Genomic DNA, 72,089 nt, shown 5'->3' on the forward strand with positions numbered 1-72,089 from the left:
TAACAAGCTAGCTTTTGAACGGCCCACACGAGGCAAGCGCATTCCTTTTCAGAGGTACTGTACGCCTCTTCCCTGCCGCTGAGTTTTCGACTTAAATACAAAACTGGCCTTTCGTTACCAGCACTGTCCTCCTGGCACAATACCGCTCCCATGCCGCGATCACTCGCGTCGCATTGAATCACAAATCTCTTAGAGAAATCGGGTGCCATGAGAACAGGCTTTTCGCTTAGGGCCTGTTTTAGCTGGCAAAACGCTGTCTCCTTTTCTGAGTCCCATACTACTTTAACCGGCTCGGACTTTCGAAGCGCGTCAGTGAGAGGGCTGGCAATGCTAGAGTAATTTTGCACGTAATGCTGATAGTATCCAGCCAGGCCCAAGAATGCCCTTATCTCTGATTTTGTGGTTGGTCGTGGATAGTTCACGACAGCGGCTACCTTAATTTCTGAAGGTCTACGCCGGCCACGCCCCACAACGTGCCCCAGGTAAGACACCTCGCCACACCCTAGGTGACATTTAGTAGGTTTCACGGTAAGGCCAGCCTTTCTCAACCTGTTCAGCACGACGCGTAGATGCTCGACATGTTCTTCCCAGTTGTTGGAGAAGATGGCGACATCGTCAATATACGGCAGAGCGAACTCGGAGAGGCCCTTAAGAACGCGGTCCATTAAGCCTGAAAAACAAAAGGGTGCATTTTTCAATCCAAAGCTCAGCTTAAGTGGGCGATACGTTCCAAATGGAGAAACAAATGTGGCATAGCGGCTGGCACGCTCGGTAAGGGGGACTTGCCAATACCCTCGCACGAGGTCTAACGTGGAAATATAGCTGGACTGTGACACAGTTTCCACCCTCTCCTCTAGGTTTGGTATCGGGTAAGTTTGGTCTCGAGTTATTGCGTTAAGACGCCGGTAATCGATGCATGGCCTCGGATCTTTTCCTGGCACCTGAACCAATATTAGAGGGGATGTATAGTCACTCTCGCCCGGTACTATGACTCCCAACTCCAGCATTTTATCGATCTCCTCTTTCATGATCTGCTTTTGCACGGGGGAACAACGATACGGCTTGCTACGGATTGGCTCCTCACAAGTTAGCTCGATATCGTGCTCGATCACCGTCGTGTTTCCGGGACGGTCCGAAAACACGTCTTGAAACTCGGAAACAATCCTTCTCAGGTCCTCCTTCTGGACTTCACTTAACCTAGGCTCTAGGTTCAACTGCTCCAGGAGTACCTCCGATCCCCTTTCGATTACATCACTAGAATTCAAAATTTCTTCTCCCTCTTCCTCTGCAGCATTCAACAGCAGATTTACGACCGCTTGACGTTGAACGTATGGTTTCATCAAGTTACTGTGGTAAATTTTGTTCGGCCGCCTTCCTAATTTCACTTCATAATTGGTATCAGAAAGCTTCGATATTACTTTGGCAGGCCCTTCCCAATGAACCTCAAGCTTGTTCTTTTTGGACGGCCGCAGCAGCATTACTTGACTACCAACTTCAAATGTGCGCTTCTTCGCCGATTTGTCGTAGTACTCCTTCGACAATACTTGTGCAGCCTTCATCTGGCTTTCCACAAGATCTTTCGTTTTTCCAAGCCTCTGAAGGAGGTCTAGAACATACGCAACTACATTAGGGTCCTCATCGAATCCCTCCCAGGACTCGCGTAGCATTTGCAATGGTGTTCTCAAACTCCTGCCATACACAAGCTCTGCAGGGCTAAAACCAGTGCTCTCATGAGGAGCTGATCTTAAAGCGAACATAGCGGGAGGAATACACGCTTCCCAGTCGCATTTGTGCTCGTAGCAGAGAGCTCTCAGTATCCGTTTCAGAACGGAATGCATACGCTCTACCGGATTAGATTGCGGGTGATGGATCGAGCTGTGCACTACTTTTATTCCACATTTATCCATAAAGGTAGAGGTAAGGCAGCTGGTGAAGACACTACCATTGTCGCATTGGATTTCAGAAGGAAATCCTACGCGTGCAAATATGGATAGCAGTGCATCCACGACATGAGGGGAATTGAGCTCCTTAAGGGGTATCGCTTCCGGAAATTTTGTGGCTACACAGAGAGCCGTCAGGATGTACCGACAACCTCTTCTTGACTCTGGCAATGGCCCGACTATATCAATTACTAGGCGTCGAAAAGGTTCTGTGATAATCGGCACAAGCTTCATGGGTGCCTTCCACTTGTCCGTGGATTTCCCCGCTCTCTGACAAGTGTCGCATGAGCGCACAAAGTCTTCGATATCCTTCCAGCAGTTCGGCCAATAAAACTGAAGGGAAACTCTAGCCTTGCTCTTTTTTATGCCGAGATGCCCTGCCCATGCGTTTTCATGCGCCAGTTCCAATAGTTGGCGACGATACTTTTGTGGCACTAAGAGCTGCTCATACTTGCGACCTTGCGCATTTGTGTAGCTCCGATACAAAAGCCCTGCTTTCTCAAAAAAAGAAACATTCTTTTTCTTTTTTTCTAAGTTTACGCTTTCCATTAGCGCTTAATTCGAGAGGTCCTCACGCTGCTCTTGAATGAGCGTTTCTCGATCAACCCTCGACAGCTCACTCCAACTTTCTGCTACAGGCGAGAGCGTTGCAGCCCTCTCGCTCTGATCCAATGACGCCATGTCGTCTCCCTTTTCTACGGAAACCGCGCTGGCCGGTTCGGCGACGGGCCGCTCGCGCGACTGCGCACATGACTCACGCGGAAAATTTCCTCTCTGAGGTTCCGTCGACCCGCCGACAAGGTCACTTGAGAGTTCACCGCTTTGAACAAGGTCAAGCTCTTGCGAGAGCTTCCGCGCTTGCGATCGCGTGAGGGCCATGTACGCTAAGTTGGGAAAGAACGATTTACCCTGCTCTTTGAGAAGCTGCTCTGAGTTGTTGGAGAAGAGATAAGGAAAACGATCGGGAAGCGCGGCTGACACAGCCGCTTCGGTGCAAAGCTTACCGAACGGGCCTTCAATGACAACCGTGGCGATTGGTAAGCAAGCACTCTGCTCCTCGGCGACTTGCCTGATCCACGCGCATTCTCCGGTAAAGTCATCCGGAGACACCAATGAAGGATGGACAAGATCCATGGTTGCCGCGGAGTCTCTAAGTGCTCGACACGCTTTCCCATTCACACTAATTTCTTGGATATACGGCTCCAACAACCGCATGTTCTTTTCCGATTCTCTAATTGTTGCAAAAGCAAACTTTTGCTTACAGTTTATCGCGATGTGCCCTTCCTTTTTGCAGTTGTAGCAGATTAGTGGCTTCCGTGATTCAAACGCCCGTGTGGTATCAGTGCGTTGTTTAGAAACCTCACTCGATTTTTCCGCTTCTGTTTTTCCTTCCTCTACAGTGTCCTTCGTAAGAGACGGGTCCTTTTTGAAATTACGGTGCGGATCGGGTTTCCGTTGATCAGGTTTCCTTGAAAAGCCCTCTTTCCTTTCATCCTTTTCAACGCGCACTGCCCTGCTATGCAACTTTCGGCGAGTATAATACTCCTCAGCTAACTCAGCTGCCTTGTTTAACTGTACTTCCCCAAGTCTGTCCTGCAGCCAAAGTTTGACATCCTCCTCGATGCAGCGGTAGAATTGCTCCAATGCAACGCATTCCACCACTTTATCGCGGTCGTCATAAACACCTTCGCCCTTGAGCCATTCAATCAAATCGGCTTTAAGACGAAACGCGAAGTCAACGTGTGACTCATTCCCCTTTTTAGCATACCGGAACCTTTGCCTGAAAGCCTCGGGTGACAACTTATAACGTCTCAAGAGCACTTCCTTAACCTCGTCATAGCTCTCAAACGCTTCCCTCGATAAGCAAGTTATCGCGTCGGACACTTCGCCGGGAAGAAGAGCTAGCAGGTTCCGCGCCCAAAGAGACCGCTCCAAAGCGTTTCGCTCACAGACGTGTTCAAACTTGACGAGATACTTCGCCATGTCCTCGCCTACTACGAACGGTGGCAGTTGGTCCCGAATTCTAAAACTGCTGACCTGAACTGTTGGAGAAGCTACGCTAGGCGCCTGCGAACACTGTAGGATTGCCAATTCTAGTCGTTTCATCTCAAGGCGCTCCTGTCTCTCGGCCTCCTCGCGCTCGCGAGCTTCTACTTCTCGCCTTTCAGCCTCCTCACGGCGTGCTTTAATATCCACCCAGGCCTCATCGACTTCCTCAGCCGACACTCCCTCATCCTTCATGATCTCAAGGATCGCTTGCTTTCGTTTCGCACGGCCCAAAGTAATGCCGAGTTCCTCACAAATTTCGATGAGTTCCTTCACTTTAAGGTTCTCCATCGTTCACACTAGCCTCTTGCTGTTTGCCCCTGTTAACAATTTACTTGCCGTACCCACTATAAGTCAACTAGCAAGACGCGCAAGCAATTTTTCACACTCCCGTGTTTACCACCTCCGCATTAACTTTGGTTTCAAAGCACTTCGACTTTGCTTGAAACGATCAAAGCTCACTACAATGCTTCACACAGCCCTTCTCTAAACTACTACAACCTGAGCTAGAGTAGTCTGGTGAACTGAGGGGAAAACATCAGGCACTCACCGCATCGATGTCGCTGACGCCGGCCGATCCCGCAGCTGCCAACCACTGTTGAGAACGACGGGCCGATCCCGCCGAAGCCACCACTGTTGCGAACGACGGGCCGATCCCACCGCTGCCACCACTGTTGCGTAGCGTAGGTTTATCAGCTCGCGACTGCTTCTGCGCAGAGCTGATAAGACGAGCGGACGAGACGACGGTAAGTTAAACAAGGTTTATGTACAGCATATATACAGAGGCGTTACAATTTCGGCACTGGGGCCGACAGAGACTCGAAGAGCCGAGCTCTCCTCTCCAACACATAGGTCAGCCCTTCGCCTAAGACCGCTGATCGCGACACGCCGCAGGGCTTCTTTTAATTGCACCGGGTCCAACCAAAATGTCCAATCAGAAGCGCCGCTGGTCGTCAGGGCAGATTCCTCCAATGGGGGGTCGCCGCGCCATGCGTCAGACCACGAGACACGAGAACGCCGGCTCGCTGTCACGTGCGCAGATGACTCAATGCACGTGGGCCAGAGACGCGCCGCGCGTGTTTACGCCGTTCGCGCCAGGCAGACTGCGGGCAGGCCTTGACCCAGATTGCCTTTTTCAGAGGCACGGCCGTTTGACGAGGACTCGCTGGCATAACATCCTGCAATCGCAATGCCCATCGCCCGAGTCTTCCTGTAGGATTTTTAAGGGTTGACAGCCAGCAGAGCGCATGGTGGTCTGTGATCACTGCGAACGTGCGTCCATATAGGTACGGACAAACTTTTGCGATACCCCAGATGACAGCCAGGCACTTTTGCTCAGTAAGTGAATAGTTCCTTTCCGACTGAGAAAGTAGGCGGCTAGCGTACGCTATGACACGGTTTGTGCTGTTCTGCATTTGTACGAGTATTGTCCCTATGCCATGGCTACTTGCGTCGGTGCGAAGCTCCATTTGAGCAGCTGGGTCAAAATGAGCCAACACAGGTGGTGATGTGAGCGCAGAAATTAACGAAACCAAGAAATGTACTTGGTCTTCACGCCAGGAAAAAGCCACGTTCTTTTTGAGGAGATCCGTGAGGGGCCGAGCAATGTCCGCAATGTTGCTGACAAAGCGGCGAAAATATGAACAGAGTCCCAAAAAGCTGCGGACGTCTTGCGTGGAACGTGGGACCGGAAACTCGCGCACCGCGTGGACTTTATCAGGGTCAGGTCGTACACCAGTAGCGTCAACAAGGTGGCCAAGTAGCTTTATCTGACGGCGCCCAAAGGCGCACTTAGACGCGTTAAGCTGGAGGCCAGCACAGCGAAAAACGTCAAGAATGACCGACAGACGTGGAAGATGGCTGTCAAAGGTTGGCGAGAAAACGATGACATCGTCTAGATAGCACAGGCACGTCGATCATTTAAAACCGCGAAAAAGGGAGTCCATCATGCGTTCAAAAGTTGCTGACGCATTTCACAACACAAAACGCATGACTTTAAATTGATAAAGCCCGTCGGGTGTTATGAATGCCGTTTTCTCGCGGTCGTGGTCATCGACTAAAGTTTGCAGATATTCAGATCGTAGGTCCAAGAAAGAGAAATACTTGGCACCATGAAGGCAGTCAAGTGCATCATCAATCCGAGGTAGAGGATTGACATCCTTCTTCGGTATTCGATTGAGATGGCGATAGTCAACGCACAACCGCCAGTAGTTGTCCTTCTTTTTAACAAGCGCAACGGGTGATGCCTAAGGACTTGTTGAAGGCTCTATGACGTCTTTGTCGAGCATTTTCTTTACCTCATTCTGGATTAATTGGCGCTCTGAATGAGACACACGGTGAGGATGCTTATGAAGGGGACTGGCGTCGCAAGTGTCGATACGGTGGGCTACGACACTCGTGCGGCCCAAGGAACGGTCGTCCATATAAAAAATGTCGAGTTAAGAAAATAGAAGACCATGGAGCGCTTCAACTTGGGACGGTGACAGGTCGTTTGATATCATTTTGTCCAGGAAACCTTTATTCTGAGCGGCTACGACAGGTTCGGCTACGGTCTTGATGTTAGGAGTGGGAGATGAAATTGTACATTGCTCCAGAGTGGAGTGTTCTGCTAAGGCAATACCTTGAGGAATGACCTGGGTCGACACGGAGAAGTTGAGAACAAGGAGAAGCGTTTTATTGTCGCTAATCCTCACTATAGTATGAGGAAGTATGATGTTCCAGAAAAAGTTCAGGTCAATGAGTGTGTCTGCCAAGTAGTCGCCATCAGTAACAGGTGGGAACGGTGACTTAGAAAGGTACACAGTGGCCTGGGGCGGTAATTTTAGACACTCCACGGACCGTAGCCGTGTGCGAGCTGCAAGAGGGACCTCAGAGTACAAAGGCAACTCTAGCTTTAAAGTGCTGGTTTAGCAATCGATGCGGACTGAATGCGCGGCCAAGAAGTCAATGCCGAGAATCACGTCGTGTGGGTAAGCGTCTAGAACAGCGAAGAAGACTGAAGTGTGAAGGCCAGCAACAGTAACACGGGCAGTGCACATATCAAGAACTGTTGTTCAACTGCCGTCGACTACTCGCACAGTCGAAAACATGGCAGGGGGCAAGAACTTTTCTCAGGTGGAATTGAAGACGTGAACTCATAACGGATATGTGCGCACCAGCGTCTATTATAGCTGTAACGGTCAGGCCATCGATAAGAACACCAAGTAAATTTCGTGTGGAAATAAGGGTTGGTAGAGGTGTTTAGGTCCGAGTTGTCAATGCAGCACCACCTCCAGGATCTGCATCTGTTAGTTTCCCGAGAACTGCCCAGAATACGCCGGTGATGGAAAACGACGGCGTTGATAGGAGCGCGGCTGGCGACCCTGAGGCGACGGCAAGCGGCTGGACCGGGTTCCCTGGGCGACGACATCGGCGTAGGATGGTTCGGAGCGTATAGCGTAGAACGGCTAGGTGGAGTGTACTGAAAGTGGTCATCGGCAAAACGAGGTGGCGAATACTGCCCACGATCCTGTCGGTGGTCGTCTAGAAAACGTTGCCGGAAAACCATCTATTGTGGCAGTGGCGGGAAATATGGCAAACGCGATGGCAAGAGAAGCATATCGGTCGATCATCCTGTGTGCGCCACTCAGATGGATTTCGGTAGCGCAATGAGAGCCGCGAGACCGACGCGGCAGCAGCAACAAGTGAGGTGGTGTGGTAGTGAGCGTTAGGATTTATGGGCTGTGCTGTGTGGCTGAAGTTTTGGGGAACTAAGACGCCCATGTTGGCAAACTCTTCTCGCACAACAGCCTGAATAAGAGATATCGGGGCTAAGTTTTCAGGCACAGGGGGTTGATAAGTGGCCATGATAAGGAGCCATGGCTTCAAGCTCCTGGCGGACGATTATTGTGATGTTTGGAGGATTAACGAACTGACGTGGCGCCACAAGATCCTTGCAGGAAGAAGTCGCAGCGGTGTTCGGGAGTCGGGAAAAATGATGAGTGATTCTCTTGCTTTTGGCTTGTTCGAACCGTCGAAATTCACTGACAATTGAGTCAATGGTGGTACAATTCTGCATATCAGAATGCTGAAGGCATCGTCGACTACGCTCTTCAACACATTACTGAGCTTGTCTAGTTCGGTCATGTCTTTGTCAGCCTTCCGACAGAAGGCGAGCACGTATTTGATATAGGTGACGTACGACTCGGTCGAAAATTGAACTCGTGACACGAGTTCCTGTCTGGCTGCCATTTGACGAGCAACTGACCGGCCGAACAAGTCATGGAGCTTCTACTTGCACACGTCCCAACTCGTCAGGTCTTCCTCGTGCGTCTCATACCAGGCGCGTGCAGTACCTCGCAGGTAAAAGATGATGCTGGGCAGCATAAGCGTCTCATCTTTCCTGAATTGCTTGCTGACACGCTCGTATAAGGCGAGCCACTCGTCGACGTCAGTTGTGTCGGTGCCGCAAAATTTATCTAGATAGAGAAGATGGGAAGGGATAACAGGAGACGGAGCAGGCGTAGACTGAACGGACGGCGCACTGCCTTCAGGCATCGTGGCTGGACGAAGCTGACGTCCACTACGGAGATCCAGAGTCGAAATGTTACCCAGCACTTCCACCACAAATATGTAACGGGGATTATTTATTAAGTTAACGCCGGTTGGGCGAACACTGAACACAGTGTGCAAGGAATGCACGACAACCGGGCAGTCCAGACACGCCCCCACAAGAACATCATCGTCTTCATTCCTTCTGCGTCATTTCTGCACCCGTGCCTGAGGTACCTTTCTATACCCGTGACAATCTGGTTTTTTTAGGGCGTTAAACCCCACATATGAAAGCAAATATATGCGCTTTTCAGGCACGCTGTCACGGCTTGCAATAGCGTCACCATGAGGTTTCATATGGATTTTAATAACGATGATAACGCTTCTAATGTTCTTTTTTCCGTGCACGGGTAAAAACATGGGACGGAAGCCAATAATTGCGGCTGAAGCGGAGTATAGATGCACCGGCTATATTCCGTCGTTCGCTGGAAAGAAGGGAGGGGTGTGTGGCTTTCGAAAGAACTATACTGAGTGACTGGCTGTGGTCACACGCACCCCATCTTCACAGAGATCAACACATGATTCATATCTTTGCAGAGCCCCGTCCTCGTTTCAGTGTAGTGCGCTATCAGCCGGCTTTGGTCTGCGGTGCGGAACATTGCGCCAGTTATAGGTTCGAAAGTCGTGAGCGCAGCGGAATTCGCGGCCTTATTGGCCTTCGGATCTTTGAGTGCGACCCTCTCGCGCGTAACCTCAGCTCGAGGACTTCACTCTCAGCTGTGCTGCAGCAGGCACTGCTCCTGTGAGCGAAGCATCAGCTTCTGGCGGGAACTTTGGCGAACAGCCTCGTTGGGGTCACAAAACGTCCACAACGAATGTTTTCGACTAATATTATGAATTAGTTTTAGCTCCATCCCAATTTAAAGGGCCAAGAAACCTCCCAAACAGCCGATAAGTGCACTTGAGCCACAGACAACATTGCTGGTAAGGAAGGTAAACTATGTGTGAGTGTTTTCGCTCGTCATGAGCAGTTTCCACCATGCGATACTAACTAGTTCCGGGTTTCAAAATTTAAATCATCATCATCATCATCGTCATCGTCGTCGTCTTTGTCGTCGTCGTCGTCATCATCATAATTATCATTATCATCAACCTAAGCACGTCCACTGCAGGACAAAGGCCTCTCCCGTGTTCAGCCAGTCAACTAGGTCCTCTGCTTGCAGCTTCCATTTTATAACCGCAAACTTCTTAATCTCATCTGCATACCTAACTTTCTTTCTCCCCTTAACCCACTTGCCTTCATTGGTAACCCAGTTAGTTACCTTTTACGACCAGCGGTTATCCTGTCTACGCGCTACATGCCCGGCCCATGCCCATTTTCTCTTCTTGATTTCAACTATCATATCCTTAACGCCAATTTGTTCCCTGATATACTCAGCTCTCTTTTTGTCTCTTAGGGTTACACCTACCATTTTCCTTTCCATGGCTCGCTGCGTCTTCCTCAATTTGAGCTGAACCCTCTTTGTAAGTCTCAAAGTCTCTGCTCCATAGCTAAGTACCGGAAAGATGCAGCTGTTATATGCATTCCCCTTGTGAGATAGTGGCAATCTACCTGTCATGATTTGAGAGTGCTTGCCAAATGTGCTTCACCCCATTCTTATTCTTCTAGTTACTTTAATTTCGTGACTCAGCTCCGCGGTTATTACCTGTCCTCATGTAGACATAGTCTTTTACAACTGTTAGAGCGCAATTACCTATCTCAAAGCGCTGTTCTCTTCCTAGGTTGCTGTACACTACTTAGCTTTTCTGCAGATTTATTTTAAGACCTACCTTTCTTCTCTTCTTGTATAACTCCGTAATCATGAGTTGCAATTCCTCTGAGTTACTAAGCAATGCAATGTCATCGGCAAAGCGCAGGTTACTAAGGTACTCTCTATTAACTATTATCCCTAACTTTTCCCATTCTAGGGTTCTGAAAACTTCCTGTAAGCACGTGGTAAATAGCATTATGGAGATTGAATCCCCCTGCCTTACACCCTTTTTGATTGGTATTCTGTTGCTGGCTTTTTTTAATGCACTATGGTAGCAGTTAATCCCCTGTAGATTTCTTCTAGGATGTTCATATATGCTTCGTCAATGCCCTCATTCCGCAGTGTCTGCATAACTGCTGATACTTCTACTGAATCAAACGCCTTCTCGTAATCTTGAAGGCTAAGTATAGTGGTTGGCTGTTTTCTGAGCAGTGGTCGATTGTTGAGTGCCTGTTCGAAATACTGGTTGTTCTTTTGGTTGGTTGAAATCTCATGTGGCCTTAACTGTGTTAGCAAATACCTTTTTAAATAGCTTGCATACGACGGAGAGCAAGCTGATCGGCTTGCAATTCTTCAGATGCTTGTGATCTCCTTTCCAATATATTAGGATGATGTTAACATTCTTCTAAGATTCTGCTACTTCTCCCGTCAGGAGACAGCTCGTAAACAGGGTGGCTAGTTTTTCTAACACAATCTGTCCTCCATCTTTCAGCACATCTGATATTACCTGATCCTCACCAGCAGCTTTGCCTTTTTGCATGCTCTCCAAGGCTTTTCTAACTTTTCTCATTACTGGTGGTGTGTCATCTGGGTTACTGCTATTTTTTATAGTAAGATCGTGGTTGTTCAGGCTACTATTCAGATTTCTGTAAAAATCCTCCGCCATTTTAACTATCCAGCTATATTAATTTGCCTTCCTGGCCCTTAGTGCACACAATTGATTTTTGCCTATTCCAAGTTTCATCTTCACTGCTTTGCCGCTTCCTCCGTTCTTTAGAGCGTGTTCAATTCTCTACACTCTATACCTTCTTACATCAGATATGTTACGCCTAATAAGCAACTTCAAAAACTTGGCCAACTCTATTTTGTCTGTTGTATAGAGGCTTTCATGCTTTGACACTTCTTAATGAGGTTCTTCTTTTCCTGGGAAGGCTTGCCAGTGTTCTGTCTAGCTACCACTATTCCAACTTCCAGTGCACACTCCTGATGATACTCGCTAGATTCTCATTCATAGCGTCAACGCTAAGGCTGGTTTTCTCGATAGAAGCCGAGTACCTGTTCTGAAGCGAGACTCTGAATTCCTGTACTTTGCCTCTCAGTGCTAGCTTATTGATTTGCTTCTTGCGTATCAGTTGACGCTTCTTCTTCAAGTCTAGGCGGATTTGAGATCGTGCAATTCTATGGTCACTGCATCGTTGCTTGCCAACCACTTCCACATCCTGCACGATGCCTCGGTGTGCATTCAGTATAAAGTCTTTTTCGTTTTTACTTCCGCCACTAGGGCTCCTTCATGTCCACTTACGGTTCCCTCGTTTTCGGTAGAAGCTATTCAGGATCCGTAAATAATTGCATTCTGTGAATTCTACTAATAGATCCCCTCTGGCATTTCTAATACCAAGGCCGTAATCTCCTTTCCATTCCATCTTGTTCTCTCTCTCCTACTGCCTGGTCACCAGCCTGCTTCTTCCATACCTTGGCATTGAAATCTCCCATCAGTATAGTATACTGTGTTTTTACCTTCTTGCCGATTCCACGTCTTCATAGAAGTTTTCAACTGACGCGTCACCATGGCTGAATGTAGGCGCGTAATCCTGTACCACTTTCATCTTGTATCTCTTATTGAGATTATTTACGGTACCTATCGCCCTTTTATTAATGCTATATATAGTATTTCTATGTGTTGCCAGCTATGTTTCCGTTGATAAGGAACCTCACTCCCAGTTATCTTCTGTCAGTCAAGCTACGATAACACAGGACGTGCCCATTCTGTAGCACTGTATAGGCCTCATCTGCCCTAATAACCTCACTGAGCCCTATTACATCTTATTTAACACTCTCTAGCTCCTCGAATAGTACAGCTAGACTTGGCTCACTAGATAAGGTTCTAGCTTTAAACGTTGCCAAGTTCAGGTTTCAGTGGCGGCCTCTCCGCACCCAGAGATTCTTCGCACCCTCGGCTGCGTTGCAGATCTGACCGCCATCGTGCTCAGTTGCTTCGCAGCCACTGGGGACTGAGGGCTGTGAATTAATTGACGTATGCATGTGCGAGGTAGTGGCCAGATGCTGCACCAGGGTGGCCAATCCTTCTCTGGTGATAGAGTGTGTTACCAGCGGCGGTCACCCGTGAGGCCGCACCCCAGGCTTAAAGAGCAGTTCCATCCCCACGAGGATTTTTTTTTACTCCGGTTGGGAACTGCGCGGCACCGGAATTTGATCCATGGACCTCTTGCATGCGAGGCTAATGCTCTATCCACTACGCCATTGCTGCTTTTTAAATGTAAATTTAAAATTTAAATCAGCGTGCCTTTTTTCAGCATAAATGCATGTACATACAGCGAGCGAAACGTCACGGTGTCTCATCGACCACGCGGTGGTGATCGATGCAGGCCACGTTGTTGAATTGCGCAGCCAATGTTGTCGATGGAGGTCGCATCTCCGTCGCGGCTCTGGTCCTGAAAACACGTGCCCTCGCGAACCCACCACACAGCGTCCCCGTGGTGATCTGCGCAATGGTGACGGTGCCTCGGTGTGCTTCGTCCACCCGTGAAGAGGAAGTTAGATTTCACAACAAACCTAAAGAGAAGAGCATGCCACTTTTTCTCGGCATATTTTTTTCTGCAGTGCAACGACAGTGACAGTCAACACGGGCATATGTGTGAGAATCGTTGATTTTGCCACCATGGCAATCACAAACAACACATGAGATAATTACTGCAGAGCAGCAGCTTAAATTGCTGTTTTGGCAGTGACTTGATTTGATATGTGGGGTTTAATGTCCCAAAACCACCATATGATTATGAGAGACGCCGTAGTGGGGGGCTCCAGAAATTTCGACCACCTGGGGTTCTTTAACGTGCGCCGAAATCTGAGCACACGGGCCTACACTATTTCCGCCTCCATCGGAAATGCAGCCGCCGCATCCGGGATTCGAACCCGCGACCTGCGGGTCAGCAGCCGAGTAACTTAGCCACTAGACCACCGCGGCGGGGCTTGGCAGTCAATAGACTGTTTATGGCATCTACTAGAATTGAAAAGTACCATCAAATTACCAAATTTGAGATTGTCCTGCTTGGATTGCAGTTATGTGTGCCGGCATGACGCAAGATCGTGTTGTATCGCAGTAAGAAAAGCCTTGAGAAATAGGTGCTTGTGTGACTCGGGAAAGGGGAAAGTTCCGCCTTAATGCTCCACCTGGCCGATGAAAATGGCTGCTGTTTGTCTCAGCAATGTTTGTTCTATGAGAACGACGTTATAAAGTAGCCTATAATAATACCACACAGGCGCATCACTCACTATCGGAATATCACAAATAGCTATCGCTGATTGTATTTGTTGCGCACAGGGCCACAAATATTATGTGGCAACCTTTAGCGAATGTGCAGAAAACAACAGCGATAGCACGTTTCACTAATAAATTTGTGGTAAGCACTGCGCTAAGCGCGCGCTTGTCTTGATCGCGAAAATACGTATATCTATCTTCGAGTACACCAACCAAATAAAGCAGTTGTCTCTAATGTTCTGCGCTATATACGCTCAGGTCGTTTTTACATGTGACTATTTATTTATGTTTGCGTGTGTTTCTTTCCTGTCCCCTTCTCTCTCCTGTTTTTTCCTCCTGTCTTCCTTTTCTCTGTGAATCTATTTCCTGAAGGAGCAGAGAGAGAGAGAGAGAAGGCCGAGAGATTAACTAGATATTGGCATCCGGTTTGCTACCCAGCACTGGGGGTGGGGAATTAGGGGCAAGAAAGAGGGTGTATAGAGAAAGAGAAAAAAAACAGAAATACGCATGTGCACTCAGGAGAAAACAAAAACGCACACAGGAACTGCGTTCTGGCTACAACCGTTCAAAAATGCTGGTCAATCGCGGAAAGCGCAGTAGCGCTTGCAGGGCCTTCTTTTGTGACGTTCAATCCTGTCAATATCGTAAAATTGTTTCCTCCGACCGAGGATGATGATCTATGTTTGAAGGAAATACACTTTATTAGTGCGCCGGCAACGTTTTTAGGAAGAATACAGATAGGACAGACCGCACCATGTCCTATCTGTCTTCTCTAAAAATGTTTTTTGCGCATTAAGAAAGTGTATTTCTTTCAAAAATGCATTACCAACCAGCCCAAGTAGCCACTCTTTTGATTATCTCATTTGCCGAGTTCTTTGCGAAGGCATAGTCATCGTCCACTATTCTCTAGATAGTCACAAAAGATAGCCAAGCGTTGTGCCCATATAGGTGGCAGTTGACAGATCCTGTTTCTTCCATATTTCCTCTGTGTCCTCGTGTTTTGTGCCTATAATATTAATAATAATAATAATAATAATAATAATAATAATAATAATAATAATAATAATAATAATAATAATAATAATAATAATAATAATAATAATAATAATAATAATAATAATGCCTCAGTTGGAATGCTAATGGAAATTGCTACTAGTGTTATACCTCATAAATCTCTTCCTTTTTATCATTCCTTCCCCCCTCTATCTCTCTCTCTTTCTCATACTTATGTTGCCCTTCCATGATCCCCCAGTGTATGATGTGTCAACCGAAACTCTTTTTGGTAAACGTCCCTGCCTTCTCTTTTTCTATTTGCTCTCTTCCTTTCTTCCAATTAGTCTACGGCATTCATTTCTGCCCCTTTTGTGGCACAGAAGTACCTTCGTACCCTTGCATAGCAACAAGCAGCTTCGCTGGATCATGTGCATGCATCATATATATTTGTGTTGGCACATTAAGTTTCATTTGATAGAGACAAATTATGATCATGTCATTATTCAAGAGTTACTTATACGACGCGTTGCAGTGCAAATGTGGCCTGCCTTCATTCCTGCAAGAGAAGCAACTGTGGAACCGTGCTTGCGTATCCACGCTAGCCATACTTCACACTTTTCTATTTGTATTTAGATTACTAATCCATTTCTAACACATTACACTAAGCAAGGTGCATTGCTGTATGGTATTGCTGGGAATTTAAACCCTGTTGTGATCTCACTACAATACGAACAGATAACGCCTACCCGACCCAAAGTTGTTAGTTTATAAAACTGAATTCTTCAGCTTTAGTAGAACCGCCACAGGGATAGAGAATGGTTTGTGTGCACAATAAGTGCAGAGGATTGAGAAGGAACGTTGACTCTTTCACTCCAGGAAATTGGTCACCCTTTGAAATATGCAAATGAACACTATAAATAACATAGGCGAAAAAGGGCAGTGTCTTTAGAGTTTCTGCCAGATTAACCGGAGTCAGCTACAACACAGAAGGCAAGTATATTCTAGATTGGTCGAAAAACTGAAAGCTTTAACGTATTCGAGTTTTCATTACCTTCTTCGCTCCTCTTCTGGAAGATACAGGCTGTATCAGCTTCCTATAAATAAATCATCAATACTCAGAACATCGTATTCTACACGAGAACAGAGGGCACGCTTGTTAACCTGTAATAGGTGTCGCTGCGAGAATAAAATCACTCGTCTTCTTGGCGAATGTCCTCGCTTAAGTGTGCCAGACAATAACTTCCAAAGGTGTGAAATGGACTTGACAATCACCCATTGTCAGAGGAAAGGGTCTCAAGAAATAGGCCCAGACCGTCCCCAGCAGTATAACAGCGTGGTTGCGTTAATTGAAAATGACTGGTCTTCGAGATAGACTTAAAGAGTTGTCGTATTTTGTATTCCTTTCCTTTTTTCTCGCACTTTCGTCTTGTGCATTTCCTCTTCGTTTAGTACTGTTTATTTTTGTAGAATCTCGTTTCTATTTTTCCTATTTGTGCAACTTCCTTCCCCAGCACAGGGTCTGCCCAAGCACCCTATCGTTTCAGCTATTGCTTACTTTTTCTTGTCGTTATTTGCTGTGTCTCGAAAGTCCCATTTCATTGTCGTCAACCATAAGCAGTAGTCATGTCACTGATAGGAAATTAAAAGAAACGCTGAAATTTGTTATTGCCTTCTTTAATGGTTCAAGTTGGTTTCATTATTGTTAAAGGGACACTAAGAAAAAACAAAAAAACTTCGTTTTGATTGACAAACCTCGGAGGATTCTGATTCCATACGATTCACAATATTTCTAATAGTTCATTATTAGCCAAAAAAAATTATGTTGAAGTTTCATTTTTAATTTCACACTGAAATTTGCGGGCATACCATAGGTATTTTCAAAAGATAATTTCGGCATTTTCGTGGCATTGGTTCGGTGAAACTTTCTTAAAGTTTGTATGATACGTTTATGGGACACACAGATTTCAGTGTGCTTCTTTTTTGTAGATTGCATACAAGCTACGTAAGATTCAGAGGACGCCTTCGAAATTTCTTACGTCATGCTATTTTGTGCGGAAATCTCGACACCGTATTTTCACTCATTCGCTCGTTTACTGAATATCGTGTCGCGATAGGAGTGGTGTTTCCGAGATTGTGAAATTGTACTTCGCTAATACGCGAAAAAAATGTTATATATATATATTGTTTTCTTTCAAAGTTGAATAATTCATTTTCACCAGACGCATCAGCATCGATACTAAGTGGTTAGAAATGTGTTTTTCCCCCTCTCTTGGTAATACGCCACACCACTGAGTTCAGTGTCTCCCTTTAGGAGCAGCAGCCGTAGCATCATATAATGCTGTTACTTTAAAGATAGCTGCGGCGAAGAGCCCGATTACGTGTTCCAAAAAGTCAATAAACGGATAGCTCCAGCTGTTAATTCAGTGCGCACACTGCAGAGAGCTTCCGGCACCAAAATGAAATTTTAGCGACAAGAGTCGTTAGTGAACTTCTTTTTGCTCGGGAAATCTAGTTTTCAGCACTATCACTTTTACTCAATTTTGTTCTAAAGCGTATGTGGGCATGTGTTAAAATACGTGAGCATTAATTCGCATTATATTTGCTCGCTGATTTTGAGAAATGCCTTTTATAAAATTGTTGCTGATTTCGATACCTTTATCTCCACAACTCTCCGGAGTAGGTTTTAAAAGCAAAGAAGCTGTTTTTTTAATTCTGTGGGCTGTGGCATTTGAAGTGAATCAACGCTTTTCATATGAAGAAGTGCTTCGACAAGTTCGCTCATACTTTTAAATCGAAAATGTCGCAGTAAAGCCTCGCAAAAATGCAGATAGATGTTACACAGGCTTTCCACGGAACTGTTTCTTTTTGGTGAAGCCCTCCAGTGCTTCCCGTCAGTGACAATTTTATACCTTTTGAAAAGGTTGCTTTTGCTAAAATGCCATGATGAAAAGCCTAAATGCCATAATTTTGGACAGTTTGAGTGTATATTTTTGTGCACAATTGGCGTTTTACAATTGTTATTTTTTGCTTTCAGCACAGTTTCTCCCATTTATACTTTTTTCTTCAAGGAAATACAGAATATAAGTCACATTTATTATCATGCGGTATAAGAGTTTTCGAATTAGGAAGCAAAAAAATGACCTTTATGTTTTCACAAGCATGGTAGGTGCACCCGCAATGGCACGAAAATGGCACTTCTATCTCTTGTGGTCACAGAACAGGAAAATTATCATTCAGAGCCGTGAATGAGGTGAAACTAAATAAAAACTTTAAAATATCTTCATTTTATAAAAACCCTTCGAAACTGCAATTTCATTCGACGATGCAAATTGACCTGCAAGCTACGCAAAAAAACTAATTATGTAATGCTGAATGTAATTTGTATTCGTATACTTCAATACGTTTCATTTGTCTATGCTCTAATAGAAAGGTAATAGTACATCTGCTCTCAATTCTCCATTCCATATTCAGTGAGCATGTTTTCGGCAACCACCGCACGTGCAGCTGGGGTTGTAGCAGTATATACAGCTCATTTGACAATGAAGTCGCCTAAGCATCCTCATGGGCACATTTTCACTCATGTAAAATAATGCATATAAAGGATACTTCCTGCACCATAATGTACTGATGACATAGAGGCAAAGAACTTTGATTAACTTGCCTAATTTCAAAGGCTATGCGCAAGTTTACAATTGTTCCACTGTTGATACACTTTGATATACGTATTCAGAACATAGCTGCCATAGGCTTCGCAGACACTCATTTTTTTCTTCTGTTTTGGTTTGCGATGACCATTTTACCTGGCCGGTTAGAAGACGTTGTGTTGGATAGGTTAGCGATGAAAAGTGACCGATGAGTATGGCGGTTTACTTGCACAGAGACCTTTCTCTTCAAAATATTTTTCGTGGACGTTAGCGTGTGTGGAGTTACGAATGCATAATATTGCATTTTATAAACAAAGCAGGTAGATATGTCGGCGTAAAATGTTGTGACCCGAAATTATCAAAAAAAAAACAAACCGGTGCGATCTCCCTTCGTTCTCTCTTTCTTCTTCACTCACTGAACACATGTTCCGATATGTGCGACGTATTACAAGGCTAACGAACAAAGCGAAGAAAACATGTGAAGGTCAGGAGGAGCAAATAAAGGAGGATAGAAATAAATTGCAACAGAGACAGAAGGCGCCTAGGAAGAAACTTAGACAGAAAGAAATGAGAAAACATTGCGGAAACTGAATTCCCCAGGAAGCGGCGATATTCTATGATACCACCGGTCCAGGATCCCACGGAAGGTGTGTCTTAACCACTTGGCTATGAAGGCACGCTGACAGAACATGTTGTGGCGTTGTAATGACATTTATATTTTACGTAACGGTAAAGCACAATAAAGCAAGGGGGTAGACAAGGCAAGTGAAGACGAAGGTGAAAAAAGAAGGACAGAGAATGAAGTATAGAATATAAATGCTGAAAATGAAAGAAAAAGATAAAAAATGCTGAAAGAGAAAAAAGAGTGAAATAAAAAAAGCAATAAAAAGGAAGATAAAACTATGGAGATATGGAGAGAGTGAGACAATTATTGGGAAAATAAAAAAACAGGTAGGAAAAGAAAGACAAAGAGCGAAATAGATTGAACTACAGAAAAAGTAGAAAAAAATGTGATAAATAGAGGAAGAAAGAGAGAAAAGTAGTTGAAGGGAAACAAACAAGGCCGTCAAGCTGTATAAAAAAGATAGTGAAATAAGTTGCTTGATGAGCGGCTAAGATCCCATGCTTTTTTCGGCAAAGCTCTGCGTGATTTAGCCCAGATTTCCCGTATTTTTAGATTCTCAAAAGGTCCGAATTCCTGAATTTAAGAGAACTTAAGAGTATCTTTTAGCTGTACAACTAAACAAAATCACAGCATATCCAGGGAGTGATGATGAGCAGGGCGAAGCGTCCGTGCGTCAGTTCCTTCACCCGTCCATCAATTCGTCCGTGCTCCTATCCGTCCGTCCATTACTGCTTCCATCCCTCCATCCGTGAGTCCATCCGTTCATCGGTGCTTCCGTCTATACGTCCGTCTATCTATCTATCTACCTGTCGGTCGGTCGGTCGGTCGGTCGGTTAAACTACGCACATTGCTTAGTGTGTCATACAGCTAGGGGGTTACGAACCCGTCACAAAAATATGCATGCGGCTTTAGGAGTTTCGCGCCTGAAAAGGCAGCTTTTTCGTAGCTCCATTTTGTCGAGGTCGCTTTAATAGTTGGTCGGTCGGTCGGTTGGTCGGTCGATTAAACTACGCACATTGCATAGCGTGTCATACAGCTAGGGGGTTACGAACCCGTCAAAAAAGGTATGCATGCGGCTGTAGGAGTTTCGTGCCTGAAAAGGCAGCTTTTTCGTAGCTCCATTTCGTCGAGGTCGCTTTAATAGTAGCTGTACCACTGACAAATAAACGGTCTTGTTGCTGAACTCTAGTTGGTTCATTACCATATGAAAACTTGTATATTGGTCATAGGGAAAGAATGAGGTGAAAACGCGAAGTGGCTTCTGCAGAACAATTCCTGGAGAACCATTCCTCAAGAACCATGTACAGATTCAAAGCACTATCTGTTAATTGTGCTTTTTTGTCTTGCCCCCCTCCCAGTTTTCGCCAGATAAATCCTTCGTCTTATGAGCTTACCCAGTTCTCCCATGCTTTCTTTCATCCCTCCACTGCAAAATATAGGGATGGCCCTGGCAGTGGTTTAACAAAACTTTAAAGTCGGCGAGATGGTGGGTAGTTGATGCGAATTTCTTAACGCAAAAATAAAATCACAAGACGAGAGTAGAGAACGGGTGCTACTTTCATCCCGGAAGCCTTAGAAATGGCTGCAATTTTCGTTACACGGTTTTTGGCGTGTAGCTCATGGTCTTGAGGTCTTGAGCAGTATTTTTTCATTACTTTAAATACTACAAACAGACCCAGAAGTATTCTGTCATGACCACCATACGAAAAGGATTAAAAAACACAATCTTTGCTGATGTGCATTAATCAGTGCTCAAAGTACCTACCTGCGAAGCCATCAAAAGAAAATTCTGACGCTGTAACAATCCTGAGCAGAGGCGTGTTTAAAAGCCTGGCACTAAATAAAAATAATGAGTTTTTTCAGATTGGTGAACTGCCCTCTGAGAACTCCACTGTCATATGCTTCATTGTCATAAGCTCATTGTTGGTGGAGAAAAAACCAAGGTTTAAGTTTCATTCTTAAGTGTCGCGCAGTTATCTCCACGCGTGCCGTAAGTAGTTCCACAGTGTGTTCTTCGTATTTTCACGACACTGGTTCAATGAAATTGTCTGAAATTTCGCAAGCTGTGTCTCTGGCACCCACAGATTGCAATTCTTTTCGCATTTTGTCGACTAGATGTTACGTAATACCCAGTAGGTGCCTTCATAAGTTGATGACGTCACAGTGTTTTGTGCGGCAAACTCAAGGCGGCGTCTGCACCTACAGTTTCTTTTTCGCCTGTTCTCTCGCTTACCAAGGGTTGCGGTAAGAGTAGCGTTTTCGGAATTGTGATATTGTTTTTCAGTAATATGCCAAAAAGCGTTTTGCTCTTTTGTGGCTCTTTTGAATATCTTGTATCCTGCAATGCATTGAGTTTCCTAAAATTAACTAGAGGGGAGTCTGGCGTGGCGATCGTCCAGCGACCATCTGAATAATGGTTAGTACAGAGATTTGCCTAGTATTCGTACTTGCGGGCGACGAATTGCACTTGTGGCTTCGTTCATTGTAGCGTTTCGGTTTCGCTTTGGATGAAAGACCGAACCCATTTAAACTTCGTGACCCGATTTCAAAAGGTCAGCCTAAAACATTAAGGTTGTGAAGAACAACCACTGAACATTTGCTAATTTTTGTTTCTTGACAAAACAACTCCAAACCACACGAACACACACGGAGCCAGAAGCAGGTCAGAAGTACGAAAATTTCACAAATCTGTGTACTACCCATCATTCCCATGCTCGCCGAAGCGCCGTGCGTTGCAGCTCTCATAGACACTAGTGCCAGAGTTCCTTCTAGTGTATATTAGAAAACTCTATGCTGTAATGCACTCGCATTCAAGAGTCAGACGTTCGCACAGGGGATAAAAGAGAAAAACATCACCCTGACAGCCCACAATCAGACCTGGGAATGGTCTATATAATTCTTATTCGGAACGTGGAGAGCGATCAACTCTGTTTAAGCTAGAGATGAACTGTATGGGCCCAACACTAGACGCCCTGGTAACGTATATCGAATGGACGTATCAAGTTAATAAAAATTTAAACACATATATACAAGCAGCTTGCTATAGAAAGAGCTACAATATGGTACTCTACATGCACCTGGCCAGTGCCTTCGGCATCACCTTTGGTACGTTTTCATCACTACAAAAGCACACCTCTCACCTTGTTTCCAATCTCATTGGAGTAGACAGGCGCGCTAGTCTTGAACTTCTTGCTGCAGTAACTCAGCCTCTTGTCTTTTTTCGTGCTAGAATGTGCTTCTTCGTTGCTCTTTGTTGAAGCAGAGCGTACGCTGGCCTTTCGTGCATTGCTGTCGCTTGTCCACATCATGCATCTCGCGTGAAATAACTCTTGGCAGGAGACTGCATAACAAAGCAAGCCAGCCCGGAAGCTTCTAAACAGAGCTGTTTCGCTTCGCCGGCTGTCCGTTCCGCTTAAGGGATAGAGAAATGGACTTTCTTCTTCAAGTGACAACAACCATTTTAGGATTGAAAGTTGTAGAAATAAGAGCTGTTAAATAATTCATGCTCTTTTCTAAAGCAGTTACATAAGGCCTTCGCCTGAAGTGTGCTTTTTTTAGACAGCAGCATCCACATTACATTAAAAAGTAACAAATGTTTCGGTGTGCCCAACCCAAAACGCATGAAAAAAAAACATTATATTAAGCAGGCCAGGATTATTTTGCTGCGACTTTCTTGTGCTATAAAAAAAACGCACAACAGAGGAAGAGTTCCTGCTACAGAATTTCATGTTCCAGCCAGTAGTGTTCAAGGACAGCTGCTTTCGTATGTTTTCATGAGTCAGTTTATGATGCAGCTAGTCTACGCAAGAAAGCGATGACAGATCCTGCCGTGAAACATCTGCATAAACTAAAACGTTTTAGCAGTGGACAACCGACCGACAGAAGATCAAGATGCCCCCAACCTACTTGCAAAGCAGACAAGCTACTATCGATCCCAATACATGTACCCAACCAATTTCCACCTCGATCTCACCTGAGATCATAATCTATATTGCCTAGGTAGGTCAATTTTCTTTGCTTAGTATGGTTTCTTGTTCTTGTCCTGCCTATGCTAAGAAGCTTTTCATCCTTTTTTTTTTTTCAATGGGTGGGCTCCGCTTTTACATCAAACATGCATCTGATCACGCATTCTCACCGTTTCCTGCTTTGTCAACACGTCATCATCCCATTGCGATGCATCTCGCCCACACACAACTCAATTCATTTTCCTCTTTTCTTTTCTTGTCTTAAGTACTAGGATAAGCTCCATGAACATCAAAATGATCTTTCATTATTTGCTCAGGGATCCTCTTCCCTGTCCCGAATATCAGGTGCACGCACTCGGTCTTCCTAGATTCTCATCTGCGAAGATACTTTCCGTGCTCTTGCAGTTTTGCGGCTGTTAAGCTATAGTCAGTTATGAGGTCGAATAAGGCAAGTATCCTTGATCATGTGTGTTGCAGAACTAGAAAAAAGGACTGAGCATGAAATACCTTCACATGCAACGATTTCGATATTTCTTTCTTCAGGAAGGGTTAGTTAACTCTGGCGCACGACCAAAATGTTTGTTGGCCGTTAAATATACGTTTATTGTTGGAGGAAAAGAACGCCTGCAATTTATGCTGCAATTAGTCAGTTAACTTCGGTCTCAAATAATTAGGGATGAATGATTGTTTTTACAGACATTAAAACAACTTTTAAATACTGGTGTTTTCCTGCTGAAACAGATTTTTCAAGTACCTTCCTTATTAATCATGGGCTATCTTTCCGTTGAATTGCTTTTCTTTGTGGTATTAGCCTTCTTAGGTTTTGGCGTGAGTCACTGATGTTCACGCATTGTTCATTGCTGTAGTCCCAATATTTTGTACGTTTACTCAATTTTCACCGAATCTTTCGTTGACAGCAGATGATAGGGTCAGATTTCTGGTTGAAAACAGTGTCTAAATTTCATAGAAGCAATACTTTGATTTACCACTGAAGATTGCTATTACTGAATAACCTCGACTTTAAACATAACCAACAAAAACGGCTGAAAGCCCTCTAGCCTTTGTTTTCATCGCACTTACGTCTTCCTTGGCTCACCTATGGCGCATGTAATACACCGTCGTTTGTTATGTGATTGCGCCATTGAAAGATTGGCTGTTCCAACTGAAAATGTCAAAAATTATGCAAACGACGTCATCCAGGCTGCTCCTGCAAGTAGTGTCTAACTAGAGGTTCAATAGTTATGATATATACAATTTTTTTCCGATACGACGACCTATATCAAATTGCGTAAATAATAGTAAACTTACAACACAACGAAGCCAGAAAATTATATATCATTAAAAGTCCTTTAGTATGATAACTGAGCATATTAGAAAACGTTTACTATTGTCGCAGTAACCACGATGCGTGTAAAACATATACAGGGTGTCCCACGTAACTTTAGCCAGAGTTTAAATATATGCCTGAACACGTAATTACGACGCGACCAGACGCATGTTGCTCACCGTTGCCTGGAGTTAGTCGCAATATTTTTTGTGTTCTGAAACATTCTTCAAATAGATATGTTTAATAAACTAACTTTTCAACAAACAGAGGTAGATAAAAAATGCAAAGAGAATGTTTCAATTGGCTTGCAAAACCTTCGATTATGCAGTTTTTATCTTTATATCTGTTATGTATTAGTGTCTTTTCTGCTAATTACAAAAACCTTCGAAATACAAAAAAGACCACACGACAAAACTGCTCGGGCGCCAGTGGGCACAGCGATTCTAGTGCTCCCTAAAGTTCCGCGTACGAACGACCATAGCATTTGCCCCATTGTGCTGTCTCTGCAGGGCCGAAACGATGGTGACGTCTTTACAATGAACACGTTTTGCTATCGGCCACAAAAACAATAACTACTGTGACTGCTTATCGCTGTCATGAACCGGTGCGAGGGAAGCGTGTCGTTCGTACGCGGAACGTTAGGAGCACTCAAACCATCGTGCGCACTGACGCTTAAGCGGGTTTGTGGCATGGTGTTTTAGATGCGGAGCATCTAATACTCGAGGCTTGTAGTGCGGCGCCGTCCTCAAGCTTCCTCCTCCTTCTTCCACCATTTGTGCATCCCTTCCTCCTCTACACACCGCGCGCGCTTCACTCCTCCACCATCTGTGCACCCTTCCTCCTCTACACACCGCGTGCGCTTCTCCTCTTCACGAACATTCGCTAGCTGTATAATGTAGCGCGCATGCGCCGTCACGCTTCGAGAACATCGGCAGCTGACGCGGCGCATGCGGCGTCGCGCTTCGAGAACATTGGCAGCTGACGCGCGCGCATGCGCCGTTGCGCTTCTCCCCCTTCTCGAACATTCGACAGCTGACAGTGCATGCGCCGTCGCGCTGTATATATACTCAAGGTCGGCGCTCGCTCGCTCAGTTGCCGCTCGTCGGTTGGTTTGTACGGCGCGTCGACGTCCAAGGTCGAGGTGAAATGAATTCCAACGAATCCACAAGCACAATGATCGACGTCCCTTCGACCAGCGCCGCCCTTTCGCATACGTGTGTACGTGTTCACTCATTTAACACCCCCTCCTACAACCACGTTAACCAATTTAGCCATCGACCCAAGTAAGTCGCAATTTAACACCCCATTTCACAACCACGTGAACCAATTTAGCCATCGACCCAAGTAAGTCGCACTTTAACACCCCGTTAACCAATTATATGCTCCGCATCCTCCTCAGTGTTCCCCCGAGGGAAGCTGCGGGCAATTTTTTTTTTGTATTTCGCGAGTTTTTGTAATTCGCAGAAAAACACTAATACCTAACAGATACAAAGCTAAAAACTGTCTAATCAGACATTTTGCAAACCGATCTACAACTTTTTCATTGAAATTTTGATCTATCTTAAAAAGTTAGGTAATTAAACCCATTTAATCAAATAATATTTGAGAACACAAAAGTAGTCTAACTCCAGGCAACAATGAGCAACATGCGTTTGTTCGCGTCGTAATTACGTGTTCTGGCATATTTTTAAACTCTGGCTAAAGTTACGTGGGTCATTCTGTACATAGTTTGAACATCCATAGTTTTCATGTGCTTCCTTTGAGAACTTGAAAAACGAAAGTTCCTTTGTTGTGTCGACGTTCGCGAAACGTTCCGAGAGAATGATAGCTTCAGCAAGTCGTTGCCAATGCCTATTCAAGATATCACTGTTTTGACAACTAGAAAGTGAACTCGCAGGATGAGAACGCGCAAATTAAGAGATTGTGTATGTGTTCTTAAAAATACTTTATTATTTGTATCCTGCTTAGTGTTATGAACGAACAAGTGTTACATGATTGAAGTGACATTCAACACTGGAGTAAAAATCCTCACTGTACACACTTGTTGCCGCACTTTCACGTACTTGGTCCACAGAAGCACTGCTTTTAGTTCACATGATTGCAGCTTCCGTACTGTTTTTTTTTCTTCAGGGAAGCACCAAACTGGACATATTTTTCAGGCAATGGCGCTGAGTATTTCATTGTAGCGCTAACCTCGTGCGCTTGGTCCACACAAAATAGCGAAACATAGGCCACACAGTCCTTAGGGATCCTTCGACGTCGAATTTCGAATTGAGGAGCCTTCGCGAATACGGGCTATAGCCTCGACAGTGATATCACTGAAGTAACAGTTCGTACGTCATGTCCTCGGAAGAAGTCCCAGTCCCACGCACCAACGTTTTCTATTCACACAATAACCCAGTCGGTGGTCAGGACGGAAGGCTGAGTGGCGTGAAAGCTCATAGCACACTTCCATAGCACTGCAGGGGAAGCTTCTCGGAGATGTCCTGGTTGTAGTGTGCCACAACCTCGACTGCAGAGCCGATGTCATCTCTTTTGCAGTCGACTTTAGTCTGGGTGCCCAGTGGTATGGAGAACATCTCGGCTTTCACCCCTTGGCTGGTAGCGGGTGCCTCTTCAACCACAGGCTTCTCCTGAGGGGTCAATTTTGAAGCAACGAGTAATTAAAGCAGCTGGTGGGGGTGTACTGTGTTTCGTAGCAAACTCAAACCTACCGCAAGTCAAAGCACTCGTAAAAATGGCAGCACATTAAACAATCATGAAAATGAAGTTTTATCAGCTTTAATTCCTACAATTAGTATCCGTCTAAGTAAATTCACTGGCAGTCTGTCATGTGTGCACAAACAAGCACAAATGCATATTACCTAATATCTGTCTTCCATAACAATTACGTGAACAACAGAACAGACACATGGTGAGCAAGCATGAGTAAACGAAGTCAACGAACACATTGTGTTGCTTGTCATTTTTGGATAACGTGAGCTTCAACATCATATGTGTGGAAATCCGATTATCTTGGTGGAAGGAGCGTACAAAGCACGACTACGTGTCATACAAGGTTTGCACAAGGTGTGTGTCTTTGCACAAGCTGTGTGTTGCACACTTGCACAAGGCGTGTGTCTCAGCCTAATATAACACTCCGACTGCTGCTAAGTTACTGCACAGCCAGTGAACTAGAACACTTCGCTGAACATTGCTGCGATTTAGTCGCATCATTACACTAACTTCTTATTTCCTAGCCAATCTTTTCGACACGCGAAAGGAAATAGCAGTGATCTTAATGTGGTTGCAAAAACCAGCGCTTGTAACACACACGCACAACGAATAAAAATAGCATATTGACAACAACATAAAAGGAACAAGAAATTCCACGTTTGGCATAGCATTACCTTCCGTCTGTGGTGCTTCTTGCAGAAACATGCAATGCAGACCGCAGCTGCGAGGATGGCGACGCTCCCGGCCACGGGTCCGACTATGGCTCCCAGGTTCAGGCTGGATAGCGCGCCCTCTTTCTCATCTGAGGGAACAAAACAAAACGGGAAGAAATGGTGCGTATGTTATAACATTTTTATAGTAGCTGACGCACGCTGCTTTTTAAACATTTATCATGCCATAACAAGCTTGAATAGCTTCCTTAAGGGGGACAAGTATGAATGTAGTATATTTTAGCCACCCGAGTGTGTAGAATTTATCGCTGGCCGAAGCTAAAAAATAGTATATAATCATAATACTGTTTCTTTTTCTTACTCATCACTGTGAAATATTTTTATAATATAGCGCGTATTTATATTTACTTATAGCGGTTATTTTACTGAGAAACAACGTTCTCACGCAGGCTTACGTCTTTATTTTGACGTGATTCAGGTTCAGGCTACAAAAACTGTCATCACCACTCGATTGTGTCCGCGTAGCGATGTTTAGAAGACCTTGCGACAGTTTTTTTTTCTTTGGGAGTACCCACAAGACACCACTTATCAAAGAAAAAGCTCTGCAGGCCCTGAAATACAAGCTGAACTGCAAAACAATGATATCAATCTACGGGTATGCTACGCCGCTGAATCCAGAAAAGAGAATCATTGTAAATTGCCTGCTTCATGAAAATGCTCCTTCATCTAGCACACAAAATCAATGACGTGACAGTGAAACTTCAGCTGCTGCAGAAGACAGGAAATTCCTTGCTTTCGAGATGAGTAAACCAGCATAGATATTACAAACCTTTTTATTTATACAGTTGTATCTAGCATACAGATGGCATACGTCGCACTTCATAAACAGTCAATGCCAGAAACGTATAGATACTTAATAAGTACAAATAATACTACCGTTGTATTACAATCTGCCGTAGTTTGAGACATGCGAAAATAAGTTTGGCTGGACTTCATTGGTACATCCCATTTATTTTCAGTGTGACTATTTAATGTTTTTTCTCCGTGTCGACATCGGCCAAAGGTATATTACAAAACTCGAGAAGTCAATGTGCAGATAACTAGAAAAAAAACGACGCCACTCACAAGTATTGGCCATAGCGGCTTCCGTAGAGGAGATGGAGATGTTCAGAGTACGGCTGGTTTCTACACCATTGGTGGTGTACACCAGGATGGTGTAGTACGTCGTCGGTCGTAGCTCGCTCAGCTGGAAACGCGGCGTCGGGGAAGTGACACGTCGGACGAGCAGGTTGCTGCTGGCGTCGTGCAGCTCCATCACGAACGTGTGATGGTCATCGCTACGCCGCTGGCACTCAATCAGCAATGACGTCAGCGTCTTATTTAGGAGCTGACACTCGCGCACAAGACTCGGTGTTTCTGCAAAACGGCGGCACAAAAAAAAGGTAGTTGACTAGTGCACACACACACACACACACACACACACACACACACACACACACACACACACACACACACACACACACACACATATATATATATATATATATATATATATATATATATATATATATATATATATATATATATATATATATATATATATATATATATATATATATACACCAGGAACTAAAATGATGCTGGGTCCGGGTAGGATTATCCGCAATGAAGAAGACGCATGTACGAAGTGATCTTATTGACGTTTCGCCGCGGGTCCGGCCTTCATCAGAAGGATTCTGATGAAGGCCGGACCGGCGGCCGGCGGAACGTCCACAAAATCACTTCGTACGTGCATCTTCTTCACTGCAAATATATATATATATATATATATATATATATATATATATATATATATATATATATATATATATATATATATATATTTGCAGATCTATCTATATATATATAGATAAATAGATAGATAGATAGATAGATAGATACATAGATAGATCAAGGCTGTCGCGGCTTTCAGGTTATGCTGCTTTCCATTTGGTCAGAACTAACCTTTCGGAAGTAAGCGAAACAGGCAAGGCTTCTTCTGGATGCCAACGGGGTTCTTTGCCCAGCACTGGAAGGTCGAGTGAAGCTCTTCGGGCAGAGGAACGAAAGTGAGCACACTGCGTGACGCGAACGCTCGAGCCATGCCGTCGAAGTCACGCGCGAACGCCGCCTCTCGTAGCACTGCGTCTCCAGGAGACAAGGACGCCGTGGCGATAGAAGCTCTGTGGCTCTCCTTCATGGACCAGCGGAACGTCAGGTTGGTGCTGGGGTCAGCCTCCACATCGCATGACAGAGTGACTTCCTCGAACGGAGCCGTGTAGACCACCTTGGCATGGTGTTGCTGCTGTGGGTTTTGACACCGAGGAGAATCTGCAGCATGCGAAAAAAAAAGAAGGGCACACATGTGCGGGTACACGTGCTTCTCAAGACCCACCGTGTACCACCATAACGTTGATATAGCGAATCTTCCTCGCACAAATGTTGTCCAACGAGCACGTTCTCACTATGGACAAACCGGAGGATCTATCTATCTATCTATCTATCTATCTATCTATCTATCTATCTATCTATCTATCTATCTATCTATCTATCTATCTATCTATCTATCTATCTATCTATCTATCTATCTATCTATCTATCTATCTATCTATCTATCTATCTATCTATCTATCTATCTATCTATCTATCTGTCTATCTATCTATCTATCTATCTATCTATTGTTTGACGGCTCCTTCACTTTCCCTTCCGTGTCTTAGTATGTTGTGACTTATGCTCTCCATCTTCTTTTTTAATAACTTTTGACTGAACTCTTCTAATGAAGTAATGTTAACAGAGTGTTCTGACTATTGCAGTTGTGTTTTCCTTGGTTAGTATGTGCCGAACGTTTATGCAATTTGATACCTACTTTGAAGAAGCAGGATATATACACTATTTCAACATAATCCAAGGTTATTCATCTACTCAGTGAGACATCGATATCATTAATTGTTTCGTTACAATCTATTCTGAATACCTGCGAGAGGCACGAGTGATTTTAATTTTTTTATATAAGGCATGGTAAGTCCCACCACCACAGCTTAGTTATGAGAGGAGCCGTTCTGCGTCCTCTGGAAATACTGACCGTCTGGTGTTTTTTTTTTCAACGTGCATTGGCACAGTACTCGGGCCTTATCACTGACATTACAATTGTCATCGGAACTTGCAGTGTAGTCTATAAAAACAATGGTTCAGTTTATTCTTCAAACATCGATCATATCACAATAAACTGGCCGATTGGAGGTGGCTGTCAAAATTTAGGTCTGTCAAGTGCAACTCTAGTTTCAGGATGTAGCAACCGGAAGTAACGATGGATTACGAAATTGACGTACACTGTCTGTGAATAAAATTTTTCCAAACGAGGGCCCATTTTGAATGTAGTGCTTCCAAGTGAACTCTGAAAGTAAATGCTCACTTCGAAATGTTTTCCTCTCAGGCAAAGATAGATGCTATCCAAATTTCCTGCATTTCCTGTTTTGAAATTCTGTGCTCGGCACTTTCTTGTCAAGAAACTGGTGTCATCAGCGCTTTCGTTATTTTTTATCTACCAAGTTCACGTGCGTAAAGTGAGGAAAGACACGCAAACTAGGTATGATTTTTTGTGTGACAAAATGCACCCTGAAATTCTACACTCTTTTTCTGGTGCTGTACAAGCATCGGTAACAATCGCAATGGGCGGTGGAAAAGTCATGATTGCGATTGTTCAGATAGTCCTCATTGTAGCAAATAAAAAGTACTTCGGAACGTGCGTTGGTGATCGACGACATACTCACGTTGTATGCGTATCTGAAGGGTCTTGGACGTGGTCACTCCCTCGGGGTTCGTCACTGTGCACGAGTAGTTTCCCGAGTCGGGAGATTGCACGTTGCGCAACACCAGGTAGCGCTGGTTGACGATGAGCGGTCCACGAGCCGTCGAGGCTGAGCTGGAAGTGTTGGCCGACTGCTGCGGCAGAAACCTTTGCTGCTCGTGCCGCTGTTCCAGAGGGACGCCGTTAAGCTTCCACACGACGTCCGTGATGCTGGGATAGGCGGACGCATTGCACACAAAGAATATGTCGTGGCCCTCGTAGATCATCGACTCCTTGAGGCCCGCTCCAAACTCCAGAGTAACCTGGGGCTTGTCTGCGTATTGAGTCCATAGAAGGAGCAAAACAAGCGATTGAGTAAGTGGTTATAAAGTCAGAGTTTCACCGCAAGGCCACAGCAATAAACGCTATAGCAACAATTTTAAGTGTTATAACGCTAGCAGCCAACTGCATTACGCTACAATCCAGCGTCACTCATCAAAACGCGGACGTAAAGGAATGCGGCTTTTCCAGGCATTGAACCACCTTTCATGCTGTCTGTCGTTTCAACGGGAAGTAAGCGGCGAGAGAGCAGCATGTACAAGGGTATGAGCCTTCTGTTGATCTAAGTAGAATTAGCGCAGGCGCCAGCGATCCCTACTGTACAATTGTGTCCAGAGCTTACTTATTGACCCCCCCCCCCCCCCCTTCTTTACCCTTTCATGCTCCTTTGCACGAGGGAGCCAGCTAGGGCTTTTCATCTCTGCTTTAGACGCACCTGTCAGCTGCTTTCGCTTGCACATAGGACAGACCAGGTGAGGAAAGAAGTTAAAAATTATGACATAAAGAAGGTGACACCAACGGCAATAGCGAAATTGTGCGTCATGTGCCATACATTTGATTTTCATCGATATAAAAGTAACGCTGTATAACAACGCCCAAGTCAGTGAATAAGCAAGTCGGCACACAGCCATGTGCTACTTAGACGATAAAAAGTAACAAAATGTGTTTCGTGCACTATACATTCACGTTTTTTATGCTACAAGTTTTGTGTTAGGTTAGAGTCGCTCATGTTGCTAGCCGTGAGTTGCCGAATCCAACAAAACTGCTCTCACCACTGGTTCAGAGAGCACGTGGCCACGTTTGCTGGAACAAGAATATACGTAATACTGCGCACACCAAGCATAGCTCATTAGCAGTATTATATCGTCATTCACAATGGATATCAAAAAATGCTATGAGTGTATGGATTATGGCATTCATTTCTTATTATATAATTCAACCAAACTATGCGAGTTAGGCAATGGCGTTCAGTAAGGCACCGGCCTAACACTGTTCAGGCACTGCGCGTGCGCTGTTATTCTTAAATCATTGCTATACTCTGCGACAACTTTTTTTGGCATTGGAGCGAAGGCTATGGAGCCATATCGCGGGGACCCTATATATACCGCCAGTGAATGTATAGTTAGACAATAGCGTTCGTATTTTAAGGGAGAAGCTCCTTATAACGGCACCCGTTCGTTCCTCGTAGTCGTAGTAGTAGTCGTAGTGTGTAACCAGTCTTACATTTTGACCTACAAGGTGGTACCGATGAGAGATTTCTTCTGTGAGTTGTTGAACAATAAAAAATTCGCAGCGTGCGCGTTAACTAAAAGCCGAATTCTCCTGTCTCTCATTCCCCCTTAGCAGCCATTGGCATGTACATTGAGCCTTATCTGACAAGAAAGGGTTGCTACGTTATACTCGCTGGGCACAACCTCCTTGGTTTTGGGAAGGTTTAACGAGCGTTGGGCCTCAGTGCCATGAATACAGTGAACTAGTATATACCGTGAACTCGAGGTGGTTAACGGTGGGAATTAGACACAAAGCGCAAGCCGTAAGAAAGTGTGCGTGTGCCACCTCTCGTTTAGTCCTTGGAATGTCCGCTGGATGGCGGTGCTTCTATATGCGGAATATATGATGAAAAGATGCAAGATGGTGGTACTTGGAGTATTGAATAGATGGACGAACGGACACACAGACAGATGCATGGACGGACTCACGGATGGCTGCACCGACGGAAGGACGCATGGACGAACGCAGGGACGTACGCACAGATGGACGTGCGGACGCACGAACAGACGCACGCACGGACGCGCGAATGGACGCATGGATGGTCACACATACGGACGCATGGACGGACGGAAGCAAGAACGAATGGACGGACGGATGCTTCGCCCCACTCTTCTTCATTCACTCAGCGGATATGCTGCCATTTTTTACGAGAGAATTTAGAAGTTCCACCTTTATTTTTCATGTGGAGCTATTTGAGACAGGACGCAGCTCGCTGAATTAAGGTAGTCGTATTCGCCTTAATTTATTCGTAGTGATATAGCGTTTCTTAACGCGCGAGGAACTCGTGCTTTTTACGTGCACCCCAAACGCTAAGCAGCGTCTGCGTCTTCGTGAAACCCTGACGGTGCGCCCCCCGTCACTTTCCACAGCGTTACGAGACGCGCGCCAGTACTGACTATTTCACGTAGTGCTACATGTGCGAAAGCATCACCTCTGTAGCTTTCGCTTCAGTGCCAAGAAACGTTGTCGCCGAGTATAATGGGTTCTAAGGTGCCCGCACACTAGGCCACCGTGGTTGGGCGATGTTCCTTCGTCTTCATTTCGTGGTTCATCGAACGCTGCTGCTGTAAAGGCCTGCTTAATCTACCTCATTACTCTTCAATCATGTTCTTCACTTAATGTCTATACCCTCAAGCGCAGACAGTAAATAAGTTAATGCAGCAGAAACTGACAATGATAGACCTTGCTAAAACTTTTCGTGAATCCTAGTCTTTTCCTTTATGTTCTGCGCTGGTGCTTTTGCCCTGGTATAAAATGAAAATAGTAACTGGATGGCACAATGACAAACACTGTCATATGAATCGCATCTCACATACTCGATTACATACCGTGCAATCTTTCGCACAATTTCTTTCATATCCCCTTCATGTGCGATTTATGAAGCACTGTCTACGGATATGTCAACTTTACATTATATGAAGCCAAGGAACTCAGCATAGAATCAAGCTTTGCTTTGCAGTATAGGCTTATATTACTAGTCCACATGATTAGGATGAGTAATGGTTTTCTACTCAGTGCATGATACACATAAAGCTTGCACTAACTCACTTGTGTGCGCATTAGGGAAACATACGTACACGCGCACTTGAACCCTATGACTCGCCTTTTAAAACATTCATTGTTCGCGCACGTACTTCTTTTGATGCACTTCCAGGCTTGCTCATTCTGACATTAGAGTAGTTTTCTTTACTACACTTGAAAAAAAAAGATTTTTACGCCTAATAACGTTATTCAGTAATGTTAGGAAAGGTCGGTCGTAAAGAGGAAAATGACATCATGAAGAAAACTAAACTTGTGACAAATAAGCATGGTTGTTCAAAAATGGTAGAATGGAGAAATAGATGCTTGCGATGAAAAATTCGTAAGCAGAGGTTCTGTGGGGCTTATGTTTTGACACAACCACTTTTTACGGATTTTTAATCATAAGCAAGGTTGTAAATTTGTGAAGTGTTGTAGGGTCCTTTTGAAAGCAGCTGTGTGTTAGCATTTCTAACAGTTGCATTATCTTCTGCCTAACGTAATGTCGACTGAAAGAAGAATTGCACTCATGTCGAGTCTACCCTGATGAACTTAGCAATGCATTAAAGTTGATACTGTTTGTTTGCTATCCTTGTTAGTCTTGTCGAGCAAAGAAAAGGTAACAACAGAGATATCGTAATTTCTTAAAGAAGACAATATGACTCAATGCAAGTCTTGATTACTGGTTGTTAGACATATATCCTGCCTTGTTTTTGCTGTTCTTTGAATAATGGAGGTGGCTGAGTTAGTACAGTTGGTATTTCATAGTGATTGTACACATGGCAAAACCAACAGAAGGCCGGGAATTAAACAAACAGGACAGCGCTTGCATTGCCGAGCCGCGTTTCTTCATGGCGTTAGTTTCACGCTATTCACAATAATTTATTTAACTACGCTTGTGATTGAGTAATGGTAACGTCTAATCGGACTAAGTGGGAAGAGCATTTATTATTAGAACTTGGTTAGGTGCATTAACTAATGCATGTTACCTATCGAAGGCCAGCCTTTGGGGACCTCCACGTCTGCGAAATCGAGAGGGCTTCATTAAACTCCGTGAGGTACGCAAATATGTACATTATCATTACTAATAAGAAGTGCGCTATATCCAGAAACCGCAACGCAATACGTACGATTGAGAGAATCTTTCAGCTAGCGCATTGGAGTAGGCAGCCATTTATTTCGAAGGGGAGGAAGGGGAGGCAGCTCCTTATTCCTGGGGTGAGGGGAGCCCCCTTTTTAAAACGGTTCCTTTCCGCTTTGTATGCCATCGCGAAGAAAATTCACAGGGGGAGGGTGCCATGGGCTATTTGTTCTACCTATTAGATGTGCCACTGGTTGGTACGAAAAAAATAATGTGGTGTCACTACTTAGCGTGCTTGGCTGATTTCGAAGGAAAGCATAAAAAAAACAGGGAAAAGTGCGGGTTGTTATGGGGATTATATTTATGAGATTGTCCTTTTTAGGGCTATCAAGAATAGGCGCGTGTGGCTTCCCTTGGCAGGCGTTTACGCAAGAAGGCAAGGCGTAGAGTGAAGGCATAGATTGACGTGTATTTCGTGTCCGCCTCGAATCATTCTGAAGGAAAGCTGAATAGTTTCCTCAGGTGAGGAGTGACCCTCCGTCCTCCCATATTTCGTTCACGCATACTGGCTGGCCGAAGCTTTAAAACTAGTCTGCACCCCACCTTATTCACCTCCGTCTGATAACCAAGATGCCTCATCTGAGGTCAACTTTTTTTTTGCCAGCCAAGAACTTGGGAACAATGGGAAGCGAACACCAGTCAAATGATGGTGTACTCACATTTTATCTCTAGCAGCGTCTCAGACGACAACTCTGAGCCCCGCAGACTCTTGTTGAAGGCGACGCACTTGAGCCGCTCTCCGTTGCGTTCTTTCGTCGGTGTGACTAGCACGAAGCTCGTGGTGACATTGCCGTCCGTCGTGGTGCGGTACAGGAGCGGTTCGACAGGACTCGAGCCCAAAAACCACCGTATTTCTGCCGCGGGACGTGATCCTCGACTAGTGCACACGAATTCGGCCGGCTCCTCGAAGTAGAGTTCCGTGTGGCTTGCCGTTATTACGGTGCTCGCAGGCGGCACTGGGAAGAGTGCATGTGTTCTCAGTTTTAATTTTTATCCTACCACAGAATTTGGATGGCACCGGTTTTAGATGCTAAGTTTTATGATATACAATGGAAGCTAATTACGCATTGGAGAATACAAAATTTTCCCACACAATTACTGTATGTTTCTCTCAAACTGTGCTGACTTCCTTGGTTTCAGAGAAAAAACGAGATGACTGTACCCATTTTCGAAAAAAAAATCAGTGGCAAGATAACACAAAAATTTCTCCGTGTTTATCAAACACTGATCCGGTTTATAGGAGAGCCCTGCACAGCGAAGCATTCTAGGTACTGTCGACATATATAACGAACCTGATAACACGATAGCCTCAGCCATTTGTAATGCAACGTGGTTTTTCCGTTACATTTATTTTGTTGATAATTGATCGTAATGCCGCGAGTTCCAAGCAAATGATCGTGTATACTAGTACTGTACTGCAGTCGCTTGACTTTGGGACCCTCGTCTGCATACTACATTCTACGAATTTTGTATTTTGAATGAATGAATAAACTGAATGACTGACTGAATGACTGTTGCATTTGATATAGAAAGTGAAGCGTTGTGTAATAATGATGCTGATATCATTAGAACGTTGCAACGTAAGTACCTCGATACGAGTGTACACATACGCGTAACGAGCGGACATCTGCTGGTACTTTCATTTAAGAGAAACCTATCAAAAATTCTGCCTCCAATTATTTTTTTCTATTCACACATCTACCAATAATGTGCCGAGCGGATGTATTATATCTTAGGTGCGATAAAAGTGGCCCTTTCTTCAAATACTTCTGTTCAAAACAACTGCTCTGCCAAGGAAGCAATCAAGCACTGCATCAGGCACTTCTCTTTTTTTGTTACTTTTTGCTTCACAAGGCTTACATAAACCTCAATACTTACGGTGTATGAGTACGTGAACCGAGAGGGACTTGGAGAAAAGACCGTCCAAAATGGAAGCCGTACACGTGGCGTTCAGGCCCCAGTGGTGACGCCGCAGCGGCTCAATGCGAAGAAACGTCCGATGCACGTCGTCCTCTTCCACCACGCTGCTCACGTTCGCCGCAGCGCCCAGATTATTCTGCCACGTAGTAAGGAACCGCGGCTTTCCTGCGATGCATTTCGCATGACAACGCCACGGTGTGAAGCTGCATCTATGCCTCATTAACCAGGAACCATAACACGACATGCGTTGCACATTTTTGCACACAGAAACACTTGGCAGAAAGAACTTGGCGTCGGCACATCTTATGACACGGAGGACGTTACGTGTGAGTCTGTTACAGCAAAACTTCGCTAAAATTCAAGATGCCCCATCAGATGCAGGCTAAAAGCTATTAGGTAGAGCTCTAGCGCGAGATTCAATAGGGTGGTTGGATTCAGCCGTTTTGTATTAAGGATTACGTTTATCATGCTTATTTTTATGGGCAATTTAAAAATCTTCAGCTGGCTAAAATTGAAGCGCAGGCACTCAACCTTCTTCTCGCAACAGCTTTACGCATATTTGCATTACCGTTTCGGAAAATAATATTTAATTTTTAAGACATATAATACAAGACGAACCCAATGTTTATAGTCAAAACGAAGGCGTAGATATTCCGTACCTCAGGAGTGAAAGAATTGTTTATATAAAGGTTTATGCTTAAAATAAATCTACCAATTACTTCAACCATTCTCAAAACTTAACTTCAACAATAAACTTCGAAAAAGATGGAGAAATCAAACCGTAAAAAATATCGAAAAGTATGAAAATATTATAAGAGTTCTAACAATTACGAAGATAGACTGCTACAGCAAAACTTCGCAAGTTTCCCAGATGATTATTCGGAACTCATAAATTAAAATTTATTTTTGGATCATAATACTGAGCCCTATAGTAGCTAGGTAGTCTGCTAAATAAATAAATACGACACATAAGTTGTGACTTACCTCCAATTATTTCACACACCAGGAAAAGGTTTTCACTCTCGGTGTATGGCCCCACCAAATCTCGTACAATATTACCGTTAGCATCCTTGATTACGAATTCGGTTGGTGGTACTGGAAAAGTGTAACGTACATGAAATTATAAATGCAAGCTTATATCATGTGATCAAGAACTACATCGTCATTAAGTATATGTCGGCTACGTTAGTAATGGTATTCACGACAAAACAAAGCTTTCTATTAGTGATTCTTTTTCATTAGCTATACAATTATGATAACTATCTGTATATCGTTACCGGCAAAGAACCAATATTAGGTTACCGAAATAATCACTGTGGAGCGCTTTCACTCGCACTAAATTACAAAAAGAACACGACGTATCTCAGACTTTAACGGGATTGTGAACATAAGAAAGCAGCGATATCATACCAACATAAAGCACCAGCATATCATATCATATGAGCCTTATACCTTGCGAAAACGTGGGTTGTTTTCTGACACTTCAGCGTGCGTAGCGCTCTAATTGGCACACGTTTTCATTGTTTCATGTCTGAAAAAGTCCTTTTTTTTTTCTCAACTGTAAAACGCATATCTGTGACAAGTGACTTCAATTCTCGTTTACTACACAAGAACAAGTGTTTCAGTTTTTGTCTATTCTGTCGTGCTCCCACTTTCGGAAGTTGCTTCGCGCCATTTATCTCTAGAGAAAGCAATATGGTTTTGAGCCGTAACATGACGCTAAGTCTTGTTAAGAGCAAAAGCAGCGGGAATGACATTGCAGCTTTCTTCTTTGTCAGCGACGCATAGATCTAGCTGAAAGTCGTTCCAGATACCCATCAAGAAGGCACCGGTCACACTCGAGGCGTCTGCAATTAAATATCGGAAAAGCCAGAAGGCTCCAACTGTGTTCTGTGCCTCGGTATTTCTCCTTATTTGTGTAAAAAAGTTTAATAGATGCAAGAGTGACAGTAAGTGAAAAATGACAGAGCCGATGGGCTTCGCAATTTCCTGTGGCTTGCTACACGGCAGTGTATGCGGAAACACCGTCATCGAATGTACCCTCAACGGTTGGTGAATATGTAATTGCTTGGTAATATACGTGAAGCTGATGATGAACTTGAATTTAATACCCGTTGTCCTTTAGACGCTATCGCGTGGTTTCTACGCTTTTGTCACGCGAAACTGCCCATTCACGTCATGCACACAAGTGAATTGCACAACCATGTCACTTCGCTTGGTAACCCTGGGTGCAACGTCAAGCAAAGCAGTATATACCAGATTACAGCTGGCCGTTTTGCATTACATTTACTACTGAGGTGCCTGCGATCGGCCGCATATTTATCCGGCAAGGGCACTCTAGAAATTCGGAAATCGTGCGCAAATGGAACTACTAACTGAGGTGTAAAAAAACAATGTGTCACCAGCAGCTCAACTATAGTTTACAGAATACTACTTTTCTGCCAAGTCTGAAAATATTGTTGTTCTGAGACGCCAGCAATGGCAAAAGAGAGCTTATGGCACACTCAGCTTATTGTTTTTAACAGCGCCAGAGAGCTCTATACGACGCGCTCCGCATTAGGAGTAGGTCGAAATTCAGCGCACTCAAACTACTGGACATTTCCCAGCTCCGCGATCAGGTCGCCTGCGACGAAGTTTACTATACTCGGCGACAAATTTCTGTGGCAGCATAGCCAAGGCTACGAAGTCCCAGCATACCCGTTTTAGGGGTGAAGCTCCTTAAAGCGTGGGTCTGTTCATTCCGTGTATGTATGTAGTAGTACGTAGCCACCGGTGGCACATACCCGCTCTAGAGCGAATATGTGCCACAGGGGATGCGAGATGGGAGATGACAGTGCTTGGATTGTTCACTTGATGGACGTACGGATGGACAGACAGATAGACTAGCAGACGGACGGACTCATGGACGGACGCATGGATGGTCGTGTGGACGTATGGAAGCAAGAACGAACGAACGGACGGAAGCTTCGCCCCACTCATCATCATTCACTCCGTGGATATGCTGTGATTTTTTAGAGTGAAAGCTGTTATGAGATAACAACTCGAGTCACGCGCAGTTGTGCGCCGCTGCCGGTGTCTCTAACCACATCGCACGAATTTAGAAAAAAAACAGCACCAAAGGCACAGAGGCGCTCGAACCCAGATCCACTGAGTGCCATGTATTCTACCACTGAGCTATGCCAGTACTTGTGACTTGTTGGCAAACTTGTCTTAAGTGGGCTTGATGTCAGAAAAGCGATCGCGTTAATACGATGTATAAGGCGTTTTAAAACACCGAAAGAACAACCAATCATTGCACAATGCGAATAGCGTAATAGGTGGGCCGTATATTGCTCCTTCCCATCACAAAAGCTTGTTCTTCTTCACCTAATAACTGTTGCGCATGCCCACTTTAGCCATAATTCCTTAACGTCGTCAGCCACTGCATGAACAATTGGCACGAAATTCCTCGCAAGTGTTTAGCGAATACCACACTTCTCACAAGAATGACAAAAAATAGTATAGCGAATGCCGGCCGACTACCCCAAAAAATTGATTATTAATGCCCTAGTGGGTATCAAGCAAGTGTACTTGCAGTAGTTACCGAGTGAGTGTTTGGAAAAGGCTCTGAAAGGCCGCTCTTCTAGATTTCGCTGTGACTGTGCTGTGCCTGCCGCGCAGGCCTGGCGTTTTTCACTACGCTTTCACATGTAGTCCACGAACGCTAACTTTTGTATACTGCATAGCATAAAGCAAAATATAAAAAGCAAACATGTAAAAATTATGTTCAAGATTGTTCGCATTATTATTAGGAAGCTTACACCATGCAGGATTTTCTTTCCTTGCCATTTCCAGTTTTCTGGTTTTCTGCTGCTATTTCACCTTTTTTCCTTCCCGGTAAAGAACGATGATCGGTAGGTGATCTGTGTTCACCGAGTAGAGAGAAATGAAGACAGTAGTGCAAAGGGAAATATTTTGTTTACCGTGCATGCAATCACCCAGAATTTTATTGCGAGTGATATCATCAGCGAAAGTGGGACTCTAATCGGTATAACCGCCTTGAATGTGACGCCGGCGACCTGCCAGCTTTCAGCGACACCAGATGCTTGGAAGAAAGTGTGATTGAAAACTGTACGTAAAACCAATAACCTTTTCCCTGAATAGCGTTACATACGAGGTTGGTGTTTAAGCTGCGCAATATTGTTGATATTATAGCTCTAGCGCTTGCACACCATGACATTACTTCCGTCTGTGTCTACAGAGGGAGTCGTTACTTACGCTTTGCCTGGGCAAAAGACACCTTCATGTATATTAAACTGTTAACTGTGCAAAAACAACGTTCTTGGCCGAGTAAAGATTTCGTTTCACCCACTTGGATTTGTGAACTTCAGACGCCCGCTCATGACTGATTGGTTCCAAGTATAGTGCCAAATTAGGATCTTTGCTTCCCATCGATGTCTTCGCGTCCCATAAAAGATAACGTGAGCGTCTCCATAATGTTCTTGCATCTCTAAAAGAAGTAAACCAATGATACCGACCAAGTATGCACTGAAATTTAAGGAAATATTTGTTGGCGTTACGTTGTTCCGATCGCCCAGTACCTGCTCGGCCGTACCTTTTTTTTTTTAAATGCGAAGCATTTCTTAGCGAACTTCAGCGACATTGAATGTATCTATCTAACTATCTATCTATCTAGCCGCTTACGTTTGGGTGATATCGTGGTCACCCCCTAACTTGGCGTGAACAAAAATTTACATGGGAGAGTAAGATGGTTTGACGAATATCATGCGCTGTTCAATACATGAATAATGTCACAATCCAGTCGCGTACGTTGTCAAACACTTCCCACCAGACAGTGGCACATACCCACGTGTGGGTATGTGCCGCTGGTATGCGGGTATGTGTTGCAGGTGATTGACACTTGGAATCTACCCGGGAACGACGAAAAAAACATAGGCAAATTTAATGAGCCTGCGTCAAAAAATACCAAATACCAGAGATCGGTAGCGCCTACCCGATGAATGCAAAGAATGAATGTCAGGGTTCTAGCTAGAATCGAACCCATTAATTCTGCGTGGCAACGAAGCATTTTACCAAAGAGCTACGCCAGGCCTCGGAACAACTTTTCAAATGGACACTAATTTCGTGAAAGTCAATAGTGGTTGCAGTAATGTGTACCCAATTTTATAAACATTACTACTTCTTTGATACAGCAGTCAAGTCGGGTTAACGGAAATGGTGATTAGTTGCCATGCACTGAAGTTAATTTTGTAGCAGTGTCTACAGCCAGCATCCTCGCGAGCATCAGCGCTTCATATCAGCTTCTGGTGTTGCTTATACGCATGTTCCAGTTGGCATCATTGCTCAAATGCAAACATTTGCTTATATAAACACGTGTGACGCTTCAAAATATGTTAGTGCGCGTAACATTTGTACAAATATTCAGCGTCATTTCATGACGCGTTGCTCAATAAAAAAATTGAAGCACGGTCATCTTTTGTCCGCATGTTTCGCACAACGTCAATACCAATATACGTGGAATCTGCCGAATTCTCATGATATAAATTTGAACGCTTCAGAGAAGCTTCGTCTTCTTTTCTTTTAAAAATGAACATTTATACACAGCCTCCCAAATAAATGTAAGATTTATTGCATGGTGATCGTGCGAAAAGGTACATGTTGGTTGCGCTTACGAAACCAAAATCGGACAAAAACAAACCATAGGTGTAGTAACACATGTACATAAGCTCTGCCCACGTAGCTTTAGCTGTGCTGCCACAGAAAGTTATTGCCGAGTACAATAATGTACGGGAGAAAAATCTGGAGCTACCGTCTGCGGCAGCTGCAACGCATCAAGCTTCAGCCAGCATGGGCATGATAGTTAGTACTTGGATTTGTCTAAGCTTCCTTTTATCGGTTCCATTCGGCTCCTTGTGCCCTGCAACCACTTTGTGACAAGATGAAGTTCAGAAAATCACAGCATATTCACGGAGTGCATGATGATGAGATGGCTTGAAGCAACCATGATTCCGTTAATCCATGCGTCCATCGGTTCGTCCGTGCATCTGTCTGCCTCTCTGTCCGTGCGTCTGTCCATCCGTTCTTCCATGTAGTGAACACTTAAAGTACCGTCGTCTCGCATATTTTCATCATATAGAAGTACCGCCATCCAGCAGACATTCCAAGGATTAAACGAGATGTGGCACAGCTCGGCTACAGGAGCGGCACGCGCGCATTTTTATACGGCCTGCGCTTCGTGTCTAGTTCCCACTTTTTGCCACCTCTAGTTATTGGAACTGCGGCCCAACACTCGCTAAACCTTGTTAAAACCAAGGAGGTTATGCCCAGCGAGTTCAACGTAGCAATAAAATAGTGCTAAAAATGCGTCCTTCTGATACTAGTTTTTTTTAGTCAGCATCAAATTCAAGGGAAATTTTATTGCAAATTAAGACGCCGATATTCGTCTCTGTAGGTTATTTATTCAGAAACAAATATGTTTTGTTTATGAATATTGTGCGTGGGTTTCCTTCTCAATTCAAATCAGTGCGCGTGCCACTCCTCTAGTATGGCTGTGGAGGCGGCTACGTACTACTATTAAAATACGACACACTACTACTATACTGCTACTAGGACGATGACTACTACTACTACGTGCATTGCGGACGCACGACCCACGACTTGAGGAGCGTTACCCCTGAAAACTTCAACAGTTTCACTTCACCCTTCTAAACTGCTTTGGGCTCATTAATACGAATCGGGTGATGAAGTTCACACGCCCTGCCACGGTCGTCTATTGTATAAGGTACTCGGCTGCTGTCCAACAGGTCACAGTATTGTGAGGAACCGGTTTATTCGCTCACAGTATCAGATCCCGGCTGCGGCAGCTGCACTTTAGATGGAGGCGAGATTGCTGTAGGACTGTGTGCTCAAATTTGTGTGCACGTTGAAAAAACACCGGGTGGCCAAATTTACCGGAGCCCTCCCCTGTGGCATCTCTCATAATCATATGGTGCTTTTGGGACGTTAAACCCACATATCAATCAATAATTCATTGAAGTTCACGACAATCTTCTCGTTTTTTCTGAAACAAGCGCACAAAATTGAACAATACCCCAAAAGCGGTCGAAGCCGCAAGAGCGAAGGTTAGGCAAATCGATGAATATTACCTGTATTACCAATAGAGGCTGCATGATAGCAGCGCCAGAGTTCCTCCTAGTAAATATTGTAAGAAACTATGCCCTACGACCTCGCAGTGTCGAGAATATTTGATGACGTGGTTCTTGCTGCTTTCATTTTGGTATGGCGGCAATCCCGACGGCGCGCGCGGTAGTCGATCGGCGCCTGCGTGCTTTGTTTAGAAGACGGGTTGTCGTGTCTTCTTTTCCGGTTTCTGAGTACAGCGACGTGTGGCTGCACCTTTGGCTTGGTTAACCTCCCTGCCTTTCCTCTCTATTTATCTCTCTCTCTCTCTCTTTGGCTAAGACGCCCTTTCTTTGGCTTGCATCAAGAGAGACCTCAGTGGTATGGAGTGTGGTATACTGTATTGGTCTATGTAACATAACTTCGCTTGCTCCCCGTAACACGCACCCGGAGTAGGGTTGATGGAATCTCGTTCCACTTTAATTTATACAGGAGTTACACCGCTTTTGCATACGGGGTAGACTGTGTAGATATTGTAAATATAAAGTTATCGCGAAACTGCAGTTTACTCCTATTCAAAACATGCGAATCAGTAGCTTTCAAAAGAGAGCTCTCATGTTGGTTTCAGGATTAACGTTGATGCAGACTGCACACTACTGTACGTCGTCACTCACTCTAGCAGATGCGACGGACACTTGAATAGAGGGCTTCCTGTATGAAATTAGCACGAGTAGTTAGATATATTTCACCCGCCGAATAGTCAGGAACAGAATACCGCACGCTACGGTGCAATATATCAGGCTGTTATGTTACTCCTGCAGAGGAATTAGAGTCAGATACAAATAATACCTCCACAAACCACAGCCCAGTAACTGCGGTACGTCTGCCATTCATTTGTGTAATAGTGCCATCCTAAGCGCTTTCTGTTCATATCTTAAGTATTTTTCCGCTGATAGTGTAAGTACAACGCGTATCAGGAATTTAATGTTCATTGTTCCTATTTACAATATTGATGTGTACCCTAGAATTCTTGTTGGAATAATCACTAAATGTAGTCAGGAAATTCACGTTTACGACCAAAAACCAGCAACACGAACATCTATGTGTCTGTATAAAAAAACACGCATCTGAAAATTACGAAAGGTGCTTGGCGTGACAGAACCAAGCGAATACAATCACTTTTAAAACAACATTTCAGCATAATATGGCGCCTACGCCTTCATTGCACCATAGAGAAAGAAAACAATTGCCTGATCCCACGTAGAGTGGGAATCTATGGTATGCGAAGCACGAATGAGGAAGGCTTATACGTTACGTTGAAATCAATAGAGCGTTACGAGGCGGTGGTAAATTATCCCGTATATCACTTCCATGCCATGATTATCATGTTCGGATGTGTCGTTTACCTTCGTCGTCTATTCACACCACGTGATACCAAATTTAGTATTATGGGGCTAGCGAAACCGCCACGAGCACGCTATGAGCGTAGCGTGTAGTCATGCTTTACATGACACGGATATCATGATTATCATGTTTGGACGTGTCATTCACCTTCGTCGTCTATTAGAAGTTACGTTGGACCCAGTAGTCTCTCTCTAATTTTATAACGTATCGGCGTTTGATACGGAAATATCAGGGTGGCGTGTCAACCCCAATTTTCTTTTTCCGCGTTTTCTTAATCACTGAGCGTGGTGTCAGTGTAAGAAAGGTGTTAGGGGGATTGTGAAGTTGTACTTCAAAAATATTGTGCGAAAAATTGTTTTCGATTCTAGTGTCGTGTTAAATGTGAACTTGTAGCAGCATCTGATTGGGATTCAGATCTGCCCAGATCGGTATCAAGATTGCCCGTGTAATACTTGTGTTCTGAGGCTGTAGCCAATTACTGGCTAACATTGACATTTGCGAAAAACTTTAACGAGTGAAATACCTACCGAACACGGCAAGAGCGACGGTCGCGCTGTATCTCCTGCCGCTGGCGTAGAGCAGGTCGCAGACGTACGTGCCTCGATCAGCGTAGTCCACTCGGTTTACCTTCAGACTGGGAGGCTCCTGGAGTACCGAGAAGAAAGAACGGCCTTTCCATGCCTCGCCCCTGGTGTGGTGCCCCTTGGAGAGGCCACCCCTGCGCGACCGTGCATCGAGGCTGTAGAAAGGCTCGGTGCTGTTGTCTCCGCCACGGAACCAGCGTACAAGCACCGCCGAATCGTTGCGGCTCTCGACACGGAGCTTCGCTAGGCACGGTATCACGGCGCGCCCACCGTCCGTCGCCAGAACAGTAGTGCCTCGGGGATCGACCCCTGCACAAAAATGAAAAAAAAAGGCGGTGGAGGACCCCTTTGTTTCACTTGTTCTTTCGTTGATGGCTTTAATGGCTGTGCGTAATATTAGTATTAATAGTTGTTGGTGTTTAATGCCTCAAATTACTAACATGATTGCGAGATACGTAGTAACGGCCTTCAGAAATTTCTACCACTTAAAATTTTACCGTTTGCCTACATCTGAGTACAATAACAGCCTTTAGCATTTCGCCTCCGTCGAGTGCATCTGCCATAACCGGGATTGTATCTCGTGACCTTCGAACGAGCAGTAGGCCACCAGGACCATAGACCTCCGTGGTGGTCTCTGTCCCTCTCTCTCTCTCTCTTTCTGCGAACAAGTGCGCCGCACTTGTTCGCAAACCCTGACGAAGTCTGGTTCACCGATCGAAACCATTGGAAGTAAAAAAATAAAGTTAGGTTTGTTAAAGAACCTTATTGAATATATATATATATATATATATATATATATATATATATATATATATATATATATAGAGAGAGAGAGAGAGAGAGTATATTATCTATCAGTGAGAGCAATACCACGCTGCAGTACCACGTTTATTCGGAGTATTTATTTGCTAATTTACAGATAATTAAACTCTGTAATAACTTGTTCAGCTGGAGAACGTCACCATTTTCACTTAATTATAGTAATGAATTTAACCGCCCAGCCTTCTGCTTCTTTGTTTCCTGCCTTTACGGTTCAGCACTTACAGGGCACAGTAATATAAAGCGCTTGAGCCGCAGAAATGCTCTGTCCTTGTTTTTTCACATCAGCAGAAAGTTCCGGGAGATTAAGAGGTACCACGGTCATCTAGGCTTTGGCCGTTTGCGTTCTGCTGACGTACGTTTTAAGGGAACGATAAAGCGCCATAGCCGAAATGACTTCACAACTTCTTTTCCGTCAACACTGTCAAGCGTAGTTTTTAACAATCCTGCTTTTCATGTCGCTTTTAGATTTTCTAGACTTTTTTGCAGAAAGGCACCATGTTATCACCATTTCAAGGCATCTACCTAGATGGTCTCACTAAATCAAATGATGCTCATTTTCAGCACACTTACGAGTTCGGTAAAGTGCTTGTCCCTGCCTTTGTTATTTAAAAGTGCTAGTTAAATCTTAAAGAGCTAGTTACGTTTTTTGTGTTTGCTTTTTTATTTATTACAGGTAGGAAACGCAAATGTTTGCTTTTTACAGTGAAAGCTGTTTTGAGATAACAACTCGGGTGACGCGCCACCGTAGTTGCCCGCCGCCACCACTGCCGTTGCTGGTGTCCGTAACCACACTGCACGTATTAGAAAGAAACCTAGCGTAAATGACACAGTGGGGCTCGAACCCGGGTCCACTGGGTGCCAGCCCAGTATTCTACCACTGTGCCAAGCCGGTGCTTGTGTCATGTTGGCAAACTTGCCTTAGGGAGTTTTGATGTCGGGAATGTAATCGCAATGATACGACTTATAAAGCGTTTTAATATAGTGAATGAACAACCAGCTCTCGTCACACAATGCGAATGGCATAACGAATGGGTCGTCCGATGCTACAACCCATTACAAAAGCTTCTTCTTGTGCCCCTAATAACTGTGGCGCATACCCACTACAGCCATAGTTCCTCATCGTCGTCAGCCACTGCATGAATAATTGGCACAAAATTGCTTGCAAGTGTTTAGCGGATTTAGCAAGTGTTTAGCGGAACATAGCAAAGTGAATGCCGGCCTACTACCCAAATAAATTTATTATAATTACCTGGTGGGCATCAAGCAAGTGTGCTTGCAGTAGTTACCCAATGAATGTCCAGAAAAGGCGATGAAATGCTGCTCTTCAAGGTTTTGCTTGGACTGTGCTGCGCATTACGCGCAGGCCTGGCGTTTTTTTTTCTCGTGGTCCGGATGGTGAAGAACGTGAAACACAGGCAGGTAAACATTAAATTATTTTGTTCAGAAAAAGCTGTTATAAGATCACAACATGCTGCTATAGTTGTCCCCCACCACCGCATCCGGTGTAGCGTGCTGATCGGGAAAATCGAAAACCCTCTCAAAGGCTCCACTGCATCTAGGGGGGGGGGGGTGCATGTTTTGCTTCATAACATCAGTTCGGGAACAATATTCAAACTGACAACTTGACAGTGAGAGGTAGTTTTTTTTTATTTGCCCAATACATATCAGCCTAGTTCGTCACCTGGCTCGCTTTTTGAAGTGTCGAGTGTTGAATATAGTAGAGTGAAAACTGATCACACATGCACGTAAATAGCGTGTGTGCTCACCCACATACGTGTCAACAAAAAGTTATTCATAACGTTTTGTTAAGCCGTGTAGTTCTCGAAAATCTCTCTTTTATGTCCGGAACTGAATCCCACTTGCCATATTATTTGTTTATTACCTCGTTGTAACAAAATAAATATATTTGTCGTTACGCAGAGTACAACACGTTTACTTTGTTTGATACCATCTTTGCGAGTTCAAGAATGTAAGTAACTTAGTCAAATCAGTCTGCTCAATGCGTGTTTGTCGGTGTTTTGTTTTTGTAGATAGCTCGCTGCACTTGCGTGTTGTTAGCCACTAGCTGTTAGTATTCTGAATAATATACAAAATGCACGCTCACCAGACGTATCTTAGCTAAGCATATTATGCTTTCGTACTACCTAGGACAGTCAAATTTCAATATGCATGTCGACCATGTCTCCACGTGTGGCCTGTTCTTCTGACGCCTTATTGACCGTTACACTATACAGCTGTCAGTATTCATTAATATAACGGCATGGACGTGGTATAGAGGCTTTTAGTGACGGTACTATACTTGTGGTGATGTCCACTGAGCATAGCGTTGTAGTTATTTATAATCTGTAGCTAACAGAAATAACAATTATTGAAATATTTAGCACATAATACTTCTATTTGAAGCATTGTATCAAGGTTTTGAAGAAGAAGAACTGTAGCGTTATTGCAAGTAAGTTTTTTTTTTGCAATATGTAGTCCTATTTAGTCGTCTTGTCGTTATCTTTCCTTGTTTTGATCGTTATTTATTTCGTTCTTCGATTGAAAGGTGCATATGTATAGTGACCAATTTGTATTTTTTTAACCTACTCCTGTAAGACCTGGTTAAGGCTAACATTAGGATTAAATAGATAAACAAAAAGTGAATATGCGTTCGCTGATTATTATGCTTACAATAAAAAGCTTTCTATATATCTGTCTTTTTAGTACGTTACATGCTACTCTACAAATAGCTTTAGTTTAAAATATTTCATTATTTCTTAAATATGTAATTCAATTAAGAACCCTGGATGCTCAAGCTTTGCCTTCAGGAGCGTAAACGGGCCCTATGCACATTTTTTTTATCCATGCACACCTCAAGGCCTGGGTGAAAGCAACAGTATTTGTGCAATAAACATTGGCTGTTTCAATGTATTCTACATTGTCCGCATGATATAAACCGTTGCTAAGTGCCAACTACGTCATAGTTATTCTTTTTGCTAATTGGCGAAGGACCCACTACTGGTACATAAAGTCCCGCATGTACTTGAGCAGCTGCACAGACCACAATGGGTGGGCAGCTTAAAAGCACCCACTGGTTATGCAATTTACTTCGTTTACCTCCCCGTGCGGTTTCAGGAATCTTCCGCACATTGTGCTAAGGAGACTTCTTCAGCTACACGACATTCATATTGTATTTTTTTACTTTTCTAGAGCAGTTACAATCATTATTGGGGCTTTGTGGTATGCCACTCAGAGACGCTGGGTGCGATTCTCACTTCAAACCACAATTTTTGATTATCTTTATTATTTATAAGTTTCTCAATTCTTTAGTCACAGACACGATATTTCTCTCACAACCAATGACACTGACACCAACGGCCTAATTTCAGCTAAAGCAGTTATTTAACGCTATTGGTCTAATAACCACTTTGAACAGTGCTCCTGCGACAGGCGACTTTGTCGCTATAATCTTAACAAAAATTACGGCCAATGTACCCACATTTACACCTATAAATTGGTCTCGGCTGACAGCTCCGCAGGTGCTCTTGTCATCCGGGCGAACCAAGTTCAATGTGTCCCACAGGACAACATTAGCAGCAGAGGTGCTTGTCGCCTTACGTGCTGCTATACTTTATATCACGGAATCCCTGCCTCAAAAATTGGCTGTGTTCTGCGACTCTAAGGCATCCCTTCAGAACTTGCAATCAGCTTAGAAGCGTGGTGGTTTGTGCTAGCTGGTATGACATGACGATTGTTACAGCGCGAGATCAGAAGGGCGACAAAGCTTTACGAAGAAGGGTGCATGAACAACTACTCAATGAAATGAGGGAAGTGTTTCACGAAGTTTTATCGAGAAGACATGATGTAGTGTTTCAGTGGTTACCAGGACATTGTGACATCGTCGGTAACGACTTTGCTGATGATGCTGCCCAATCCACCCATGAGGACGCCTAGAAAACCCCAATACCCTTGTTGAGAACCGACGCTGCAAGGAGCCTCCAATCATTCGCTAACACAATGTCGGAAACTTAGCTGAGTGACCCCAGTGTAGGGAACAGCCACCCACATAAAGTGGACCCATCGAGAAAGTTTCAAGTTCCATCAAACCTCTGCCACCGGGATGCAACATTATTTGTCCGCCTGTGGTTAGGAGTAGCTTTCACGAAGGAGTACTCTTTTCCCAAAGGAATGGCGGATAGCTCCAGATGTTAGTAGTGCGATGGTGGCGAGACAATAGAACATCTACTGTGTTTATGTAACCGTTTTGCGAGAGCACGCAACATGATACGTGAAACATTAAAAAAACTGGATAATACACCTTTTTCGAAGAGAAGATCCTCGGTTCATGGCTTTACGCTTCGCAGGTCAGCAAAGCGACGCGGGCGTTGCTAGGTTTTCTAAAGTCGACCGGGCTAAGTGTTCGCTTATAGGCGTACAATGGACAAGTTCGTATGTGACCAAATGATGCCCTTCACCTTTCCTCTGTTTTTTCTCTCTTAATATCATCACTCCTTCCCCCAATGCAGGGTAGCAAACTGGACGTGTGTCTAGTTGGCCTCCCTGCCTTTCATTTTTTTCCTTCCTCCTCCTCCTTGAAAATAAGCGCAAGAAATTATAGAAGAAACTATGCTCAAAAATTCTAATCAGCTAGATTTTATTTTACTATCATGAACTAGACCTTTCCAAGAATGTTAACTAACCGGTCTTTCATAATTCTCCTGTGCTGCCTTCGATTTAGCAAACGTCAGGCACGTAATTCCTCACTTCTGTGTCTTTCTGTGTGCTCTCAGTTTCTTGGGCTTCTTTTCTAAGTATGAATGATGTTTTCTCTAAATATTAACTTAATATTTCATAAGACAAGCATTTGCTTCACTCTAGCACTTGATTTAACTATATAATGCAATTCAGTTGCACCTTTTCTGGGTCAACATAAAAACAACGTACCCAGCATCTACGAATGCTTGGGATGTTGGCAAAGGAATTTTTACTGTGACAAATACAGACATCTTTGTAAATCTCATGAAACAGATGCCAATTTCTTTTCACCTAAAGCAAATGTCGCAGTACATCCAGAGCAGTAATGTTTATAGATTCTTACCTTACGTCACCACATCGGCTGCGCATTAGGCACGAACACTCAAACTTTTTTGTTGGAGGGAACTGGAAACGGGCCAGCCGATAATAATAATAATAATAATAATAATAATAATAATAATAATAATAATAATAATAATAATAATAATAATAATAATAATAATAATAATAATAATAATAATAATAATAATAAAATGTAATGCTATATTAAAGGTAATGCTTTCCTAATGAGTCTTTTAGGCAGATCTTCACGTAGTTGTGTATATTCCCGTTTATTTTTCAATCCATAAATCTTGTCTTGTTTTTTTTGTTCCCATTTCGTGGTTATTTCTTTTTGTCTGTGCGTTTACTCTCCTATTATTTGATTTCTTTTCCTCACAACTGTCTGTAATGTACTGCTATTTGTATTACTTTTTGTTTATTTATTGAGTTTGTTTATTTGTATTGTTTTATTTTTGCGTGCTCCAGCACTAAGACAACATGGTTGGTGCAGGACACGTAAAGAAATGATTTATTGAATAATTGTATAATATTTGGAACAATATTCATATTTTTGGCGCTATTGCGGGTGACATAAACCTACATACAATTCATTCGTAGCCCCACTTCCAACAAAATCGGCAGGTAACATATTCTCTTCGGCAATCGCTTGAGGAAAAAAAAAGTATATTTGAAAAGGTCAGTCCTTTTTACAAAGACAAGCTGTCTTTTATACTTGTGATCATTAGAATGATAATTACCTGCTTTTATATATTCTGAAGCATGTATTCTTGTTTTTTATGTTATAGATTGAGTGAAAAAGTTTCGCTCTTCAATGACGCATTTGATCTTGCGAAGAATTGCTAATTAAGGTATCTCTTCATACAATGTGAGCTTTCACGTGCGTCATAATTTTCCAGTATAAATCTTGCTGTGATTGGCTGAATGCGCACAAGCGTGACGGATTCCGCATAGGACAGCTATATTCCAGTACAAGTCTAACGTCAGCGTAATTGGCGGCCTATTTGAGCTTTGTATTTACATGTTGAACATTTCTTTGTAAAAGTCAAGGGCTTGCCCAGCTCTGCTCACAACGGTGCTAATGTGCTCAGACCATCCTCCGTTTCCAGAAAACAAAGCACTTAAACACTTGTATTCGTCTTGTTTTCTAGTAACTTGATTGTTTAAGGAGTGTTAATTTATGAACCTATCGAAATTTTAGTAAACCCGACATGAGCGCATGTATTGGTGTTCAGTACTATGTCATTGTTCTTGCGCACACTTCCAAGTGAATATGGTCATCTTGTAGGGGGGGGGGGGATTCGCATGGTGGGCCAACTCAGTATACGAAATACAATCATCAGCAAACATTCTGATATGACATCCTATTGTATATGAAATATTATTAATAAACACGGTGTTAAGAAGTGGGTCCAATACGGAACCATGTGGTATTCTTGGTGTCACAGAAACTAATCGTGAACATGATCATTTTCAAACTACTTCCCATTTTCTTGATTCTAAATAGTCCGTAATCTATCAGCAAATAGTTTGATCAATGTTCAAATTCTGCAGTTTTGTGTTAGAATCAAGCGTGATACCGAAACGTATGCCTATCGGTAATCTAGAAATAAACAGGCAATCTGTTCTCAGTCTCCGCATATAGACGCGTCATTTACGTCGCATGCTGCTCACGGATCCCCTAACCCCCTTCATTCTTCTTCTAAAGCAGTCATTCATAACATGCAGTGCGCTGTGTTTTCGAACGCGAATAGGAAACAAACTGCACAAATCCTCCAAAGGGTTTCTCTAGCAAGTAGTGAAAAGTGGATAGGGATATTCAAAAAAGTGGCAGGCACCGACCATCGTTTACTGCTTTTACAGGGCGCCGGGTGACACATGCCAAATGCGAAAGAAAGCACGTAAGGAAAATTAAGAAAGTAAGTCAGCATTCGGGTGGAACTTCGTATGCCCTCTTTGTCCACCTTAAGGTCAAACGTTTGCTTTCGGTTGTAAGATATATGTTGCTTCCTTGCCACCACGCTCAAACTTTTCTTTCCGAAAGCTTTCACTGCCAAAAATCAAGAAATCAAAGCTACCATTTGGCCCCCACTTGGTCAACAGCCCTCATTTTTTTACTTGATTTTACTGCAACCAGCGTTTAGGCAACTCGACAAACATTTTTTTTACGTACTAAAGCTCACTTATTCTAAAGTACTCTTAAGGCATCCTCAAAACAAGAAAAGCATCATAAATGAAGGAAGGTCCAGTATTCATTTCTTTTTTACTGCTTGCAGCTAAATGAGCAAGTAAACCATCCCAGATGTGTGTCCACACCAGCCAAGCGTGGACACCTGCGTCCTCTGCAGACGAGGCTCTACGCAGGCACATCGACAGAGTGGCAGGGAAGTACGCCTCCACATCATCCTTCTGAATTGGCGAGTACCGGCACAGTGCACCTGAAAAGAGTGGAACTCATTCTCAAAGATAAAATGAAATAGGCGATGACTTTGCCAGCGTTTTAAAGCAGCTAACATAGGTAAACATGGCTTCTAGCATGGTCTGTCAAATTTTGTAAACGTAGATTCATTTTTTAGTTGCTGTTTGTATTGACTTCATTCTTAGCATTTCTTTCTTCATTCCGGTGTAAGGCAAACAGATGAGGTCAAAATTGTGCGAAGCGATCGATATCATCCGAGGTTGGCCTTGGCATACTTTTGGCCAAACTTTGAACGCTGCAGAGTATGCCTTTTTTCTGCAAAATTCTAAACAACTCTAAACATAGTTTCTAAACTTGCCAAACTAGCCTGCCGAATTTCCGAGCGTTTCACTTGTTTCCCTCACGTTCACGCTTAGCTTTGTGAGTAGCTTCGCTATTGGTCAGTAGATTCATATCGTGATTCTTGGAGACACAACGACGCAAGGTATATTATTATTATTATTATTATTATTATTATTATTATTATTATTATTATTATTATTATTAGTATTATTATTATTATTATCGGCATTCCTCAGTGCGTATGCCACTGTGTAATACAATATCCGTATATACTCACGGTCTTTTGCCGCTTTCACTCTAACCACTGAATACGATCATGCTGACGTGCCCCGCCGCGGTGGTCTAGTGGCTAACGTACTCTGCTGCTGACCAGCAGGTCGCGGATTTAAATCCCGGCTGCGGCAGCTGCATGTCCGATGGAGGCGGAAATGTCGGCCCGTGTGCTCAGATTTGGGTGCACGTTTAAGAACCCCAGGTGGTCGAAATTTCAGAGCCCTCCACTGCGGCGTCTTTCATAATCATATAGTTGTTTTGGGACTTTGAACCCCACATATCAATCTATCAATCATGCTGACGTTCCTCCCAAGTTGTGAACTTGTAAATGAGGAGTGTTTATATTGCAATAAGAAAAACATCAATGCTCAAAATGTATTCGCGCCTTCACCACCGCTGTGATCCCTGCTTTCCTACTATCATGCTCTCGGCCGTTGCACTCGTGTGCCGCATGTGAAGGGTTTCAAGGAACGCCGTATTTATTCAAATTCTAGGTGTTTTTTGCCTCCTGCAGACACTTTGAACGTTTCTATCTATCTATCTATCTATCTATCTATCTATCTATCTATCTATCTATCTATCTATCTATCTATCTATCTATCTATCTATCTACCTAACTACCTACCTACCTACCTGCCTACCTACCTACCTACCTACCTACCTACCTACCTACCTACCTACCTACCTACCTACCCACCCACCCACCCACCTACCTACCTACCTACCTACCTACCTACCTACCTACCTACCTACCTACCTACCTACCTACCTACCTACCTACCTACCTACCTACCTACCTACCTACCTACCTACCTTCCTACCTACCTACCTACCTACCTACCTACCTACCTACCTACCTACCTACCTTCCTACCTTCCTACCTTCCTGCCTGCCTGCCTGCCTGCCTGCCTGCCTGCCTGCCTGCCTGCCTGCCTGCCTGCCTGCCTGCCTGCCTGCCTGCCTGCCTACGCCTCGGCGCTCTCGTGATCAGTCGTAGCTTGGGGTAGACAAAAATCAGTATGTAAGGGTAAGAGGGTTTGACGAGTATGTACGATAAGTCATGGCACGTATAATAGGCAAAGTCAATCGCTTATGACACCATACCCTTTCCTTCTGACACGTTTGTCACATACCCATATTCCCCGGGCCGTGATATGCAGGTGTGCGGAACAGGTGCTCGATAGTTTATACATATCTACCGAGGAACGGCGAGAATAGACGTTCGCAAATCGAAGTCCAGAGCGTTAAGACAAACCGACATCGGAATCGTTGACTGGACGAATGCAAAAGATGTAAGATTCTGTCCCAACAGGAATCAAGCCTAGGGCGCGTGCGAGGTCTCGGAACTGTTTTTGGAAAAATACCCTATGCAGATATACAGTTAGCCAAATGTCATTTGTGGTTGCATTGTGGCCCATTAACTTTTATAAACATTACATATGTACTGCCGTGCCACAAGCATTTCATCGGGTTAGTGTCAATTGTAAATACAAGCGAGCCATGCACTTAAGTTTTTCTACGCAGCACTATCCAGGGCTACCATCCTCGCAAGCACTAGCGCTAGCACTATATTTCAGCTTACCGCTTCGAATGGGTGTACTAGCTATTCAGCTGTTTATATGAGCAAAAGGTTATACGAAACACATGCGACCGTTCAACATACGTTTCTGCCTATATTATTTGTACAGATGTTTTGAAACTTGTTGCTTAATCAAAAAAATTCCACCACAGTCATCTACCGTTCACATGCTTCACACAACATCGATCTGCCCTCTTTTTAATGTCCCTCATGGAAGTGTAGCAGGTACTCCACTAGACATGTGATCTGAATATCGCAAGTTTGATCCGTTTCGTGGCTGTTACATTTCAATGTAGGCCAAATCTGTGAGGCTCATGTACTGTGTGACGTCTCTGCACGTTGAACAACACTAGATGGTCAAAATTTCAGGAGCCCTGCACTACGGCGTTTCCCATAATCATATGATTTTCACACGTCAAACCCCACATGTTATGGTAATGTTTTTACGCAAATGAAAACCATACCAGCGTTGCTATTTTATGAGTGGGAATGCCGTACTGAGGTGTCCGTGAAATGGAATTATTTTTAGAATGTTAATACATAGTGAAATCGAGTCTGTATAAAGCCCTTCCCCATGTCAAATGTTTTGTGGTCTTGATCATACGTCTCTGCTATCATCACACACGGACGTATTAGGCTATATAAAGCGGGCTTTTTAACTGTAAATCAACAGATGAAGTTTGGCTCTCGTGTTTCTGTCTTATTTATGTTCGCGTGAACGAAGGAAGAGCGAACGGAAGGAAGAAACAGGTGAGAATAGAAAGGCTAGGATGTTAAATATGCTGTCTAGAAAGACTGGTGTGCCACCCCACGCTCAGGAAGGAATAGGAGTGATTTATTTATGTATTCAATTATTTATTTATCTATCTATTTATTTGTTTATTTATTTGGTTCATTATCTCCCTATTGTTCTCTCTATCTATCAATTTATTTATCTATTTATTCATTTAGACATACTGCTGTGCACAGACCAACCAGAAGGGGCAAAAGAAACAAAACGAACGCAGTAAGAGAAGAGAACAAGCTATACAAAAGGTTATAATAAGCAGTACTACTAAAAACAAGCACATAACAACAAGGATTACCAAAGATACTTTTCTGGGAAAAATTGCACTCATTTTAGAAAACATGTTTAGGTACAAAAAACTAAAGAAAAACAACGAAAATAATAAAGGACATAACAGATAGTGCATGGCAATATAACAGATATTGCTTAGAAAAAAAGATCTATGTGTTTTTTTTTTTTCAAAATCCGGAGAGCGACGTTCTTGAAAATCATTTGAAAGTATGGTCTGTTGTAAAAATGAGTGTTTTTAAAGGCTAGTTGATTCAAACTGCGGTGTCAGATCCTGATCATGACTAGAGCTTATTCTCCCCCAACTTGAGTGTAAAAACAAGACGCTGATGTGCATTTATTGTTTGATCAAAAATATTTTTTTTTCATGTCGTTTTTATGGCGATGAATAGGCAAATATATAACAGTTGATAGACATTATGACGGTGAAATGATAGTTTTATGAATATGTATAAGGTTTCATCTGGCTGATGAAGCCGAGGACGGCTAAGTAGGAGCCCGCTGCGCTAGAGATCACCTGTTCTTGCTGTGCAAAAAAATAAAAACACCGAGCCTAATAAATACAATTAAAGAAACAAAACGAGGTGGCTATAGACTCTAACAAGAGAGCTTTCTTCGCCATTTTAGTTTGAGAATAAGGCTCGTTTTAAAGTCTTTTGTTGTGACCGGTATTTCATCTTTTGCAATGTCTTCTCCTGACCAGACAGGATTTCATCAACCTGAATTTCGTCTGTTCTTGCTGTCATCGCCTGATTAACACTGCGCATCAGGAAACATTATTAAAAGGAAAGTGTGGATAAACTTATATGCACCATAATTATACTTTATCAAAATACGCATGTTTGTTTGCTTGTTTGCTTGTTTGCTTGCTTGCTTGCTTGCTTGCTTGACGGCTGATTCAGGTTTGCCGTGTGAGTTTCAAGCTTATTTTTAAAAATCACTCAGGGTATTCTTTTTGACCCAATAGTATCAAGATTCTCTTTCGACTTTCTCTTGCTGTCATGGGCACAAGAGTGAAAGAAATGATGCGAATTAAATTTCTCTGTTGTGCTTCTTTTCACCAAACTTTACAAACACTATCTATTAGAATAATCATACCGAAATATGCGATGTCTTGAAAAAAACAAAGATTCAAATATAACAGTTGTTCTGTATCATACGTTCGCTGCGAGAAGTCGCAACGACCAGAAACCTTGTTTTCACTTAGAAAGTGCCGTGTCAGGCTAATGGTTTCCTTTTCTCAGATGCACACGAAGGCACGTTCATGTGACAGCAGGGATTCTGTAGGGTTATTGAAAAGGAAGCAGCGTTAAGGAAAACAATAAAAAACCGCCTTCCTGCTCGCTGACATTTGCACGATATTTGATACTTGATGTCACGATGATCTTGCCAGGTAAGACTACAGGAAACAGAAGATACGCTGAACACCATATACATTCAAAATATAGGTAGGAAACGAAACCCTCCTGTTGTCTTACACTGACAAAATAAAGAAAAATAATCGAACTGATGCCGTGAAAGCCTCTATATTTTTTATTTTTGCAAACGGTGAGTTCACAGCAACGAAGCATGTGCAACAGTTTTTTTTCTTCTTTTTTCTCTTCGCGCAGAGGGCCACGTTTTCCTTCTTGTCGCTCCTCTAGTGATCCTAAGCAGGTCCCAATTTTTTCCCTGTTTTGTTTTCCGGAATTGGCAAGCACTAGGCCCTTGGTCTTTTTTTTTTCAGTTCGCTTTCAAGGACGATGCCACGAAGGCACAATTTCGTACTTTTCTCTTTTAACTGAACACGGTAGTTTTGATCAGCGACGTTTTCTGGAGCACACCTTCATATCGACCCACACGAAACGCATAGCGGTGCAGTTTTTGTGTGTGCTCAACGGCATTTTCAGAGCAGCTCGAAATACGACAACTAACGTCTATCCCTCCTTTATAGGAGAGAGGGAATGCAGACTGAACTTCTCGTTCTAGACCCCAAGTATTGTATAAATACTTCATTTTCCCGCAGGAATTTTTGCGGCATTTTTTGACGAAGATATTGCAAAATGAGGGCTAATTGGAACGTTCAGCTCTCAAATTGGTTAATGCTTCGTGTGCCATGCTGTGGAACTCATTGAACTTGTTTAATAACGTTTGCAGGTGCTCATTATTAGGACGGGTTAGAGGAATAGAATGACAGATTAAGGTAACCAGAGTGCACTTTATTATTCCGGCGAAAGTATCAGAAATGAGATTTTTATTTTATTTTTTACATCACATATTATGTATAAATTGTTTCCCTGTAATTTCTTTATTCCGTACAAACTTCGGTTGACTTTCTCTACAACGTCCGCATAATTCCGTCAAGATTTCGACTAAACGGCTTTTCTAAATGTCAGTGTGTTCCTTAAAGGTGTGCTGGTGATAGCAGTATATGCCGAACACCACAATTTATGCCGACATATAGAACTACAAAAAATCGCCAAATGCGCCTTTTGGACAAGGGTAGTGAACAAGTTGTCGCAACACAAATATGAAAGATGCAGTGCTAAAACAATATTTCTCTGTGTAAGTTCGATAAATGACCTCGTTAACGTCAGTCTCAGGAGATTGTCGCTTACTATTTTCTTCTGGGGAACAATACATGTTTTTGTAGGAGCCTAGCCATGCACACAACGAAAAAGAAGAACAAGTTTAGTTCGCATCAAAAAAATGGCAGCATATTCACGGTGTGAATGATGGAGAGTGGGGCGATGCATTTGTCCGTTTATTTGTTTTTGCTTCCGTCCCTCCATGCAACCGTCTGTGTGCCCGTCCGTGCGTCCATTCGCCCGTCCACAAGTGCGTCTGTTCGTGCGTCCTCACGTCCATCTATGCGTCCGTCCCTGCGTTCGTCTATGCATTCTCCCCTGCGTCCGTCCGCGCGTCCATCCGTCGGTGTAGGCACCCGTGAGTCCGTCCATGCATCTGTCTGTGTGTCCATTTGTCCATCTATTCAACACTCCAAGTACCACGATCTCGCATCTTTTCATCATATATTCCCGATATAGAAGCACCGCCATCCAGCGGGCATTCCAAGGACTTAATGAGAGGTGGCACACGCACACTTTCTTGCGGCGTGCGCTTCATGTCTACTTTCCACCTTTAACCACCTCGACTTCCTGGTATATACTACTTCAATGTATTCATGGCACTGTGGCCCAACGCTCACTAAACCTTTCTAAAACCAAGGAGGTTACGCTCTGCTAGTATTACGTAGCAACCATTTCTTGTCAGATAGTGCTCAATGTACATGCCAACGGCTGCTAGTGGGGAATGAGAGACAGGAGAATCCGGCTTTTACTTTCTTACGGCTTGCGCTTCGCACCTACTTTCCACCTTTAACCACCTTGAGTTCATGGCATATAGTACTTCACTGTATTCATGGCACTGCGGCTCAACGATCGCTAAACCTTTCTAAAACCAAAGAGGTTATGCCCAGCGAGTTAACGTAGCAACCCTTTCTTGTCAGATAGTGCTCAATGTACATGCCAATGGCTGCTAGTGGGGAATGAGAGACAGGAGAATTCAGCTTTTACTTTCTTACGGCTTGCGCTTCGTACCTACTTCCCATCTTTAACCACCTTGAGTTCATGGCATATAGTACTTCACTGTATTCATGGCACTGCGGCTCAACGCTCGCTAAACCTTTCTAAAACCAAGGAGGTTATGCCCAGCGAGTTAACGTAGCAACCCTTTCTTGTCAGATAGTGCTCAATGTACATGCCAATGGCTGCTAGTGGGGAATGAGAGACAGGAGAATTCAGCTTTTACTTTCTTACGGCTTGCGCTTCGTACCTACTTCCCATCTTTAACCACCTTGAGTTCATGGCATATAGTACTTCACTGTATTCATGGCACTGCGGCTCAACGCTCGCGAAACCTTTCTAAAACCAAGGAGGTTACGCCCTGCTAGTATTACGTAGCAACCATTTCTTGTCAGATAGTGCTCAATGTACATGCCAACTGCTGCTAGTGGGGAATGAGAGACAGGGGAATCCAGCTTTTACTTTCTTACGGCTTGCGCTTCGTACTTACTTCCCATCTTTAACCACCTTGAGTTCATGGCATATAGTACTTCACTATATATGGCACTGCGGCTCAACGATCGCTAAACCTTTCTAAAACCAAGGAGGTTATGCCCAGCGAGTTAACGTAGCAACCCTTTCTTGTCAGATAGTGCTCAATGTACATGCCAACAGCTGCTAATGGGGAATGAGAAACAGGAGAATTCGGCTTTTAGTAACGCGCACGCTTGGAATATTTAATTGTTCAACAACGCACAGAAGAAATCTCCCACTGGCACCACATTGCAGGTCAAAACGTAAGACTGGTTACACACTACGACTACGACTACGACTCCGAGGGGCGAACGGGTTCCGCTATAAGAAGCTTGGCCCCTAAAACGCAATCGAAAAAACATATGGAAAGTCTGGTGAAAATGTAGGTCCAGTACCCGCACGAGCTAAAAATAGATGCGCCACGCAGTCGCCTTTCGCAAGTGCATTAAAGTGTTCTGCAGAGATATTAGGCGTAAATGCAGTCTTTCTTCATTGTTTGTACTTGAAATAGTCTTTTCTATGTAGATGTGTTGAGGTGTCTATGTTTCTTTTTTGATAAGAATCTCGCTTTCCCTTTAGAATTCTTAGTCAGAACAAATGCACTTTTGGTGGAAAATGCGTGCTCTGTTCAAGTAATGCAGCAGGGAACGAAAGCTGTGAGTGCAGTTCTGAATACTAACAAATGTAGCGGGGAAAACCATATGTGGACTTCATTTCTGCAGATAAAAATTCATGGCACAGCTTCGTATATGCACTCAGTATGCTGAATAAGTAGAAATAAACTTCAAATATAGGAAATTATTTGATATCAAAAATTTTGCGACATATATATCTTCAACTGTTGTAGGCTACGCTGAGTTGTCGGTGAAGAAGAGAAAAAATTGCATATGAACACGACAAGTTGGGCAAATGGCACACCAACATACTAGGCTAAGCATGCAGCATGGCACGATTTCCCAAAGTAAACAAATAAAACACGCTCACGTAGTTTTAGAAATGAACAAAGGGCTTAAGTAAGTGAAAGCATAAGTGCTTATGGTGGGAACATACAATGAAACCATATGCAGCTACAATTTTATTCGAGGACAATGTTCTATATGCTATAGCAGTGCGACTTCCCTTAAAAAAACAGAATAATAGAATATTCAAATCAGAAAGAGTTTACACGCAGGCAAAAAGTACGTTTCATCCTAAATGGGCAGCACGGGAATTGATAGCAGTGACAGCCATAAAGCCTTCGTAGTTTTATCATTCGCACAATGCTACCAGCCAAATCAGCTCGCTAAGCCTGTTGAACCCCCCCACATAACCGTATAACTTGCAGCGCAGGACGCCAACGTCTTTTCTAGCACTTGCAAGCATAGGTACATACAGCATCTCAGGGCAGCGCGAGACCATTATAAACCTAAAATATTGCCACCTGGTGTTCTGTGCCAGTGAACAGTGGGTCAGTTCTGTGCCGGTGAACGAGGAAGACGAAGACGAGCAACCCGTGCCAGCGGAGAAGTCCATCATAGCGCCTGTAAAAGTTCTTCAGTGGAATTGTCGTTCCGTATCTTCCGCTTACACAGATCTTATTTATCTCATACAGCAAACAAATCCTAATATAATTTTACTTCAATAGTCTTGGCTTTCAGTAAACCAAACATTTACTCTGAAATATTTTCGAACTTTTAGACTGGATCGGCCAGGTAGAGGAGGTGGATTATTGGTTCTAATATCTTCAAAAATGTGTCATCATGTTACTGTAACTTTTGAACATATATGTCCGGATTGTGAATTGTTAGGAATAGATTGTTTGTTACCTGACTCCAACAGGATTACAGTGATTGATGCGTACTTTCCGAATGGAGTAAGACGCACAGATCACCTAGATTGCGTTATCAAGAATTCTTCGTCAAATTCAATTTTATTGGCTGGGGATTTTAACTCGCATCACAGTTCTTGGGGGCTTAAAACAGATGGCTGTGGCAAAAGATTGTGGAATTGGTTGCAGGATAATAATTTTCGCTGTCATAACTCTGGACAAGTTACCTTTCTACGCGGGATAACCTCATCAACATTAGACCTAACATGTTCGTGTTGCCAGTTTATGATTTCATCGTGGGAAACGTTTGATAATAGGACAAGTAGTGATAATGTACCAATTACCTATGAAATCATGCTACCACAACTTACCTCTGCTATCCGGCAACAACGGTTCACCAACTATAAAATTTATAAAACTGTTTTAAACTCCGCGCTCTCGTCATTGAGAGGACGCGTCGGACAGCAAAGAGCTGCTTCAGTCGTAGAGTGTCTAAGTGAGTTTGTCCAGCCGGCAGAGTTTACTGTTAAGTACGGCAGCACACCGTCAAATTCAGCTTGGTGGAATGAAGATTGTACGCTTGCGTATAGGCGACGTAAGGCTGCTTGGAAACGTTTACGCCACAACCATACTCCGAAAAATTGGGTAGACTATAAATTCCACGCAGCGCTGTTTAAACGTACAGTTGCAATAGCTAAAGATAAACACAATTCTGACTTACATTCGCATTTATCAAAACCTGATAAAAGATCTGCCCTGTACAGGTTTCTCCAGAACAAAAAATCGACGCCGGTACCAGCACATTCGCGTTCAGTAGTGCTGTCTCCTAAAGAGACAACAGATTTGTTAGAGGGCATCGGAAAGGACTTCAAGCGCGTTTCGCTTCGTCATGCTTGAGACCTGCGACATTAAAAAGCGCAACCTCGGACTTTCGGGAGGTCACTATGGCTGAACTGGCATATGTCATACTAACTGTAAAGCAAGCGGCTCCCGGTCCAGATCAGATTACAAACTCTATGATTAAATTGATATTTAATACCCATCCCGAGGAGCTTTTGATTATTGTTAACTGCTCCTTACAGCACGCATGGATTCCAAGCGCATGGAAAATTGCTAAAGTTGTGTTGCTGCGAAAAAATCCAAGCCTCGGATATGTCCTGGATAACATTCGGCCAATTTCGCTTACTTCAAACCTAGTTAAAATAATTGAAAGAATTATTCATAGAAGGCTCAGTGAATTCATCGCTCGTCAGGACATCCTTTCACCAAGGCAAGTAGGATTTAGACAGAGGTGCTCTATATGGTCGGCTCATGTTGATTTGGAAAGCCGAATTCGCCTTGCAAAAGTATCTGGTGAGCTTTCTGCATTAGTCACGTTAGATATCGCAAAAGCCTACGATAGTGTGGAATACAGTGCATTAATTTCAAGATTAGTGGACTGTGAGGTTCCCAAGTACATTATATCTTGGATTCAGGAGTTTCTCTTTGAGAGACAATTCTTTTGTTGCCACGAGGGAATTACTTCGGCTTTATATAAGCAAACAAGAGGTGTTCCGCAAGGATCAGTCCTGTCACCTCTTCTATTTAATATATTATTATCATCTATTCCCGTTCATAAAAAAGTTCCTCTTTACGTCTACGCCGATGATATTGCTTTTTTCTCGTCATCCCAAGATATCAATAGTTTGTATCAAATCTTACAGTCATATTTGAGTGAGCTTGAGGTATGGCTTGGCGGGCTGTCTTTTTCACTTAATGTTAGCTCTGCTTGTATTCCCTCTATCCGTTCCCGTATTTCTTTCACTGCATTATCGAAATGATCTGATTCCACAAGTAACAGCGCTAAAATCTTGGTATTTTTTACGTGGACAATTTAAATTGGCAGCAACAAATAGAATCAAACACCCGTAAAGCAGAAAGTGCCGTAGGATTGCTTCGCCGGTTTTGCAATAGGAAGTCAGGGATGCGCAGGGATACGTTACTTATGATATACAAACTTTACGTACGCCCAATTCTGGAGTTTGGCTGCGTTCTGTTTTCTGGAAGTGCTGAGTACAAATGAAGACCTCTTATATTGCTAGAAAGGCAAGTTCTGCGGCTGTGTCTCGGGCTACCTAGGTGTGTCGCGAATAGCGTGCTTTATTTGGAAGCTAGAATCATTCCACTTGATGCTAGATTTCGACAGCTTACTGTGCAAACATTTTTAAAACTTTACGATGCACCCTTCTTCTGGTCACAGACAGTTTTCATCCAACATCCAGTTTCTTTCTTTCAGCGCCCGTGGTTTCGTAATCAAAGACCCCAAGTCATTTTCGTCGAGTCTCTGTTATCGAATCTTCACGTTTCCCTACGGCATTTAACCCCCCAAACCTAATGCTCGGTGCCAGTTGACTTAATTTTCGATGATATTTTTCCGAAAAATGCCAACTTACTTCCAAAGCATGTTCTGGAGGGCCTCCTTCAAGACCATCTCAGTCATTTTCCTAAATACGTAGTAATTTCGACGGACGCAACGCAAAATCTTCAAAAGGCTGGAGTAGGTATTTTTTCTCATCAGCTTAATTGGTCTTTTGCGCTCCGATTGCCTGACTTCACACCAATTTATCTCGCAGAATTCCTGGCTATTACATTGGCTCTTCGAAAACTAAATTATCAGCAATCAAAAGCTATTATTATTTCGGATGCTTTGTCTGTATGTACACATCTCACGTCCGCAAAGAATTCTCCTCTTCTCAGGATATTTTGGTCTCTCGTACCGCATAGCCTATCGGAAGTTCGGTTTATTTGGGTCCCCGGGCATGCTGGAATTGAACTAAATGAAATTGCTGATTCGCTCGTTTCGGCATCATTAAATTTCCCGGTGGTGCTAGTAGCTCCACAGTTTCCTTTTATTACTGCCGAACGATTCAAACGCCTGTTAATCTTAAAAATCAACGAAACGTCGCTTCCACAATCTGAAGAATTTCGCCACTTGCAATTCACATGGAACACCACAAAATGCCTTTCCCGCCAATGTGAGGTGACCCTCACAAGCTTTCGCTGTAGAATTCCTCTGTTAAATTTTTATCTCAACAAATCAGGATTTTCATTAACTAACCTATGTGTAGTTTGCAATGAACCAGAAACAATAGATCACTTTCTTCTCACATGCCGCCGCTTCGCCTCACTGCGCCGAATAATTCTTGAAAGACCGATTGGTATGCTCGGATTGCCAGTCAATACATCCACCCTATTATCGTTTGGAGCCAGTCAGTTGGGTGTGGGCCGCAGTGCTATTCTGTCAGCGCTACATAAATTCATTCAGGCAACCGGAAGGATACGCTGCTAGTGGTACTGCCATATATATGCCATTCTTTCTCCCCTTTCCTCATTCTTGTTAATTTGTTTTATATAATCTGGTTTATCGCATTCTTCTGCAATATTTCACGTTTCTTCAAAGGAACAATATTATTGTTCCCATCTAATTTCTTTTTTTAAAGAACCCCAGGTGGTCTAAATTTCCGGAGCCCTCCACTACGGCGTCTCTCATAATCATAGAGTGGTTTTGGGACGTTAAACCCCACATATCAATCAATCAATCTTTATTTTTTTGCGTTGTAAACAATGATCTATTATGAGGTACAGTGTGGCCAATCCCCCATGTGGGTATGAGCCAAGATCTCCTAGGAGACAAGACAAGACAAGACGTCCTTCTTTGTCTCTGAGATTTTGGACAGTCGCGTCCCTTTGTACGTTCGTTCGAGCTCTTAGTGCGTGACAACTGGTGGAGGTACTTGGTACCCGATGCACCGAACCCCTCCCAGTACAAGAAGCTCCAGCCCCATACCGGTGGTTACGCCTGTTCACCGTGCTAGCCGCAGGATCCGTGGACTGGACCCTGAGTTCGGACTTCTCTCAGAAGAGACGACGGCCCCAACTATTCCAGGCAGCGCCGTCCCAAGCGGCTCCAACACAGCCGGTATGGAAGGCGCAACGCCATTGCAATATACACTGTTCAAACCACGAACGCCGAATCCTTTTCATGGTGCTGTCCATGAGGATGTTGAAGATTGGCTAGTCCACTATGACTTCGTTGCCACTCATAACATGTGGGATGACGCAGACAAGCTCCGACATGTCTACTTCAGTTTGTATGACGGGGCACGTGTTTGGTACGAAAACCGGGCAGGTGTGTTCACGTCATGGGTGGACTTCAAACCCCGGCTTCTCGAAACGTATGCAAGTCCCGATCGCCGAGAGCGAGCTGAACGTGAACTCCAGTGCCGTATGCAAATGCCAAATGAAGGCGTAGCAATGTATGTTGAGGACATGACGCGTCTTTTTCGACGAGCCGACCCTCACATGCCGGAAGAGAAGAAGGTGCGATACCTGATGCGTGGAGTGAAGGAGCAGTTGTTCAGTGGTCTTGTACGCAGCCCCCCCCCCCCAAGACTACGTCAGAGTTTCTTGCTGAAGCCGTCCTGATTGAAAGCGCGCTTCGGCAACGAACCCAGACGTACGAGCGACAAGTGAACTTTGCTTCTGCTACGGACTACATGGGTGGTTTTGGGGCCCACGTCGACTTCTTCCGAGAGCTCATACGCTCTGTAATTCGCGAAGAACTGCAGAAGTTATCTGTACCCTCGGCGGCCACTGTCAGTTCTTTTTCCGGCATCGTCCGAGATGAAGTTCAGCAGGCACTACGAGAACCGTCCTGTCAGACAGAGCCGCGGCCCCCAAATGACTTCCCTCGCATGTCGTATGCGCAAACTCTGCTCCAGCCAGCACCACCTTTGCCTCCGCTTCCCACCGCGGCCCCTGCCGTGGTTCCGGCAGATCAAACTCTGCGCCCACCTGCACCACATTTCAGTCCACCTTATACCACAGCCCCAGCCATGCTTCAGGCAGTCCAAGCGGGCCCGTACCTCAGTGACCACCGACCGATTCCGCGAAAATCGGACGTGTGGCGGGCCCCCGATCCACGTCCCCTTTGCTATCACTGTGGTGAACCTGGGCACATCTACCGACAGTGCACTTATCGAGAGCTGGGACTTCGTAGTTTTTCTGCCAACTCCCCACCTCCTTGGTTCGGCCAGCGGCCTCCGGAAATCGCTGACTACGTTGCTCAGCAGCGCGGATCGACATCTAGGCACCACTCACGCTCTCCATCACCGCGGCGGTTCCCGCCGAATCATCGCGCCTATGCGGGCATGGTGCAGGGCCGGTCACCTAGCCCGCGTCGGGAAAACTAGCCTCAGCGACCATCAGGGGCAAGGCCGCTCAGACTGGTCATACTCAAGACCCCCTATCGAGGCGGACTGAAGATACCGACAATACATCGACAACGACACCACCGGCTGATTGCGGAAGAGTTTCCTTAGATATTCCTGTTCTGCTAGATGGTCGCGAAGTCAGCGCTTTAGTGGACACTGGTACGGACTATTCCATATTTAGCGAAAAGCTGGCCACCCTTCTCAAGAAAGTAACGACGCCTTGGAACCGAACGCCAATTCGTACAGCTGGCGGGCATATCGTCACGCCACTCGGTATGTGCGCGGCAAGACTGCAAGTCCGCGGTTGTACATTTGTTGCCAGTTTGAGCGTTCTCCGGCAGCGTTCTCGATACCTGATCATTGGCATGGATTTTCTCAGGGAGCATGGTGCTATAATTGACATTCGACGACGTCTAGTCACTTTCGCGACCACAAACGCCACAACAGTTTACGCCAACCACAGCCACTCCCGAGTGTCTCTTCGCGTCGTCGACGACGCTGTCACGTTACCACCCCGTGCAAATGTTGTGGTTCAGGTGGCATGGGACGGAGTGATGCACGGGGAAGCAGTCGTAGAAAGTAATCACTCGCTTTTGCTGTCTCAGGGTGTCTGCGTAGCGAAAAGCCTTGTCGACCTTCGTGATGATCACTGCAACGTTTTTGTCACAAACTTCAGCTACGAGCACCGGCACCTTTTTCCTGGAACTGTCATCGCCTACGCCGACCCAGTAGCCAATGTCACAGAGTGTTTTGCTTCCGAGGCCATCGTCACTCCTGAAGCGCCTTTCCGCAGCGTCGACATCAATCCCACGCTTTCTGAAGCGAACAAGCAGCGTTTGAGCGAGCTGTTGCTGGATTTCCACTCATGCTTTGCACGTTCTTCAAAGATACGTCAAACACCGATAACGAAACACCGTATTATCACCTACGACGACGCGCATCCCATATGGCAGCAGCCTTACCGTGTTTCGCCAACCGAACGGCACGTGATTCAAACGCAAGTTAAGGAAATGCTTCAGGATGGCGTGATACAGCCTTCAAGCAGTCCTTGGTCATCACCAGTCGTTCTTGTGAAAAAGAAAGATGGCACGCTTCGCTTTTGTGTCGACTGCAGAAAGTTGAACAATGTCACAAAGAAAGACGTGTACCCGTTGCCCAGAGTCTATGATTCTCTGGACAAGCTGCGACGCGCGAAGTATTTTTCGTCTGTCGACTTGAAGAGCGGTTATTGGCAAATAGAGGTCGATGAACGTGACCGGGAAAAGACCGCTTTTGTAACGCCGGATGGCCTTTATGAATTCAAAGTGCTCTCTTTCGGCCTTTGTTCCGCTCCAGCCACATTCCAGCGAATGATGGACACCGTCATGGCAGACCTCAAGTGGAAAAGCTGTCTCGTCTACCTCGATGATGTCGTTGTGTTTTCAGAAACGTTTCACGAGCATCTTCGTCGCCTTCGGAATGTTCTCGAAGCCATTAGATCGGCCGATCTCACACTCAAGCCTGAGAAATGTCATTTCGGCTACGAATAATTAAAGTTTCTTGGTCATGTCGCGAGCGCCGTTGGTGTTCGGCCTGATCCTGACAAAACTGCTGCCATCACCACTTTTCCACCTCCAACTGACAAGAAAAGTCTTCGACAATTTCTGGGTCTGTGGGCTTATTACCGGCGCTTTATTGAAAATTTCTCTAACATTGCGGAGCCACTATTACGCCTCACGCGTGATGACACACCATTTGTCTGGGCTGACGAACAGCAGACTGCCTTTGCGGAACTACAGCACCGACTCTCTTCCCCTCCCGTGCTCGGCCACTTCGATGAAGATGCTGACACTGAAGTACGCACTGATGCCAGCAATATTTGTCTTGGAGCTATTTTGGTACAAAGACAAGATGGCATTGAACGGGTGATAGCCTACGCAAGTCGCACACCGTCTCGCGCAGAATCTTACTATTCCACATCAGATAAAGAATGTCTCGCGGTCATTTGGGCAATTACAAAGTTTAGGCCATATCTCTATGGAAGACCATTTAAAGTGGTGACTGACCATCGTGCTTTGTGCTGGTTGACCAATCTACGAGACCCTTCAGGAAGATTAGCACGATGGAGTCTGCGCCTTCAGGAATTTAATGTCATCATCGTGTACAAGTCAGGCAAAAATCACGAAGACGCCGACACGCTATCACGAGCACCTCTTCAATCCGCCAGTACTAGCGCAGAAGAGGACGGCGCCTTCGTGGCAACTGTCAGCGGACCGGATCTGATGTCGCATCAACGAAATGACGCCAATCTAAGAATGATAATAGATCATTTAGAAGGTGGCGCTGCGCCCTTTCTTTGTCCGATGTTGCGAACGTTGCCATCATTTTGCCTACGAAATGGCGTCTTATACAAAAGGAACGCCAGTGCTGGTCACAGATCTCATTTTCTCGTCGTGCCTGAAGCCTTCCGCGATGACGTCTTATTAGCTTGACATGACGAGC

At 44.1% G+C, this 72,089-nt stretch overlaps 2 protein-coding genes across 2 annotated transcripts; both read right to left on the reverse strand.

The window, feature by feature from the left end:
• Window positions 1–26,775: 26,775 nt before the first annotated feature.
• On the reverse strand, window positions 26,776–29,160 carry LOC142813848 (uncharacterized). The gene is made up of 3 exons (XM_075891811.1): window positions 28,892–29,160; window positions 27,770–27,897; window positions 26,776–27,013 (listed from the first exon to the last, which is right to left on the reverse strand). Exons 1-3 carry the CDS (start codon window positions 29,079–29,081, stop codon window positions 26,819–26,821), a joined length of 513 nt encoding a protein of 170 aa, XP_075747926.1. The 5' UTR covers window positions 29,082–29,160; the 3' UTR covers window positions 26,776–26,818.
• Window positions 29,161–29,765: 605 nt separating this feature from the next.
• LOC142814109 (neural cell adhesion molecule 1-B-like) lies at window positions 29,766–56,956 on the reverse strand. The gene is made up of 8 exons (XM_075892044.1): window positions 56,953–56,956; window positions 55,119–55,223; window positions 46,834–47,199; window positions 38,768–38,878; window positions 37,742–37,948; window positions 36,523–36,819; window positions 31,577–31,927; window positions 29,766–30,136 (listed from the first exon to the last, which is right to left on the reverse strand). Exons 1-8 carry the CDS (start codon window positions 56,954–56,956, stop codon window positions 29,766–29,768), a joined length of 1,812 nt encoding a protein of 603 aa, XP_075748159.1.
• Window positions 56,957–72,089: the final 15,133 nt, after the last annotated feature.

This window comes from Rhipicephalus microplus, chromosome 4 (genome assembly GCF_043290135.1).
Source record: "Rhipicephalus microplus isolate Deutch F79 chromosome 4, USDA_Rmic, whole genome shotgun sequence".
Classification (NCBI taxonomy): domain Eukaryota; kingdom Metazoa; phylum Arthropoda; class Arachnida; order Ixodida; family Ixodidae; genus Rhipicephalus; species Rhipicephalus microplus.

Bases quoted from the DNA above. Each gene is read 5' to 3' on its own strand.
- LOC142813848 (XM_075891811.1), bottom strand. From the start codon at position 29,081: ATGGAGCTGCACGACGCCAGCAGCAACCTGCTCGTCCGACGTGTCACT. The intron at 27,898-28,891 runs GTGAGTGGCGTC...TTGTTCCCTCAG, and splicing joins AGCCGCTATGGCCAATACTT to ATGAGAAAGAGGGCGCGCTA. The intron at 27,014-27,769 runs GTAATGCTATGC...TTGACCCCTCAG, and splicing joins AGAAGCACCACAGACGGAAG to GAGAAGCCTGTGGTTGAAGA.
- LOC142814109 (XM_075892044.1), bottom strand. The intron at 38,879-46,833 runs GTAGGTATTTCA...ACACTTTTCCAG, and splicing joins CGTCGCTCTTGCCGTGTTCG to TACCACCAACCGAATTCGTA. The intron at 36,820-37,741 runs GTAAGTATTGAG...CACTCTTCCCAG, and splicing joins GGTTCACGTACTCATACACC to TGCCGCCTGCGAGCACCGTA.